Here is a 72,089-nt window from a genome sequence, read left to right as displayed (position 1 = left end):
CAAAAAGGAGAAGCAGCGTTACAAATAGTACACGCATACATCCTACATCATACATTCATTCTACATCCTATACAATAGGGCTGTACTTAAGCACTATCGACAGTTATTGTTAAAATCACATTGAAGATTTGCTGATATACTAAAACACGTAAAAGGAAGTGAGCAATCGAAACAGAAATTTACATTTATCATTGTCACTGAACAATTTTAAAGGAAAACAAAATTGGCAGCAGTTTACGTTTAAACGTTTTTCTGGGTAGGCAGAAAGATGAGATTGGGTCACGTGAGGGGGAGGAGGTTGAACGAAATATGCGGTATGTTCACGATACACGCGTGGATTGCCCCACGCTCTCAAAGGCGTTCACACTGTGCGGTCACTCTCAGGAAACACTGAGATGCCTTCACAGCCTTCTTGGACGAGGACAAGGGGGGCGGTCTTTGAGCAGCACCTGCACAGACAACGGCCGATCTCCCAGTCGCCGCAACTCTATATAGAGTGTCTTTGAGACTGAAATGGACGACAGTGGCTGAAAAAGTGTTTGATATTCTCTTCCGTGCAAGAGACGTCGCGCGCAGCCTTGTTAGCCATTCCGATAAATGAATGTAGTATCAGCCTTCGTGAAGGTCACTCGCAAATGCGGCCGGTTTTGAAGAGACGACTCATGTCGATGAAGCCTGGGTGGAAGCCGGAGCTTGCAGGAAGCGTTCAGTTCGTATAACCTGGTGCGCCTTATATTTTGAGTGTTCCACTTTGTTAAGGAGAGCTTGCGTGCCACGTGACGAAGATGTTTTGCAGTGCCTGTCCTGGAAAGATCAATGGGAACGCTGTGTTCGCTTTAATGTGGTTCTCGGGTAGCTTTCTCTGCGTGATCATTTGATGTTATTTCTTAATGGCCGAGTAGCCGCTGTAAAATAAGTCCATCTACTTTTTTTGTTTTACATCGTGGAGAAATTGGACCATTTCGAACGTTAGCTATTCGTAAGATCCACGCCGGAGAACTGAGTGCACACTGCCTAGGCCAGTCTCGAGCCACAAAGATGGCCCATATCACACTTCTGTCTATGTCAATCAATAGAAGTGCAGTGCGCAAAGCCGTGAGTTCTGCAGCCGCAGACGTCAGGACACGTGACGTCTTGAATCTGCAGTGTTAGTCCTCTCACCGGTATACGCAAAGCGCCGCCACAACTGTTGGATGTATTCCATCCAACAGTATTCCATACAGTTGCATACGTGGCTACAGCAATACTGGTACAACAGGAGCTATCTTGTTTTTAGTGCGGGCCTTGGTAGATCTGACTTTGTAGCCCATCATCAACTTCTGACGTGTACATTAAAGCGGTACAAACACCATGGTGAAGAAAATGGGGTGACCAAAGGTGCTGACCCCGATATAAGTGAAGAATGATGTGCACTGACAATGGCACTATATCACATTTGAGGCATTTTTTACGTTGAGGCTGGTGAAGTGGTGTCAAGGCTGCGGACAATAAACCAGTTGGGCGTGCGCATTGTGTCGACAGAGATGTGCGCCATCATTCTATAATCCTGAGCAATGGAAATAGTTTCAGCCATTGACGCGCTGCGTGGTATTCCAAGGCATATCCCAAGAGATTTGGTCGGAATGCCCTACAATTGACGCTAGTTTTACAGGTGTCGGTTAAAGCCGGTGTAAGTTTCTTTCAAGGGTTCATGAACCACCCGTTCAGATTCCGCGGATAGCATACGCTTTACGTAGATCGCATACGCTGCTGTTTAGATCTCAGCCAAATATTGCAGTCGTGAGCGGACATGGTGCTCACCACCGAAGCGCGTTGTCCCCTTTTTCTCAAACGCTCTTTTGACTAAATTTCTTCTATTTATCATTTTTGGAGCTGCTATATTTCACTAATTTACATACACGACAGCTCTTCCCAAACCGGCGCCGAGCGGCCATCGTAAAGTGCCAGGGGCACATCAGTGACGTACTAGCGAAGAGCGCTGCGAACGGCAGAAGTCAGACCACTGGTATATGAAGCAGAAGACGGTACGCAGACACTCAAACCGTGCTTTTGGTGGTTTCACACTGTGGGTTTTAAGGCCCTATCTACCGAAAAAAGCATTTGAGTGTGTTTGCTTTTGAGAAAGATCGCCACGTGTACGAGGCAGGCAACATTCATGGCTCCAGGTAATATATAAATTAAAAAGCTGGTCCAAATTGCAATATATATGCACCTCGCCGAAAGAGCTCACCGCCGTAAGCCAAGATATGGAGCTCCAGCATTTACATTCCAAATGCTTTTTACTGTACCCATTAACATCGGAGTGTAATTAATCTAGTACATCAGTCAAGATCCCAAAAAGAAAATCAACGACGATGTATGAAAAATCTACAACATACGTACCTCTGAATATATATATATATATATATATATATATATATATATATATATATATATATATATATATATATATATATATATATATATATATGCCCCAGGGCCCAATGAACAGCGGCAGCTCTTCAATGAACCTATTTTGACGTGTACTTGGGTAACTGCAAGCGTCACAAGGACCTCACACCTACACGGTGACATTCACGCAATATGGTTTTATAGCGAAAGCTTTACTACTTCAGCCAGCGAGCCATTTCGGCTCGTCACGCCGTATGCCGTATGCAAGCAGCCACATGCCGTAGGCCATATGCCCTGGGCGACGAGCGACCTTGAGCCGCCGTTGCCTAGCAACGCCACAGCCACGCTCCAACAGATGGCGCCGCCGTCACCGCTCGCTCCACCAGATGTGCTCCGCTGAGGTAGAGGGAGAGGAGGTGCCACCTCGCGGGGGTATATATATATATATATATATATATATATATATATATATATATATATATATATATATATATATATATATATGCATGCTTCGCCTCGGTGTATTTAGTAGTTATGGGGAGTGCGAAAGAGACGCAACAACTAGAGAACGAAGTGAGGAAGAGACAACACTCTCAAGAGACGCAAGAAGAACGCGCCACACGACTCGAGAAGCATCGTAACGAAGATGCGGCTACAAGTCGTGCAACGTCCCCCAGTGACTCTTCAACTGCGGAAGAGACCGCTTTGAGTTCTCGAAAGCGTCGGAGTGAGACGCTGCGTAGACGTTACCTAGTCGTTACCTAGCCTAGTCATCACCTGGAGGGGTATTCTGTAAGAGTCCACCTAGCGGACTGCCCATTTCGGCCGCGGCTGATTGGATGCAGCTGTACTAGCGAGGAGGAGACGAGTGGCCCTAGCCAATCGGGAATGGCCGAAATGGACAGTACACTAGGTGGACTCTTACAGAATACCTCCCCTGAACAGTGTGTCTTGTCGTGTCTGTAGAGTAGACCTAAACCAAACGCTGAAACACCACAATCGTAGCCATGCAGCTCTTGCTTTCGCAATTCAACTAGGTTTAACCAGAGGTAAACCACAGGCAATTTTTTTTCCAAGTGAGGATCGGCGTCGACATTGTGTGTTTTTTTTTGCAACTCTCAAAACGCAGGTTATTGCAAAATATTACCTTCGACGTTGCATTTATGTTCTTTACGCGCTTTGCATCAAAGTTTTGAACTAAGAGACATTGGCTGCTGCTGAAGTTGTTCAGGAAGAATTTAAGATTTTCTCGTTAATCATACACGGACGAAGTATTCGTTAGAAAACTGCAGGTGTTGCCAGAGAGACTGCTGCGGTTATTAGCAAAAACATGCTGGCCTTTGCCTGTGGCCTTCGGCTCCCACAACTACGTAGCTGTCATCTGGAGTTGCTTCTCTCTAGCCGATGCCAACTTAATTGGAGCACCTCTACAACGAACGCATTTACCACTGAATGACTCGTATAACGAAGAAGTCATTCCGTCCATGTTCTCGTGTGAGCTGTTTAACGAAGGATTTTGTAAGCACCAAGCACTCTTTATAAAGACGTTCCACTCTATAACGCTTATATGACGCGAGAGGAACCTACACGTCACCTCTCACCTGTGTGCGCTCCGGCTTCAATTCGGCCACTAGAATTAATGGCTTTTTTTCTTGCGTCACGAGCGGGAGCGTGTCAGTTTGTCACATTCTCCCCTTGCAGCAGCTAACGCGTTTGGACGCTGTGGTAGCCCGCCTTCAGACTCGGCTCTCATTCCGCAATCCCTTTCTCGTAGAAGAACGCTACAAGACGCTGGGAGACATTTTACCGCCTTCGTATTCGACCCAGGTTTTACCCTTTTTTTTGGAGTAAACCATCCGCCTACGATTATGACACTCCCTATTGCGAAATCTATTCATGTTTTCGCGATATAGAGGCTGGCGCGGACGATCTGTCACGCGCGGCACATTGGAAACGGAGAAAAGTATGGCGCGACTGCTTCGCCAATCGGGAGATCGCGGCAGGCAGCGCGTGAGTGATGCTTCGGTGCGATTCACAAAATCTGCCGAAGACGGACGTACAGCGTCCGTCTTCGGCAGATTTTCGGCAACGAAGCGCTGCAGGATGCAGCGCTTCGTTTCCGTATATAGGTTCTGTGGGCGTTGTTTCCGCATGTCATCGGTAAACAGACGACGGCGAGCTATTCTGGTGCCTTATCCTAGCGTTCGTCGCCCCAGAGCCATTCTTGCGCGGCCCTACGTTTTTCTTCTCGCACTTTCGCCATACCCTCCTCCTCCGCTTTCCGTGTCATTGTTTCGCTAAACCCGGCTCCTTCTCTTTTTTGCTCGCGCTGTCTTCGTTATCGAAGTCTTTCAACGCCCCGCTGCGCTCCGCGTTCGCTCTTTCATCATTCGCTGTGCTTCTTTGCTGGGTTACACCGACACTCAACGCAGGAACGGGCGCCTAACAGCTGCGATCTAAAATTATGGACAAAAAGAGGACCTACAGTCTTGGTAAAAAAACTTGAACCCGCTGTGAACGGCCGGGGAGCAACTGCGCTCCACCATCGCGGCGCTGCCACCGTCGGCGCGCGCCGCTGATCGCTTGCGCCGAGGATAGAGGGTGAGGGAAGCATGTCTCTTACTCGCAAGGGTCATTTGATAACAGCGCTCCTGAAAAAGTAGTGCGCCGAGCGCGGCGCGAACGCGAAGGTGGCCAAGCGGAAGCCACCCGACCGGCTAGCAAGCCATTTGCAGCGTATGCTGGATGAGCGGGCGGCGGTATCTGGCGACCGCTGTCAAACGCGATACGGTCAAATTTCCCAATTCCGAACATCTTAATCATCAGGTAATATTTTTTGGGACAACATTAAAGGAACAACGCTATGAATAGTCCTGCGCATGCTAGAACAGGGGCAGTTTGCGAGGATCGCCACTAAGATCTGACTTCAACAGCTGAATGATATATTAAATAACATGCCACAATATCATCTCGTATTTGTAATCATGAATGTCACAAGTGGCAAATTAATCAAGAAGAAATTAAGCTTCAGGGTGGCACCTGCATCCCACGACGAAATCACAGGGGGAAGCATACCTTCAAGGCATTGAGTGCGGCTTGGTCTGTGGTTGCCAACAATTACAGCTTGCCGATGTGTTTGACTGTAAACTAGCCAAAGTCTCTTGTTGAAAGGACGCTACGTAGAACCCATTTTTTTTAGCTGCCTCTGAGGCCCTTCCTCGTAGAGATGAACGATGGCGCAGTAAACTATATCCACAATACTTCTTCCAGTGAACACGCGACAGCGACAGCACCACCGATGTGACGCGTTCATAATGCGAGAATCCTATAGTCTCCTGACCTGGTTACATTACGCGATTCAAACGCGTGATGCCCAGTACAAACGAAACGAACTTACACAGGCCGCATGTGTGCATGAAAGTGGGCGCTAACGACAATGAGGCAATATAAAAAAGGCGAGGTAATCCGCACTTTCCAAAAGCCCGAGGGAATGGGTCTTACTCAATCGGCTACTCATGCAGGGTGACAGCTGTCAGCGGGTGGGCAAACCAGGGGACAAATCGAGGGCGCCGTTGAAGTTGGTACCTATCATTACGGAGCCTTTTAGACGGCTCAATATTGATACAGTGGGACCTCTGCCGCTAACAACCACGGGGTACAGACACATTTTGACTGTGATCTGCACAGCGACAAAGTTCCCTGAAGCAGTGCCGCTTAAACAACTCAGCTCAGTTGAGATAGTCAATGCACTACTGTCCATATTTGCGCGAGTTGGTTTTCCTGCGGAAATCCACTCAGATCAGGGCACAGTGTTTACTAGCGCTTTGACGACAGCCTTTCTCGAAAGGTGCGGGGTAAAGCCGTTACACAGCTCAGTGTACCACCCACAGTGGAATTCCGTTGAGAAGCTCCACTCCGTCATGAAACGCGTGTTGAGAGCATTGTGGTTTGAACAACAAACTGACTGGGAGCTGTGTCTGCCTGGGGCGATGTTTGCATTAAGGACCACGCCGCATGCCGCTACGGGATTTTTGCCAGCTGAACTGGTGTACGGTCGCTCGCTGCGGTCTCCGCTTCGCATGCTTCGAGTCGGATTACTGCCCTCTCCAATGGCTGCAGAACATCTCTTCCACAAATGGCCGCCTCCTGCGCTGGAGCCTCGCTTTGCAACAATATTCCTTTGAGGTTCGTTACAAAAAGGGGAGCCTCAACGGTAATGCCGATGGCTTAAGTCGAGGCCCCTAACGTAGGTATCAGCCTCAAAGTTATTTGTTAGTGATGTTTTTCTTCCGGAGGCAGGATTTTTAACATATTGCTTTTGTTTAGTGTTTCAAAGTCATGACGTGCTTTCTAGTGCAATTTTCCAATTTGTGGACGCGTTCTGAGTGCTGCTAGACTACTGTAAGGAACTAGGCAGTAGTATAAAAGGGGAAAGAGCCTGGCATGGCTTAGTGAGGGTTGTGTCGTGCTTACTGACTGAGCGGTTGAGTTTCGGCGTAGATCTAACGCTTGCTGGGAACGAGAGAAAAAATGGCAACTCTCCCGAATTCACTTTGCAGTGTCCTGTGTGAACCTGAATGTGAGAACGAGGCCTTCTCTGTGCGCTGCGCTCAAGAAACGCCGAAGGACGACCGACTTCGGTTATGAGCATCATCGAGCGACATCCCTCCGGACAGCGGATGCAGTCCCCTGTCCATCGGGATTTCCTTCTCCCGGCGGGGCGGTCTGTTACGTTTCGCCTACGACGCGCGGATAGCCGGCGCGGATGCAACGGACGCCGGGGCTTCATTCAAAGCGGCGGACATTTTAGCCCGTTCAGCGCTGCCGTAACGCTTCCTGCCAAGCGCGTCCAGGCATGTTTCAATGCCACGTGTCTTCGTGTGTGTGTGAGTGTGTGTGCATGTTGGTGCCCACGCTTGTCAAAGCGCGGCAGCCGGGGAGAGGAGCTCCCCAACTGTGAAGCGAGGAGGTCTGACCGGCGCCGGCCCGGCGGATGCGTCACTTCTTGTCTCAACGTGTCTCTCAGCGTGAGCGTGCCCCGCCTTCACTGGCGCCTCTCGCAAGCCGTTCCTTCTTGCTCTCGACTCCGAGAGTGTAAAAGCAGCTGCCCCGGACGCCGAGGGAGGCTCCGAATTCTTCCGTCGAGTAACGTGCTCTCCCGTCTCTCCACTTCGGTCGACTTGACCGGCCGCTCTTTTGCGATGTTAGAATAAACTAGTTGTTCTGTTAGCAGTCGACTCATGCTTTGCCAGGACCTTCGGATGCTTCAAGTTGTGCCCCAGGCCGGCAGGCCAACGCTACCCTTGGGGCTTGCGACCCATTTGCAACAGCACCTACATTCTACTCTCGAACCGGGCGTTCTCGGAATGGCTGCTGCGTTTGCCCTGACTGCGTCATTTTTTTTCTTGTTTTGGTCAACGCGAACGCACACCTTGCGCATGCGGAATGAGTGATTCACGTCTTTCCCAAGACTTTGTAGCAATATGTAACGTGTTTCCTTCATGACTACGTCTTTATCTCGAGGGAGATGCGCGCCGTGTCACACGGCAGTCCTTTAGCAAAGGAAGTTTAAGGAAGTTCCTTCCAGTAACCTGAACGGCTACCGCGCTTTATAAGGGTAATGTACAAAATTACCCTTATAACATATAGTAATATTATAAGGGGGCTTTTTCAAAACACGTCACCTACAACTTGTGAGCTCACGTACATAATTTTTTTTTCCATTTCCAATACGATGGCTTTTATCATTCATTGGAATTGCAGAGGCCTAATCCACAATCTAGGTGACATCAAAGATATTATAAATAAGTTATCACCAGTGGCATTCTGCCTCCAAGAAACGAACCTAGAACCCAAACATATACATTTTTGAAAAGTTTTACTGTCGTAAGAAAAGACTGTCAGCACTCCAGTCGTTTATCAGGAGGTGTCGCCATTGTCGTCCAAAGCGGCATTCCCACACGGAAAGTTTTATAAAACACTCCGTACGAGGCAGTAGATGTCACCGTTTTGTCATCTATGACTGTCACCATCTGTTCATTGTACTTTCCTCCCCATAGCCATTTCACAAGTCGAGATTTGGAAGATTTAATTGAACAGCTGCCGGAGCCTTTTTTTCTAGTTGGATATTTTAATGCTCACTGCACTCTTTGGGGTAGCGATAAGAATGACCAAAGAGGTCAACTTATCGAAGATTTTATTTTGACTAATAACATCTGTCTATTAAATTCATGTGCGCCAACTCATTTTTCACCGAGTTCACGTACTTTAGCTGCATTGATTTAACATTTTGCTCTCCCGACATTTTTACCGAGTTTAAATGGCATGTACTGGAGACATCATGTGGCAGTGATCATCTACCTGCTATAATCAACATCATCTCAATGCTACCCATCAATCTCACAAACCGCGCCATTGGAAACTACAAATGGCAGACTGGTCTGTTTTCACAGAAAGTGCCAGGCTGTAGGAGGCTTACCTTAACAGACTTAAGCATTGACGAAATTAATGAAAATTTACGAACTGTATTGTTTCTGCAGCCGAAAAGGCCATTCTGCAATCGTCTGGCGTTGTTCGGAAAAAGCTGAATTCTTGGTGGACACATCAATGCACCGTAGCAAAAAAGCAGCAAAATAAGGCCTGTGGAATCTTACGCAGGTACCCAACATATAACAACCTTCTAAATTTTGAACAAGCCAAAGCGAAAGCTCAATATATCCGGAGACAGGCGGAAAAATTTTCATGGTAAAAATATGTATCTACAATTAATAGCACCGTCACATCCAAAAGGATGTGGGAACAGGTCAGGAAGTTTAAGGGGGACTACTCATCATACACGATACCCATACTTACAACTTCAGGCACTCAAACAACACTACAAGAACAAGCGAATATACTTGGGGAGCATTTCTACAACGTCTCCAGCTCGGCTAACTATTCAAACACGTTCCTAAAATACAAACTGTCGGCAGAAAAGGAGGAACTACCAACTGCTAGCATGTCAAGCGACGAATACAACGCTCCATTCACGGTACGAGAACTTAACAGGGTTCTCCGTGCTGGCAAGAAAACTCCAGTAGGTCCTGACCGGATCCATTATACCATGCTTGCACACCTGTCCCAAGCATCCGTAGACGCTCTCCTTAAATGTTTTAACAAAGTATTTGAATGTGGAAGCATGCCAAAAATTTGGAAAAACGCAATAGTTGTGCCTTTTCTAAAAACAGGTAAATCCCCCACATACCCAAGCAGCTTTCAACCCATTGCCCTGACAAGCTGTTTGGCGAAATCGCATGAAAGTGTAGTAAATGCGAGATTAACTTTAACGCTTCATATACGAAACTCCATTGGTTTTCATCAGTGCGGCTATAAAAAAGGCTGTTCAACGACAGACCACCTCGTGGGACTTGAACACGAAATACATGAAGCATTCTTCAACAAACATCACTGCCTGGCAGTGTTCTACGATGTAGAACAAGCGTATGACACCACGCGGAGATTTGGAATCTTACGTGACTTCGCCGCGTTAGGAATCCGTGGCTAAATGCTAAACTGTCTCGCTGATTTTATGTCCAACAGAACATTCCAAATGCGTCTAGGCAATGTGCTCTCGCGCACATTTATGCAGGAAAACGGCGTACCACAAGGTTGCGTACTTAGCACAACACTCTATATAGTAAAAATGAACTCTATCAACAAAGTCATTCGCACCTGTGTTATGCGCTCCACATATGTCGATGATCTGCAAATAGCGTGCCGCGCCTCAAACTTACCAACATGTGAAAGGCAGCTCCAGATAACGATAAATAAGCTAATGGAGTGGGCTGAGAAAAATGGCTTCCGCTTCTCTATTCAGAAAACTGTTACAGTGTTATTTTCGCAAAAAAGAGGGTTGTACTTAGAACCGCATTTAAATTGAGTGATGTCGCGCTGCCTGTAAATCAAGAATATAAATTCTTGCGAGTAATCTTTCACAAAAAACTAAACTTCCTAGCCCACATGAAAACACTAAAGAATAAGGCAAACAAAGCATTCGATATCCTCAAAGTTTTATCTCATAAGCACTAGGGTTCCGACCGAACGTGTCTTTTACGCATTTACCGGTCTCTTGTTCGTAGCGTTTTAGACTACGGCTCCATTGTTTACGGCTCAGCCAGACAGTCCTACATCCAACTATTTGATCCAGTACATAACTTTGGACTTCGACTGGCCAGTGGCGCCTACAGAACGTCACCTATTCAACGTTATTGCGTTGAGTGTAATGAACCCTCATTACAGCAGCGCAGAGCATTGCTCACTTTCTCTTACGTACTCACAGTTCAGTAATCACCGCAACACATTTGCTACAACATCGTCACACGATGCAACTCACGCCTACACTATACAAATAAACCGAACATGATTAAACGGCTTGTCCTGCGATATGTGGAATATGTTCGGGATTATGACATGCCTCGCAAAGTGCTTCAGGTTGCCAGAAAGCCACAGCTATAAACAAGAATTATACAAGAATTTCGTGCTCTTCAGGACAAATGTCAAAATCACATGGAATTCTACACTGATGGCTCTAAAACTAAAGAACACGTGGGTATGGTGGTCGTAACGGAAAATTGGGAAGAAAGTATTAGATTGCCACAACGCGCCTCTCTTTTCACGGCCGAAGTTTTCGCTATATGGGTTGTTCTTAAAAAGGTTATCGCTGATAAACAGAAAACTTCAGTCATATAAACAGATTCTTTAGGCACAATGAAGTCTCTCCATCTGAAATCTGAGCGTTAACCCCTGATAGGAGACATATTAAACATGGTGGCACTTAATAAATACGGGAGGTCAATTTGTTTCTGCTAGGTCCCAAGCCATGTTGAGATACCGGGTAACGAAGCAGCTGATAGATATGTATCGATGGCAGCGTACAATGACATTAAAAACACAACACTCCCATATAAAGATAGCATCCGTGCGATTAGAAAAGCCTAATGGTAAATGGGCAACACGAATGGGACCGTTGTGCCTAGAACAAGCTACATCTCACTAAACTCATAGTTGGTGAGTGGAAGACATGTTATCATCAGGAACGGTTCTTCGAGGTAGTTTTGTGCCGACTACGCATTGTGCACACACACCTCACACACAATTACTTACTTACGAAAGAAGACACACCAACAAGAGAGAAATGTCGACAGCCACTAACGGTTATGCACATATTACTCACATGTAAGCAGATTGAAACACACAGACGAACATTTTTGCACAAATTATATCAACTACACATACATTTACACCCAGCTCTAATTTTAGGTGATGATCCACTTGTTCCATTATGTGACATCCGTAAATTTCTAGACGACACTGGATTTTTAGATAAAATATAGATTAACACAGCTTTTTCATTGGTAAACTGGATTTTAAAATACCTCGTGCTTGGCGCAGCATAGCCTTAGCCGCTTTTGCGTCATTAAACCCTACCTAACCAACTAATAAGCTACTTATTGAAAGAATTATACATAATTGGGTTGCGGTTTTCTCGCACATTTGCTTTTTATTAATTATGTGTTTATTGTGTCGTATCGCAGTGACATTTCAAGACGAACATCGCTCGTCCTATTAGTGAGTCCTAAAAGTGCCGTTTAACATGTGTAAACTCTAAGGGGCTTTGCATAAGACTTCATGTTGGTTAACTTGAAATATTTGGCGAACCTGGGGTCTCTATCTTGTACTCAGAGCTCTGTAGGACTACTGTCACCGCCACTGTCATCGGACTACTGTCACCGCAGCCAGGATTCGAATCTGCGAACTTGTGTTCCGCAGCCAATTACACTATAGGCACTTAGCCAGCGAGGTGGGTCTCCGTGATTCGCTTGTTTCAGTAACCGAAACATTAGAAAACTTCCAAAAAACTAGAAAACACCCTGCCTTTGTGCGAAACCGTTAAAGAGATCACATCTACGTAATTAAACGCAAGTGTAGAAATAAACATTGAACAATACAGCAAATGAGCAAAGCCTACGGGAAACTTGTAGATGGCTTTCTGAAAACGTCGTCCTCTTAATTCAGCACCATCCTGGTGTGTATGCGCCCCCCCCTCGTAACGTCATCGGCGTCTCCAAACTGTCGACGAGTTAAGAAGACGACCTCCGACAAAAGCACACAACGCAGTTCACTTGCCACTATCATAGGTGTACTATCTTCAGTTGCAATGCAAATCTATCGTAAGGAAAACATGAAGGGGATATTTTCTGAAGTAGCCCCTTGGCACCTCGCCATTGCTACTATATCATTTTCACTATGGTGGGGTAACACAACATTTTGCCCATGACAAAATTAGAAACGAACGCGTGCTACCAGGGCGACCTGCACTTGGCCGTCGAACTTTATCAGCACTACTGCGACATTGGTGAAAGTTTGCCAGGATGACAGCTGGACGCACGGAGTGCGACGTAGGCTTGACACTGGTGTATTCATTTCTCCTTCAATACCAAGTGCCTAGTTTTGTTTTTCACCGGTAACATGCGTAATATTAATTAGGAGTAGTCATCTCGCGGAAACGTAAACCATTTGAATGATAATTATATCACATGCGTAAGTATTTTCCTTCCTGGTCGGAGCTTCTATGTGTGCTGATGTTTTTTTGCTTGTGTTTGTTGGTGTTCTTTTCACTTTTCATTGCGGAGCGAATACAAATCTTTTCTTTTTTTTTGCTGGGTTTTGTGTCAATGGCATCTGCATCTAAGTTTTTCTCTGGAAAGCTATTAAGTCCTTACTCAGAATTTGTAAGAAGATATAGGCAGGAACGAATATACAGAAAAACTTTCACCCTTTTCGTTCGTATATGCAATCCCGCCTCTTCTACGTGGTGTTGGCGTCGTATTCGCGCTGAATGCTACCGCACTAACGAAACAAGAATGCTGTGTTGTAGTTCCCAAAATTAACGTTTCACATGCTCAGGTGCTTGAAACCTAAAGCTACTGCATCAATTAAAAATTCCTGTGACCCCGTGTTCAAGGATTTTTCAATACACTCCAGTATCCAAAGGCAGCTTGAGCACAAAATAATAAAGAAGTCAATTAGACGCACTGTCTCCTTCCACGCGGAGCCGGCTTGACAGCAGAGTACCCTTACAAAAATGAGTTTAAACTGTCTATAGAAAGTCTATAATATCTTTATACACGATATTGCCTTTCCTTAGATTTGGTCCTTCGTTGATACAAAGCCTATATGCGTTCCATAGATGGAAAGTCGATAAGGTTTCTATTTCTTTTTGTCTACTCGCAATCTATAGACGGCCTATAGAAAAAGGTCGATATGGTGTTTGTTTCTTTTGTGTCGACTTACCTTTTATAGACTACCGATAGACGAAAGTCGATATTCTATCTATTTTTGTCTATATTTAGTCTATAGACTTTATATAGATGAAAGTCGCTAAGGTTTCTATTATTTTTTGTCTACTCGCAGTCTATAGACGGTCTATAGAAAAAGGTCGATAAGGTGCTTTTCTTTTTTGTCTACTTCCTCTCTATAGACCACCTATAGACGAAAGTCGATACAGCCTCTATTTACTGTTGTTTATTCTTGGCCTTTAGACTGTCGACACACTAGAGTCGATAAGGCGTTGATTATTTCTGTCTGCCATTAGTTTATAGATTGATTGTAGAGAAAAGTTGATAAGGTGAATATTTCTTTTGTTTCTTCCCGCTCTACGCTTTTCTTCACAAACATACACATGCACACATTCACGTACACACCCACGCACGCACGCACGCACGCACACACACACACACACACACACACACACACACACACACACACACACACACACACACACACACACACACACACACACACACACTCACACACGCACGCACGCACACACACGCACACACACGCACACGCACACACACGCACGCAAGCCACACTGTGTGTGCAAAACGCTAATGCCAGTAGCGGAAGGCAGAATTCCTGCCCTCTTTCAGATGCAGAGCTCACTCTCGTCTCTGAGGACCTCTCCGAAAACTAAGAATGCGAGCGGCACATGTGCCGGCGATACCCTGAGAGCACGCCGAGTGAACTAGTGAAAATATGTCTTGGGAGTTGCTAAATTGTTATTTAATAAAAAGCACAAAAGTTGCCCGAACGAAACGGCTAAGGCCGTTTGTTTCATCCTCGTCTTTCGTAGCCCATTATGTTGGTTATGGCGCGAACAGTATTACCTGCAACATCTGGGTGTCTGTTCGCGCGCATGTCAGTGCAGGTGTTCTAACCTCTGGAACAACAGTTCCGAGCAATCCTACTCGATATAAAAAAAGGAGCTGCTATGTTCAGTCTCCACATAAACTATTGTCTTTTAAGAACAAACGGAGAATAAGACACATGTATGTCCTGGAGCTTTACACATAGGCTTTACTTTCAATGTGCATTGTAAGAGGCGTGCCAGTACCGTCGTTTGCATGAAATAGTGCTTTTGCAAGTATTCTGTCCGTGCCGAAGAAGCAGTAGGAATTACTGAGAGCGAATGGCTTGGCAAGTGTTCTTGTCGCCAGCCTCTAAAGCAGCAATGAATCAAAAGTACCGATACTTTTACCGGCTTCATTTTCTATTGCTACTGGTTGTACTTCTAATCGCAAATGTTCTGTGTCAAACCGCAGGTCGTTTTCCCAAAAAGAAGGCAAGTATGCAAGGTCACCCTTTTTCTGAGTAACGAACACTAAGAGCGTCGTTTCGCAGGCAACCTGATTTATATCTAGTAAATAGATAGTGAGCAATAGCTAATATGTTAATTGTTATGTTAACATAGAGCGTGGTCATTATTAAATAATAATTGCTTCAAATTTTGCTCATGGACGGCTCCTTCCACTGTTTCAATCGTACATTCTTTCTAGGATATATTTGCGCTCTTCTTTAAATATTGTGATCCTGATAGATTGAGGCAGTAAAATCATTTACAAAATATTAATATTAAATATTTGCCATACTTATGACAGCTATTAGAAAGTCCGATATGTACTTTGTTGTATATATAGTGTGCGAGAACCACGTCTTAATATTACTGTCTCCGTGCATAGGATAAATTTTAAGCTCTACTTAAAAAAAGATGTCAGCGTGTTATGTCAAAAGACTACAGGAAAAGTCTCACCACACCGCCGATATGTTTTTATAAGAAAAGTGGGCTTACACTAAGCTGGAAATGTATCTGGCTTATGTTAAACGCCCTGAGGTGCTTTTCGTTTACAATGTTTGACAATAATAGGTACATTATTGTAATAGGTGCCCAAAACGTGTACATTTTCATTGTTAAGCAAACTTCACTTCAACTAATATAAATACAGGTAGCAGCGTTTACTTGCCTTTTTTAAAGTGTGCCCCCGTACTTTAAACGTGCAATAAAACAGTTCCTAAATGTGGCAAAATTCGGACATCTTGCGTTAGGTGCAGTATTGCAAGGCTTCTTTATGCCGTTGCACTCGTATCTTTCTAAACTGTTGCAGTGCAATTACAATGCAGCAAATTCGGCATGTTCTCGCAAAAATAAACGTAACTGTGCTGGTTTATTGACCGGCCTTCTGACAATCACCAGTTGTGATACCCACCGACGGAACGACGACTTCATTGGCACTATGATTAACAGCCACAGACACGGCGAAATTTCCTGTTCAAATACGTTTTTTGTATAAAAATTGTCAGTCTGCTAGAACGTTCATTTAGTGTAGAGGTCAGCATGAATGGTATTTCCCTCAATATGAAATAAGCAATAGTACCGGCCATTAGCGGAATAACATATTGTCACGATTCACAAGCAGCAGGAACTGACAAAACAAGTCCGGGCACTTTAATTGTAGGCAGACTGTACACGATTAGGCAGGCACATCGTCTTCTCATCTCCAATGCCCGATATCTTCGTCTTTCTCCATGTGTCGCATATTGAATGTGGCATTTGCCACCCTCCAGAGTTAGCATCGACCCTATGCTCACCTATCGGCAGGAAGATGTGCCAGACGAGGTGTGAACACTTCATTCTGAACAATATGGCTGCATGCGCACAATGTGTACGACTTCTGGTGGGCAGTGCCTCACCCTGAACGAAGTAGGACTGTCAGGGATAACCTCATAGTTCAGGTCACTGAGGCGTCGTACAACGTTGTACGGACCAAAGTACCTCCTGAGTATCTTTTCTGAAAGCCCTCGCTGATGGATTGGACTCTAAACTCACACTTTGTCGCCTGGCTAATATGTGGTGTATCGGTGCCGTAGATTGTAACGTCGATCGTCGTAGTCCTTTGTCAGGTGATTCTGACGCGGGCGAGTGGTCTAGCTTCTTCAGCCCGTTGAGCGAAAGCTTCAGCGTCCATGCCTGTGTTACCACAGTTACGTGGTAAAATCGCATCCAGCATCGCCGTCACTTCACTTCCATGAAGAAGGCTAAATGCTGATGTCTTTCGCGTGTATTATAAGCGAATGCGATGTGCGGTAAAACGTCATCCCAAGCTTAATTTCCCACGCCTTGGTTTCTACACAGCACGTCCGCCATGGTCTTGTTCAAGCGTTTTGTTAGGCCGTTCATTTGCGGGTGATTGGCTGCGGTCTTTCGGTGGCAAACCGAAAGGGAGGACCTTGAATGCGTAAAGCCCTTTAGACATCATGAAAGCATTCTTTTCTCAGTCTCTCTCGTCAACTTCTATTTGCCAATAGCCACATTTTAGGTCCATCGACCAGAAGTAGCGGGCATGCTTCAGCCTGTCGAGAGAATCGTCAGTACGTGGTAGTAGGTATACGTCTTTCTTTGTCACCTTGTTCAACTTACGGTAATCGACAAAAAAAACGTAAACTTCCGTCTTTCTTTGTTTACCATCCCTACTGGCGATGTCCACTGGCTTTTTGATGGTTGGGTAACGTCGTCATCGCGCATTTTCTGCATTTGCTCTTGGATCGCTTCACGTTTTTTTTGGGGGCTACACGGTACAGGTTTTGTCGGATTGGTCTCACTGTCTCCTCCGTGATATTGCGGTGCTTCGTCAGTGGCGTCTTACCGACTCTGGATGCCAACAAGAAGCAATCGCTAAACTGGTGCAGCTTGTCCACAAGGCGCCGCCTTTCCTCTGGTCATAAGCTTGCACTCACGTTGAGAGCAGGTAACGGGACCGAAGCGTATTGCTCTCCCTGTTGTAATGCAAAGTACTCCTCGAATACGGCAATCTCGTCAAGGTAAGCAACTTCTGCGCCTTTTGCAATGTGTCATCGTTACTTGCTGAAGTTTGTCAGCAGAAGTTCAGTTTGGCCAGGCTTCTTGTTATGGCAACACCTTGAGTGAGCAAACGCGTAATTAGCTGCGCCGCAAGACCTTCCCAATCGCAGTGTGTCGCAATTGACGGAAACAAGACTGCAAGGTAACGGTGGTACGGTGACGTCGTCTATGATGTGCAAGGACTCGTGTTGTAGTTCTGCGCTTTCGTCCCCAGAAAAAGTAAGTATACCTTCTGGTATGTTGACCGCGCCGTACCCGCATAAGAAGCCCATGCCTAAGATTACACCTTTGCTAAAGTCACGAAGAATAACAAAATTTTCTACGAATGACGAATCCCCTATGTTGACCCTTGCAGTAAACTTGCCAGTTGGTGTCAGTAGCTGGCCTCCAGCCCCTCTAATGTGCTGCCCTGACCCCTCCATCCGCACCTTGCGTGGTCTGTCCGCCAGTTTGCACTCACAATTGAAAAGTCTGCGCCAGTGTCTACTGGCACCGTGACGTCGGCGCAGTCAATTGAGACACTAACATTGGCGCTAACAATCTCATCAGACGTCATATCATCCGGCTGTATCGGCTTTTCATCGATGGCAGTGGGGTATTTTTGGTACTTCGACGTGAGGCAACCATCCTCCCTGAGCCCCTGCTCCACAGTTTCCCCGGCGTCGACTGGGAGATCGCCCTCAGGCCGCGACGGCGGAACTGCGCCTTGAAGGCGGAAAACAATGTCCCGGAGAAGGGGATCGCGACTTTAACGAGGAGAATCGGCTCGCCAGAACGTACGATTTGCGTCAATGTTCGGCCATCATAATCACGACGAGAAGCAGTGGAAGGAAACTCTTGGTCCCCTTCGACGCGATTAGGGCAATGGCGGCAGATCTGGCCCGCTTCCCCACAGTAGAAGCACAAGGGCCTGTAGTCAGCTGTGCGCTAAATGTGGCTTCTCTGAAGCGGTTATCGTGTCAATTGTTCCCTATTGCACCAAGGTGATACCTGTTCTGACTGCTGCTGATACTGCGGCGTCGGCATCGGGGGTGGCGGTTGACGGACAACGTCTGCGTAGCTGGGCTGCCACGTCTGGGGACGTGGCTCGGGAGCCGAGAACGCTTGACTCATTTCTTGGCACACAACTTCAGCCACCGACACCGCTTTACGTTCCCTTGGCATGCCAGTGAGTTTCTTAACCTTTTCCAGAATAATTTCGCGTATCAGCCAGCGCAAAGAACCCTCCTCTGTGGCTGTCACTGCTCCGGCGCGTGCCGGTCCAACGCTGGTCAGGTGACCATTCTGGCGGCTGCAGAGGTGTAACGCGCGCTCTTTGGCTCTCGATTCTTTAATAAGTTCATTGACACTTGTCGGCGGGTTCCGCACAAGGCTGACAAACAGCTGCTCACTTAAGCTGCGCATGAGGTGGCTGAGGTTTTTTTTTTCGACGGCTAAGACGAGTTATGTTCTCAGCGAACATGGCCACATTTTCATTCAGATTTTGAATCCATGATATCAAAGACGCTGCTCGTGGTCTCGCCTTTCGGTGCTCCCGAACATATGGAGCAACTCGCGGCGGAACTGATCCCAGCTTGGTCAGATTCCCTCGAGATTTACGAAGCACGTGCCGGCTGTGCCTTCAAGAGACAAATACACTTGGGATCGCTCCTCTGCAGCATGCTACTCATTATACTTGGCTTCGCGCTCGTACTCCTCAAGCCAGTCTTCTGCATCCTCGCAGGCATTGCCGTGAACCTCACGGGAGATCGAGGAGTCACAAGAGTCACATGTGCAAGGCCTGAGTCTTCAATGTCTTGGGCACTCGTGCTAACAGGCACACTTCCTGGCAGGAGACGAAATGCAGGGCTTAGGCCTAGTAGGCGACGGCTGGCGCGGTGAACGGGTGTGTTGACACGGGGAAAACGTCCTGGGCTTGATGTGGGGCTGTCAATAGACATCCAGACTATTCACTCAGCACCTCCACCATAGTTACGATTCACAACCAGCTGGAACTGATCAAACAGGACAGGACACTCTAATTATAGACAAACTGAAAACGATTAGGCTATGGCTTCGTCTTCTCTTCTCAAATGCCCGAGATCTTCGTATGTCTCTACGTGCAGCATAATGGATGCGGAAATATTCGGGAATGCAAACTCTGTGGGAATCACTTTTGGCGAATATTTCAATTTTGATGGAGGAACGCTTGTCTTTTTTTCCACCCGTGCAGGACAACGTAGCCCTACGACAAGTTCGACTTATTTTGATCGAGAAAGGATCGAGAAAAATAAATTTCCAGTGCCCGAACATTTGCATCCCACGTAAGGCAACGGCGGAATGGAGAGGCTGAAATGACCACGGCGGCGTTACTTTGACATTCTTTCCACGCCTCTATGGCAATGAACGAACAATAACGATACCATTACAATGGGAAGACAATGATGTCTCGACAGCAACCGCAACACAACCATCGGGTGACGACGCTTGAAAAGTGATGCTGCAGCGACCAACACGGCCGATTATAGCTTTATGACGATGACGTAAAGGCAATTAACTCTCGGCAATTATATCAATAGGGCGGCTTTAGAACAAAAGCTCCGCAATGACGAAATGATGGCGAGGTTATGCTCAGAAGGATCCCTGAACCGTCGTTATGAACTTGTCTAAGCGACAATATATTCCTGTTGGCACGACTACGGAATGATCACTACACCACGACGACAGCGTGACGACGACGAAATGACGAAGATGTTATACTGAATATGATGCATGAAGACGGAAGAGTAATAATTGCGTGGCAGCGGTAAATTTTCTTGCTACTTAATTCAGGAAGGTTCTGTCGAGGATAGAAAAGCATTAAAGCAGAGTTCCCAAGGAAGGCAGAGCAGAAAATATCCTCTTGGAGGACTATGTCTAGTATATGTTTCAATACTTACTGTGTTTCGCATAGCAAATAAACAGCAAAAGAAATAACAAAGGACACACTACATAGCTACAACTGTTCGCTCATTTGTTCTTTTCTTTCTTCTGGGGGGGGGGAGGCAGCGATGTACGTTAACTGCTAGAATAGGTTGAAAATTTCGAGAGCAAGAAAAATATCACATATATTAGGAACTGTGTTTGCATACCGTACACAGCGAAAAATTCAAAATTATGTAGGAAGAAAGCACCTCAAAGAACCGATCGTAAGAGCACCATTTGAAATGATTGCAGATCCGCCTATATGAACAGCGCTGCAGTGCCGCAAAGATATGTAAGTATGGAACATGCTGTCGAAGAAAGGGTGCACTAGCAACGTGTCATCCACATGCACGGTACGGCAAAAACTGCACAGAACGTCCAGTAAAGGGAATCTATAACGGTCACTGCAATTGTGCCTACGGCCAAGGTAGGAAATAACTATTTTGTAATCCGGGAAACATGCTGTTTTGTCCTTTGCAATAGGTTGAATGGCGCCGCCCGTGCTTGTATTGCTGACATCGGAGAATCGACATCATGTTTACGACGCATATATAAAGCAAAATATGTCATTTTTGCTGAAATCAAAGAACAGAATATTGAGGTACCTGCTTCTAGTACATATGGAGCAACCCATATTATTCAAAGCTTGTTATTGTTCCGAGCTAGGAAATAAGTATTCAGTTATATATGCGAGGAATGATTATGCCTTTAGCTTGCACAATGCTGCACATATCACACAAGTGAAAGTATTTTGAAGCGAATTTGCTTTCCTCTTCGCTCGACTTTCGCGTTGCTGCTGCTGCCGCAGCAGCAATAGTCGTACTGACACTGTTGAAGTAATTATGATATTTGAGAACTAAGTCAATTGTTTCGGCGAAATGCAGAAAAATATTGTGTGTGTCGCCAAGCGACAACAACCATCATTAGCTTGGTTGTGCCCAGCTACGCGGCATTTCCACATTTTGAAATCTTGGTGCATGATGTTTGGGACACCTAATTTAATGGCGTCGCTCCAAAGCTAGCGGCGCTCATTTTGACATCACAGCTTTCGTCACGCTTCACTTCACTTCACTTTTATTTTCCTTAAAGACCCCTGAAATGGGGGTATTACATAAGGGGTGGGGTTTACAAATGTGCATTTTAATTGGTGGCCACATGAGTTCAGTGAAGAATATTAGTAATAAGCTTATCAGCAAACGTCGTTGAACAGGTGATTTCAGTTATGTGACCGGGCAGGCCGTTCCAGTCGCTTGATGATCGGCAAAAGAAGGACGCAGAGAAAGTTGTAGTTCGGCTGCGTGGACGGGTTACTTGCAAGGAATGCCCTGTACGCAGGGAATGGCGAGGGGGTGGGGCCAGCACATATGGTGCATGGTGGAGCGAACTGTAATAGAACTTGTGAAAGAGGATTAACGAATCAATGCGACGCCGGGATGATAGCGTGGTTAAGGCGGACTGTGCTTTAAGTAGTGATACGCTAGTGTTATAAGAATACGAAGAATGAATGAATCTGGCCGCACGATTCTGAATTCTTTCAAGTGCATTGATAAGGTAAGTTTGATGTGGTGACCAGATGGGGGATGCGTATTCAATTTTCGGACGTACGAGCGTCTTGAATGCTAGTAGTTTGACGTGTTGCGGTGCATGACGCAGATGGCGTTTTAGGAATCCAAGTGTTTGGTTAGCAGATGCAGTAATGCGCGTAACATGAGCAGACCAGTCTAAGTCGTATGAAAGGGTGACGCCGAGGTATTTAAATGTGTCCACTTTTTCTAAGGTAGTATTAGTAATATTATACGGTGAGTATAAGGGCTGATGGCGGCGAGTGAGACACATTACTTAACATTTATTGGCGTTAAGGGTCATTAACCAGTGGTTGCACCAGCTATGCACTTTGTTAAGGTCATTTTGTAAGATACTGTGGTCAGAGTCATTAGTAATTGTGCGGTAGATGACACAATCATCAGCGAACATACGTATTTGAGAGGTAACATTAAGGGGAAGGTCGTTAATATAAATAAGAAAAAGTAGGGGGCCTAGAACACTACCTTCTGGGACGCCAGAAGTTACAGGGAGGGGTGCGGAGGTGCGATTGTTGACATGCACTGACTGTGATCGGTTAGTGAAAAATTCAATAACCCAATTTAAGACGTCAGGGTGCAGGTTCAGCTGGGAGAGCTTGAGTATTAGGCGTTGGTGAGGTAACTTGTCAAATGCTTTAGCATAATCCAGAAAAATGGCATCTATTTGGGTGTTAGCATCAAGATTAACGTGTAAGTCATGGACGAACATAGCAAGTTGCGTTTCGCACGAGAGACCTTTACGAAAACCGTGTTGGGATGGGTGAAAATAGTTGTTAGCGTCAAGGAAGTGCATAATTTGGGTGAAAATGACGTGCTCCATTATCTTGCAGGGTACGCTGGTTAGGGAAATCGGTCTGTAGTTAAGAGGCGAGTTTTTATTACCTGATTTGTAGATTGGAACGACCTGCCCTTCCTTCCATGTGACGGGGATGCTACAGGAGGATAAAGACTGTGAGAAGATTAATCTAAAGTACGATGCGCAGATGAGTTTAGTATTTTTTAACAGTTTAGAGTTGATGCCATCCGCCCCAGATGACGATGAGAGTTTTAGCTTTTCAATTATTGATGTTATGCCATGTTCAGTGAATTCGATCGGTGACATAACAGATTGCACAGCTGACGGTGGTATAGGTAACAGAGCATCAGGTTCAGTGGTGAATACTGATGAAAACGCGCGGTTAAATGCTGGCTTGTCAATGAAACATTTCGGCCCAAGTAGGAAGGTGTCATAAAGCAGAGTGCACCAGCCTGCCATCCAGCAGGCTCTGGCACTGCACGTTTTGATTTGGTTTTGCCGAAGCGCAGCCAAAACGCAGGCGAGAGCTTGCGTGAACAATGAACGCGCGGATCGTACAGGGCCGGTATTTTGTAGCGATGCCTTTTCCGATTCTATGCATTTTCATGCTTTTCGCGCTTGGCCAGTGGTCAGAACGACTGTCTGCGCACATTATCAACGGGATCGGACGGCTGTGTGTGGTGGATGACAAGAATACCATAGAATAACGCATAAGGCATCGCTACAAGATAGCGGCCCAGGCTTCCGAGAACGGGCGCGAGGGTGACGTAGTCTCTCGGTGATACCCCCTCCCCTCACGCAAGATCTGGCACCAACAGGATTTCCCTTTCACTCTGCTTTGTTCGGTCGAGGGACGTTTGTGACGTAACATCACAGCCAATGGAAATTTATGTGCGGTTTTTTTTTTGCTTATACAGATGACAGGCGCCAGCTTTTTCGCTCAATGGCCCATTTGATGCCTTTGAATAAAATGGGTAGTAGAGTGGCATCGCTAAGGCAAATTTGACATCGAGATTGTGAAATAAGCAAGACATAGTTCAAAAACTTGTGATTGTAAACAATTGGAAGAACTTCTTATGGGTATTAGCGTAAATTCAGTTTCCCTAAGAAACACTGAACAATGCAAACAAAATTTAAAAATGAGCTTCTAATATTCTCAAATAAGTAATTCGTGAGCAATATAAGCGGTACGTCGTTCTTGTTATTGTGCATATGGTGCTGAAAAAAAACCGTCAAATGGACCTATTAAACTATTGCACCTTTTATTTTAATTTTCACAACACCTAAATGAATTAATTCGGTAATGCGGATTTATTATGTTTCTTTAGAACATTTCGATAAAAAAGCCAGCAGGCCTATTGCATAAGTTTCTTAGGCTGGAAAGTGCACGTTACATATACTATAGGCGCGCTAGCATATAGGAATTTTTTTATTTCGCGGAAGTTTCAGTACATAAATGGATTCATAATGCTAGAAGGAAACAAACATACCAAATTTCTCAACGTTTTGCATGACTGTTGTGATTAGTTTGATTATCCGACGAATGCTTCCGTTTTACCATAACATTTTCTTTTGGTTTCGTAAATCAGCAAAATTTCTGTTTGAAAAGAGGAACATTGTTGTGAGAAAAAAAGAACTTCAGTGATGTCGCATAGGATGCTTTCCATCAAATTGAAATCTTGTTGAATTCTTCATTTTCATTAACGCATTCGATATTACTGACCAGAATGTAATGATATAAATATATACGAATTTGAATTTGATGTCCTCTTTTGAGAGGTAATATTGACTACTTTAAGTACCTTTATAATAGCAACGGAATCGAGAACTCAGACAGCGCTTTCGTATCAAAAAAGCATGCAGTACAGTATATGTTTGTTTCAGGGTGCGTACTTTTTACCTGCGAAGAAAAACATTACCAATATTTATTTACATTTGAATTTATATAAATTCGTATAGAATGCTGTTACACTGGTCGCGTACTAAATATGTTTAGGTCGTTGTTGCTAATTTAGCAAAATGAACGCAATGTATTTATCTTATTGTATGGAAACCATGTTTTATTGAAAGGAAAACAGAGCTTTTTTTCCTAGCCTGTGCCCAGATGCTGAAACACATTAATGGCGTTGCACGCTCGACGCATGTATCCGACTAAAAAGATATTGAACAACGTGAAATACCTTCAAATACGAATAATAAAGTATAGAACATTGAGCCCACGTCTTCGGTCAGTATATGTAAGACCGTTTTAAGGGCCACTACAATATAACGGGGGGCTCCGACTCGGGAAGAAGACGAAGAGCACGACATTGCTGTTTAAAAAATCAGCAAGGACCCAGGAATCCACAATGTTACATGTAGCTGATGCACAAGGCTTTTTACAACGATTCTATGTGTAGGCCAACGATCACCAAGATGGCGACCAGTTAGCAATCGAGAACACGTCGTCTCCCTCTTCTTCAGCGCAGCCACACTTTTGTGGCTATTTTGCATCACCACTGCGAGCAGAGAGAGAGAAAACATTTATTCGGACCATCGAGGTGGTTGCTCTTGAGGTCGAGTGGGTGGTGTCCTCATTCCAGGACTCCACTGGCCATGGCTGCTCGACGTACTTGCTGGACGAGAGCTTCTTGTCCCGCCAGGGTATCGCCGGTCAGCTGTACCTCCCACCGCTCAAATGACGTGCTAGGAGTCTTTAAGTGTTGAGGCAGTAAAAGCACCGTCCCAGTCCTTAACCCACACAACCATGGTGAAATGTGTGTCATAGGGTTTTAGTCCCGCTACGTCAACAATGTCCCTTGCCGCTGACGATGACGCCGAGGCGTTGGCGGGGAGGATATCATGTTTGACATCGCTAACTTGTCGCAACACACGGTATTAACCACTGTAACGCGACAGCAGCTTCTTCGCAACGCCCTCATAGCTGGTGGGTGGCTATAGATAATCACCAGAGAGCCCGGAGAAAAGTGCACGTCACGATGGTGGCAATCATAGGGGCTGGCTGATACAACAGCGAGGCTGCTAGACGGGTGAGCATGAGCTGCCTAGCGTGCTCGGCGTGTGCGATCGCGTCGCGGGCGCATTAAGGGGCAGATAGTGCGGGCGAGGTCGGCAAGGTGTCCAAGGGAAACACGGGTTCACGGTTGTTTAGGGGATAGAATGGTGAATAGCCGGCGGTGTCGTAACGCAATGAATCGCGCCCAAACGTCACATATGGTAAATGAAGATCACAGTCATTGTTATCGTCCGCAACGTACTACGAACGCATGTCGGTGACGGTCCGGTGAAAGCGCTGCGTGAGGACGTTGGTCTGTGGGTGGCATGAAGTGATGAATTTGTGCTTTGTCGAGCAGGAGCGGATGATGCCTTCGACAACTGCCGAAAGAAAACTACGCCCATGGTCAGTTACTGTTTGGCGTGGAGCACTGTGCACTACAATCATGTAGAGTAGAAAGTCAGCGACGTCAGTAGCGCAACGTGCCAGGAGGGCTCTTGTGATGGCGTACCGCGCTGCGTAATTAGTAGCGATGGTGCCGCAGTCAATTATTGGATTGTCTTGTTGTAGAGGGCTTCGTTAAAAATACTAAAGGACGGCATTTAATAGGAATTTATAACAGTTGCTCGACTTCCTACGTTTCCAAGGCTCTTCTTACTGCGGAGCACGTATATATATATATATATATATATATATATATATATATATATATATATACAAACACTAAACTTGACAAAGAGCAAGTTGATGTGCTTCATCCGAAAATGTGTAAATGCTAAATTTACGTGTCATGCTTAATGCTTTCCCACACTTCATCCTACAAGTACCTGTGTGTTCTTCTCACAGAGAATCTATCATGGGTTCCACACATCCCTTCTACATGCGCCAAAGCATCACGTTCTCTTGGCTATCTACAACGGAACTTGCGAAATGCCCCGCTAAACATTCGAAAACTCGCTTTCCAAACATTCACCTTGCCACAGTTAGATTTCGTCCCCTCAATTTGGTCCCCTCATCAAAATTACCTAACAAGTATGACGGAAATTGTACAAAATATAGCAGCCCGGTTCATATCACGTAACTACGCTATAAACTCAAGCGTTACACAAATTAAACTAGACCTTTTGTTGCCGCCGTTAGATATCGGCCGCAACATCGCTCTTCTGTACTTATTCCACATATATATACACTAATAAACGAACCCGGTTACAACTACAAATACCCCACTCTTTTTCACGCAGATTACATAATCAGTTCAGTTTCATGCGCATATACGGTAAAACAGGTGCATTTAATTCATCTGCACTTCCTAGTGCCATTCGTCTCTGGTATGGCCTCCCTGATAACATAGCCTCCATATCGAATCCCGACACGTTCCGCTATCAGTTACTCACGCTTTTCCCATTAAATACCGTTCACGAGTGCCCAATCGAGTGTATTTGATCGCGTATTTTTCCAATGTTGTATATTTTTTTCATAAACAGTATTCATTTTGCTCTGTAACAAGTATTCGTGTGCCTTCAGATATTGCTTTGTAGTCCCTGTGCCTTCAATATTGTGTAACACGGCAATCTTTCTATAGCACCGTTCCTGTTGGAAATTTGTGTTTTTTATACCTTCACTGTTTAATATGCCCCCCTTACTTCTTGCCCTGTCATAGGGCCTGTGGGTTCTTTAAATACATATATATATATATATATATATATATCACGTACTGTGTCAATGACCTATTTAATAGAACCTTTGTACCTAATTGCGTTGTGTTGTTCTCGCACATTTGCTTTTTATTTATTATGCGTTTCATGTTTCGTATCGCAGTGACATTTCACGACGACCATCGTTCGTCCTCTTAGTGACTCTTAAAGTGCCGTTTAACGTGTCAAAACTTTCAGGGCTCTACATAACACATCATATTGGTTAAGTTGAAATATTTGGCGAATCTGGCGTCTTTATCGTGTACTCAGAGCTCTGCCGGACTTCTTAGGCTGGGGGTGCATAACACTGCCGAGGAGATTGCCGAAGCCCAAGAACGCGCGCAACTCACTCTAAATTCTTCTAAATGCTTCTACATTCTTCTACATGTCATCATCGCTTTTGCGTCGGGTGCGCGACGAGTTCGCGTCCTCGCCGGACCTACAATAAAGTTTATTCACTTACTCACTCACTCATTCACTGCCGGCCTACTGACTACTGTCCCCGCCACTGTCATCGGACTACTTTCACCGCAGCCAGGATTCGAATCTGCGAACTTGTGTTCCGCAGCCAATTACACTATAGGCAATTAGCCAGCGAGGTGGGTCTCCGTGATTCGCTTGTTTCAGTAAACGAAACATTAGAAAACTTCAAAACAACTACCGAACACCCTGCCTTTGTGCGAAACCGTTGTAGAGATAACATTTACGTAATTAAGCGCAAGTGTAGAAATAAACATTGAACAATACAGCAAATGAGCAAAGCCTACGGGAAACTTGTAGATGGCTTTCTGAAAACGTCGTCCTCTTAATTCAGCACCATCCTGGTATGTATGCGCCCCCACCTCGTAACGTCATCGGTGTCTCCAAACTGTCGACCAGTTAAGAAGACGACCTGCGACAAAAGCACGCAATGCAGTTCACTTGCCAGTATCGTAGGTGTACTATCTTTAGTAGCAATGCAGATCTATGGTACTGAAAACATGAAGCGGATATTTTCTGAAGCCGCCCCTTTGTACCTTGCCATGGCTAATTTGTCATTTTCGCCATGGCGGTGAAAAACAACATTTTGCCCATGAATATGAATAGGAACGAGCGCATTCCACCATGGCAACCTGCACTTGGCTGCCGAACGTTATCAGCGCTACTGCGTCATGGGTGAAAGTTGGTCAGCATGACAACTGAACGCAAGGACTACGACGTAGGCTTGACAGTGGCGTATTCATTTCTCCTTCAACACCAAGCGCCAAGTTTTGTTTTTGACTGGTAGCATTCGTTATAATAATTAGGGGTAGTCATCTAGCGGAAAAGCAAACGATTTGAATGATAATTATCTCCCATGCGTAAGTGTTTTCCTTCCTGATCGGGGCTCCTATGTGTGCTGATTTCATTTGCTTGTTTGTGTGGATGTTCATTTCACTTTTCATTGCGAGGTTAACTCAAAACTTGTCTTTTTTCTTTTTGCAGGGCTTTGTGTCAACGGCGTATGCATCTAAGAAATGGCGGGACACTATAATTTTCCTATAAGTTTTTCTCAGGAAAGCTAGTAAATCGTTACTCACAATCTGTAAGAAGATATATGCAAGAACAAATGTACATAAAAATATTTACCGTTTTTGTTCGTATATGCAATCCCGCCTATTTCACGTGCTCAGCTGCTTGAAACCTCAAGCTACTGCATCAATTAAAATTTTCTATGAGCCCGTCTTCAAGCGTTTTTCAGCCCACTCCCGTATCCCCAGACAGTGTTGGCACAAAATAATTGAGAAGTCAATTAGACGCACTTTCTGCTTCCACGGAGCCGGCTTGACACCGGAGAATATATCCCTTACAAAAATGACTTTGGACTGTCTATAGAAAGTTTATCGACCTTTTATAGACGATCTTGCCTTTCTTTAGAATTAGTCTTTTGTTGATACAAAATCTATAGACGGTCTATAGATGGAACGTCGATAAGGTTTCTATTTCTTTTTGTCTACTCGCAATCTATAGACGGTCTATAGAAGAAAGTCAATATGAGGTTTGTTTCTTTTTGTCTGCTTTCCCTTTATAGACTAGCTATAGACAAAAGTCGACACAGTCTGTATTTATTTGCGTCTATTTTCTGTCTACAGACTTTCTACATATGAAAGTCGGCAAGCTTTGTATTTCGTTTTGTCTACTCGCAATCTATAGACGGCCTATAGAAAAAGTCGATATGATGTTTGTTTCTTTTGGTTTACTTCCCCTCTATAGGCTACGTGTAGACAAATGTCGATACAGTCTCTATTTATTTTGCATATTTTTTTGTTTATACGCTCTATACAGACAAAATTGATAAGGTTTCCATTTCTTTTTGTCTACTCTCAGTCTTTAGATGGTGTATAGAAAAAAGTTGATGAGGTATTTTTGTCTACTTCGCTTCTATAGGCTACCGATACGCGAAAGTCGATACAGTCGCTACTGTTTATTCTTGGTCTTTGGACTGTATACAGACGAGAGTCGATAAGGAGTTGAATATTTTTGTCTGCTCCCAGTTTATAGATTGTCCACAGAGAAAAGTTGATAAGGTGAATATTTCTTTTTGTAGCTTCCCAGTCTACGTAGCTCTTCACAAACACACACATGCACACAGTCACGTACACACACACCCACGCGTACACCTGCCCACACACACACACACATATATTTATGGAGCACATTTTGAGCAACAAAAAACTCTAACGGGTGTTTCTCATACAGCTCTACAATATTCTCATTGATACTTTTCATCTAATTGCATAATTGAGAAGTTGATTTATTAGGACTGATTACCTAATCAAGAGGAATGAAAAAAATTATCTGAGCATCTCCAAGTGACGGCAAACAACATTACCTTGGTTCACTCCAGGTGCGTAGCATTTGCATACTTGAAGGTCTGGCTCAATTTAAGTGAAACACCGTGCATATCTCTTTGCAGTTCGAACTATTCTCCACAGTCTCCTGTATCACCGCCGATGAAGGACATAGAGTGGGACGTCACCAAAGGTCATGTTAACTTGAGCGAACAGCCCGTATACCGACTGTGGTAAGGCGTGAGATGAAGTAGAAAGCAGCCGATACGGTAGAAGTCTTATTGCTTCAGGCTTACGTGCCGTCTATAGATTGACTCTTGACAAAAGTCGTTAATATCAGCCCAACTCGTGTACGCTGTAACCAAGCGTAGGTAGCGGTGAATAACATGGAGCTACGTTTGATATAAGCCACCGTATTCGAAACAGGCATCAAGCGAACAGCAGGCACTCATAATGTTTGCAGCTGACAACGCAGAATTTGCGAGTGTTCGATGAAGCGATGGCGCACGTGTGGTGTGTGTGTGTTGTGTCTCCTCCGATTCTCCGATACTTTTCACGTTGTGCTCATATCTCGGCTACATCACTAACATCGGATGGTTTTTCGTTGGCTAATAGCCTGCACTATAATGACATCAAAGTTTCTCTAATCATAATCATCATCATCATCAGCCTAGTTACGCCCACTGCAGGGCAAAGGCCTCTCCCATACTTCTCCAACTACCCCGGTCATGTACTAATTGTGGCCATGTTTTCCCTGCAAACGTCTTAATGTCATCCGCCCACCTAACTTTCTGGCGCCCCCTGCTACGCATCCCTTCCCTCGGAATCCAGTCCGTAACCCTTAGTGACCATCGGTTATCTTCCCTCCTCTTTACATGTCCGGCACATGCCCATTTCTTTTTCTTGATTTCAACTAAGATGTCGTTTACCCGCGTTTGTTGCCTCACCCAATCTGCTCTTTTCTTATCCCTTAACGTTACACCCATCATTCCTCTATCCATAGCTCGTTGCGTCGTCCTCAATTTCAGCAGAACCCTTTTCGTAAGCCTCCAGGTTTCTGCCCCATATGTGAGTACTGGTAACACACAGCTGTCATACACTTTCCTTTTGAGGGATAGTGGCATCCTGCTTTCATGATTTGAGCATGCCTGCCAAACGCACCCCAGCCCATTCTTATTCTTCTGGTTATTTCAGTCTCATGATCCGGATCCGTGGTCACTACCTGCCCTAAGTAGATGTATTCCCTTACCACTTCCAGTGCTTCGCTACCTATTGTAAACTGCTGTTCTCTTCCGAGACTGTTAAAAAATACTTTAGTTTTCTGCAGATTAATTCTCAGACCCACCCCTCTGCTTTGCCTCTCCAGGTCAGTGAGCATGCATTGCAATTGGTCTCCTGAGTTACTAAGCAAGGCAATATCATCAGCGAATCGCAAGTTGCTAAGGTATTCTCCATCAACTTTTATCCCCAATTCTTCCCACTCCAAGCCTCTGAATACCTCCTGTAAACATGCTGTGAATAGCATTAGAGATATCGTATCTCCCTGTCTGACGCCTTTCTTTATAGGGATTTTGTTGCTTTCTTTGTGGAGGACTACGGTGGCTGTGGAGCCGCTATAGATATCTTCCAGTAGTTTTACATATGGCTCATCTACACCCTGATTCCGTGATGCCTCCATCACTGCTGAGGTTTCGACTGAATCAAACGCTTTCTCGTAATCAATGAAAGCTATATATAAGGGTTAGTTATATTCTGCACATTTCTCTATCACTTGATTGATAGTGTGAATATGGTCTATTGTTGAGTAGCCTTTACGGAATCCTGCCTGGTCCTTTGGTTGACAGAAGTCTAAGGCGTTCCTGATCCTATTTGCGATTACCTTAGTAAATACTTTGTAGGCAACGGACAGTAAGCTGATCGGTCTATAGCTTTTCAAGTCTTTGGCGTCCCCTTTCTTATGCATTAGGATTATGTTAGCGTTCTTCCAAGACTCCGGTACGCTCGAGGTTATGAGGCATTGCTTATACAGGTGGCCAGTTTCTCTAGAACAATCTGACCACCATCCTTCAACAGATCTGCTGTTACCTGATCCTCCCCAGCTGCCTTCCCCCTTCGCATAGCTCCCAAGGCTTTCTTTACTTCTTCCGGCGTCACCTGTGGGATTTCGAATTCCTCTAGGCTATTCTCTCTTCCACTATCGTCGTGGGTGCCACTGGTACTGTATAAATCTCTATAGAACTCCTCAGCCACCTGAACTATCTCATCCATATTAGTAACGATATTGCCGGCTTTGTCTCTTAACGCACACATCTGATTCTTGCCTATTCCTAGTTTCTTATTCACTGTTTTTAGGCTTCCTCCGTTCCTAAGAGCCTGTTCAATTCTATCCATATTATAGTTCCTGATGTCCGCTGTCTTACGCTTGTTGATTGACTTCGAAAGTTCTGCCCGTTCTATTCTAGCTGTAGGGTTAGAGGCTTTCACACATTGGCGTTTCTTGATCAGATCTTTCGTCTCCCGCGATAGCTTACTGGTTTCCTGTCTAACGGCGTTACCAACGACTTCTATTGCGCACTCCTTAATGATGCCCATGAGATTGTCGTTCATTGCTTCAACACTAAGGTCCTCTTCCTGAGTTAAAGCCGAATACCTGTTCTGTAGCTTGATCCGGAATTCCTCTAGTTTCCCTCTTACCGTTAACTCATTGATTGGCTTCTTGTGTACCAGTTTCTTCCGTTCCCTCCTCAAGTCTAGGCTAATTCGAGTTCTTACCATCCTATGGTCACTGCAGCGTACCTTGCCGAGCACGTCTACATCTTGTATGATGCCAGGGTTCGCGCAGAGTATGAAGTCGATTTCATTTCTAGTCTCACCATTCGGGCTCCTCCACGTCCACTTTCGACTAACCCGCTTGCGGAAAAAGGTGTTCATTATCCGCATATTATTCTGTTCTGCAAACTCTACTAATAATTCTCCTCTGCTATTCCTAGAGCCTATGTCATATTCCCCCACTGACTTGTCTCCAGCCTGCTTCTTGCCTACCCTGGCATTGAAGTCGCCCATCAGTATAGTGTATTTTGTTTTGACTTTGCCCATCGCCGATTCCACGTCTTCATAAAAGCTTTCGACTTCCTGGTCATCATGACTGCATGTAGGGGCATAGACTTGTACCACCTTCAATTTGTACCTCTTATTAAGTTTCACAACAAGACCTGCCACCCTCTCGTTAATGCTATAGAATTCCTGTATGTTACCAGCTATTTCCTTATTAATCAGGAATCCGACTCCTAGTTCTCGTCTCTCCGCTAAGCTCCGGTAACACAGTACATGCCCGCTTTTTAGCACTGTATATGCTTCTTTTGTCCTCCTAACCTCGCTGAGCCCTATTATATCCCATTTACTACCCTCTAATTCCTCCAATAACACTGGTAGACTCGCCTCACTAGATAGCGTTCTAACGTTAAACGTTGCCAGGTTCAGATTCCAATGGCGGCCAATGGCGGCCAATGTGTGCCAAATCTTCTGAGCTTACCCAGTACTTCGCAGGCGGTATCCCTGCGCGGCCATACATATGAGTACGTTATTGCTGTACTGGTTGCTATGACCTATCATCGGAAGAAAAAATCTGCACTAACATATGCGCGGGTATCACATTTGGCGGTACGCTGTAAGATATGCTAGGAATGCACTGTGTTACTCATCGTCGCTGGTGATAATGCAAACGCCTGACGGGCCCTGTAACGGCTTTTACGAACAGCACATTCATCCAAGTGTGCGTTTCAGTTCCATACGATAAACCACATCATTTGTAACAACGTGCCAGCGCGATTCCTTTATTCATAAAAAAAATAAAAGAATGTAAAAGGAAATTTCAGGACTCTTAAGCTTCGCCTTCAAGACTGGAACGCGATAGCGTTATCGCACCCCGTTCGCACCGCCCACTCATTCGCTCGGCATGCTCTTGAGTCACACAAAGACGAAACGTGCGTCTGAGCAAGCGGAACGAACCAAAGAACTCGGTGTCTCGGAGGGAGAAACGATCTACGCGAGCCAACCGTCGTGATTGGCACGGACAGCCAGGCCGCGACGCGCCATGAAGGCGGACGCGATCATGGGGCTGATGCCTCGATGGGATGGTCCTCTATCTCGCTTGGGAGCACCACGCAGACGCATGACTCCTCGCCAGCAGCATGGCACACACCGCAGGGGACGCTTTCCCACCAGACGCGCTACGGCGCAGCGATCACATCAGAGGCGTCCCGCATCGGACGCTGCACCTAGGAATTGCGCTGTGAGCAGAAAGAGGAGCCAGCTCGCGCGGGCGAGTGGCGCGCCACCTATCGGGACAGCGCCGTAGATTGCGAGGAGGGGTCTTCTGTGTTTGCCGCAAGAGGGCTCCGCGTGCGCACCAAGCCGAGAAGAAATGTAGGGGAAACGTACTTTGCTAGGTGTTTAACTGCGACTTCTGTAATTTACATGCTCATAATTACCTATATACACCGCAGTATAACTTTCTACAGCCCGTTTATAAGGCAACACCGCATTCACTAGAGGCGCTTTTGTCCTGCTTTGAAGCATCGAATTCGTGGCTGAGTGGTACCGTCTCCGTCCCACACTCCGGAGACCCTGGTGCGATTCCCACCCAGCACATCTTGCAACTTGTTCTTGTTTATGAATTGCCTTCCGCCTTTTTTCGCTCACTGCCGCCGTAGCCGACGACAGCGGCTTTACTGCGACACGAGCTCCTTAACGCTATCGCGTTAGAAAGCAATCTTTTCCGCGCGCACGGTGCGCAGAGAGAGATAGAGAGAAAAAATGAAAGAGGAAAATATGCTCGCACTTCTCGGAGCGCGCACAGCCTCGTCGCCCGCAACCTCCCGCGCAGCGCAATGGCAGCAGCGGTGGTGCGCCATCCCTCAGCGTCAATTTGGAGTATCAACCAGTGCGCCAGGCACGCAAACGCTTAGTGCAGCGTTCTCCTGTGTCTGCCTGAAGCTTGGTGTCGTTGTCTTCTTTGTGGCATCACACATCAACTACACTGAACGGTAAGTTTTAGCAAACATGTTTTCCGTGGAGAGCTCATGCTTGGGTGTGCGCATTTCGCAGCACGAACCGCTGCATGTAGCGTAGGGGACTCGGGTATGGTGTTGGTTTGTCGCTTACACATTCGATAACGCGTTCTTCTTTTCGCTTCAGCTGTAGGGACTGTTTAACGGCAAGCGATCGCTCTCGCTTGTTGATTTCAGGGTCATATTTGATGTGTGTAAAAAAGAAAATACACAATGTTTCACCTTGATACTGAGCAGCCACTAAGCAGATTGTGTGGGTCGAGCAGCCAGTGTCGGTAGATATCATTTCGTGGCGCTCGATCGGGCCGCCATGAACGCTGCGCAGCATGCGCGGTCAAATTATCGTGACACGCTTTACATACATATCGAAATTGCGTTGGCGTGATGAATGTTGCAACAGAGTTGATTAAAAGCTAGCGTACTCGGATGAAAGGCTGTGATTGCGGGGCATGCATCATCAGTGCGTGCGCTGCAGTTGTCGTATAGGGTAAAAGTAGCAGTATTTCTAAGACTCTTGGCAACCAGTCTCAATAATTGGGAAGTTACCGCAAGCGAAACACGAGACTTGAAGAAACAGACATCACCAAGTGGTTAGATTCATGGATATGTTCATGCACGAATTTAGATTCCCCCAATCTAAATATATACATCTGCGAAAGCGTTTGCAGCGTGAAACGTGCGATAAGCTCAGTCACTAGCAGCTTCGCAGCTGAGCCGAAAATTTGACAATAAATTGGTCGCTCGGGGACGCACCTTTACACATTTCAAACTGAAGGCGTTGGGTTTGAAGATAGTTGGAAGAATTCTTTCTTTTAGTCTCCTTTATGAACAGCTTAGCAGCAGAAGTTATTTTTCGGGCTCTTTGTAAAGCGTTAGGCACCTTTCTTTGCTTCGGCGTTATGCAGTTTACGTTCTGTTAGCGGCTGGCGCAGATTCGCATTTTGCCAATCGTGCATGGTATAAAGCCCTTGTCGTGCATAATAAGTGTTCCTGTTTTCATTACTGTTGTATATAGTGCCGTCGTCTTGGACAGGCTGTATACTACATGCGCTATACAAAAGAAAGAGCCAGATTATCAATTTGGTGGTCTTTCCTTAGTAAATAGTCGCACATATTATTCAAATAATTTAGTGTACATTGCGCCGGTTCTACACTTATCAACACACCTAAGAGGTTGTACCATGTTTTAGCTGATAAGTAACGTTGTCAATACACCCTATTCATGTCCTTCTACTGATAGTGTGGCAAATCTTCACATCTCGGAGTGGGAGAAAAGAGACATTGCAGACTATTCTAAGCGGAAATAATTTGCAATTCTTAACGTGATTCTTCAAAACTGCAGTCACTATTATGAGTAGGCTTGTTAGGCACAGGTATATTGCATTAACACCCGAAGTACCCTGGATGACGCGTGATATGCTTCACGTTTCACGCCGCGTTGGACGCCTCAGGCGCGTGAAGCGTTTATCAGGCCCTGATAGTGCTATCAAGTTTTGTAGGGCAAAGAAGAACTGCTAGTAATTACGAAATCGGCAAAAGTTCGTTTTTCATGCCCACTTAGGAAATATTCTAAAAGCTAATCCTCGCAAATTTTTTGGCGCTCTGTCTTGCCAACAGAGTCTATATCGCAATCTATTATCGTCAATGATGAAACAACTAATGATCCGTTAATAATAGCTGATGCTTTTAATGCCTACTTTAAATCTGTGTTTTCATCAGATACCCACGAAGTTCCATCCTCTGACCCTCCTAAAGTGGCAACCCCGATTACTGATATCATGATTAATGTGCATGGTGTACTGAACCTAATACTACATTTAGACACTAAAATATCCACCGGTCCGGATGGTATACAAAATTCTTTTCTCGTTCGTTATTCATAGTGGTCTGCTCGCTACCTAACTATAATTTTTCAAAAGTCCCTCAATACCGGCATTGTTCCATCCTCATGGAAGCTGGCCAAAGTACATCCATTATTCAAATCTGGTAATAAATGGCTCTTATCTAACTATAGACCTATTTCATTGACATCATATTCATGTAAGATGCTGGAACACATAATTCACATAACATATAATGGAATTTCTGGAATCTAATCACATGCTTTCTAACTTTCAGCACGATTTTAGGGAAGGTTTCAGCACCTTAATACAACTAGTTGAATTCTCACACGACACTCTCTGCGCTCTTGATACCGGCACCCAGGTCGACACTATATATATAGATTTTTGCAAGTTTTTCGATATTGTACTGCATTCTAATCTCTTAATAAAGCTTAACATGATCTTGAAAAATTCTCACTTGGTTAGCTGGATTGCCAGTTTCCTTTCTCATCGGTCACAATTCGTACGTTGTAATTCAACTAATTGTTCTGCTGTTGACGTGTAATCTGGTGTACCCCAAGGGTCGGTTCTTGGTCCGTTACTATTTCTACTATACATTAATGACTTACCTCGAACCGTCACTTCACACATACGCGTTTATGCGGACGACTGTGTTTTGTATCGCGTGATAAACACACCAGAAGATCATCTTGAACTAAATTCCTCATTTGTCAGCTTCTGCACCTGATGCAACACTTGGCAAATGAAAATAAATTTTACTAAAACTGTGATATTGTCATTTTTAATAGTGTCTCTCCTTCATTGATCAATTACACTTTCAACGACTTATCCTTGCAGAGAGTATCAGAATACAAGTATCTTGGCGTCATATTTACCACTAACATGTCCTGGTCAAAACTCATTAATTTCATTGGCACTAAAGCAATCCGGAAGCTCGGGTATTTGAGGCGGAATTTCAACAATTCTCCAAAGGAAACTAAGCTATTAATATATAAAACTTTATTTCGCCCAATCCTAGATTATGGTGCACTCTTCGTCTTTGAGTTTCTTCAAGAAAACATTATTCACTTTTCTACTAGATAGCCAAAATTATCCACATATCTAAGCTATTCACCTCACTCCTGCTCATTCCCTTGCCGTTTTTTTTCTTTTTCTTTTTTCTTTAGTTTTCTTTTTTTCTCATTTATAGCCTTTATAAGTATTTCGGTTTGTTATGTTGCGAATGCCCTAAACTACTGTTTTAATTGTTCGACTAGCTATTGACTTTATATTACTTTACAGTTTGTACTTATACTTTGAATAATCTTCCTCATAGTGACTACTGTATTGCTGTTTTATGCCTTGTATTTCCTTTAATGTATATATTTTCTGACATGAGGTCCCCTTTCAGCCACATGCACTAGGACCTCCTTCTGTATACTTATGTAAACATGTATGTCTCCTCCTTATTAAAGAAATAAACTGAAACTGAAACTGAAAACTGCTTCTCCTGTCTGAAACCCTCATAAGCAGTGCGACATTAACTCCATTCAACGCATACAACGAAAATCTATTAGGTTCATATATCGTCGCTATGATCACTATTTTTCCCCCCTCGTGCCTTATCTTCTTTGAACCTAACCCCTTTATCCATACGCCGTCACACTGAGTCATTGAAGTTTCTGCATGGCAACGTCAATTTTTCTTATCGTGTCTCGCATCCCATATATATTCCTTCAGACATTCTTCCGTAAAGTAGGAGTCACCATAGCCTTAATATTAAGCCTTACTTTGTTCGAAATCATAAATTTAAATACACCTTTTTCCCACGTACTATTGAATTCGGGAACTTAATTGCCGAAACAATTAGGTCACTGCCACTAAACGATTTCATGTTAAAAGTTTACTACACCTTCTTTTATGTATTTTATTGTTGTTACAGTGTACCGACTCATTCTCGTTTTGTACTGACTCTCAGTGTTGCTGTTATTTTGAGTTTCATTTGTGTCATCTGCCTTATTTCTTGCAAATTTTTAATATGTTATTGTTTACTTATTTTTTGTATTACTTCTTTTTGTCTAACCCACTCCTGCAATAGCCCCATAAAGGGGCTGCATTATGTATAAATAAATAAAATTAAATAAAATATGCATAGTCCAGCTGGGTATCTCTGTTTCAGCAATTATTATTATGGGAATCAAGGGAATAGCACACTGTGGTATAAACTTTGTAAACAGGGATAAGGTGCCTCACAAAGGCTGGCCAACGTTTCGGTAGGACGACCTATGACGAAGATAGATAGATAGATAGATAGATAGATAGATAGATAGATAGATAGATAGATAGATAGATAGATAGATAGATAGATAGATAGATAGATAGATAGATAGATAGATAGATAGATAGATAGATAGATAGATAATGTTTAAGTAGGAAAAGAATGGTGATCGCAGTAAAACGTTTATTTGTTACAAATGCGGCGTTTCTGTATACGGTACCGTGCTGATCACCATACCAAATGTCAGCACTCTGGTGCGAGCAGGACGACAATTGGCATGGCGAGCTGGATGCAGGTTTTGGGGTATTGACGCGATCCTTATGCACGACCGGATTTTTTTATGTAGCGCATTGGTATCGGAAAAGTATGTATGTGAAGCCGTCCACTTAAACGGCAGAGAATGGTGTAGCCAGCAGGGATGAGGACTAAACGTTGCCGAGGGTTAGTGAAATTTGCCTAGCTGACTTTTCTGGTAGTATCATATACAGCTAGACATTGCAAGCAGAAAGCGGAAGCGCCGAACAAAGGCCTAAAAGCGGTTTGTAAGCATTCCCAATTAGCTTGCCAACATTGTTCGGTTTAGTCGATGTGACTGAGACCTAGTAGAAAGAGAAGACTACTCTGATGAAAAGAACTTTCGCAAATCTTGCAGCGTCGTCTTTTTGCTAAGTCTGACAACGGGTAGCCCTCCATCTAGTATTCCTCATTACATGGGATATACCTTGGATACTGCGTGGGTAAGGCGTCCTATCATAGGGGAATCACCTTCATTGCGCTAATTGTGCCGACGAAGTGTTAACATTGCTGCACCAAGGCGACTAAATGATTATCAAGAATGCGATTGATCAATCACTATCTTGCAGGCTGTGATCGGTCTGTTTTGCTGTGTAGTACTAGCAGTTATAATTTTTCCAAAGCACACTGTCGTCCACGGTTCCAGAAGTATCAGCGTGTGGTATCAATGGTTTGTTGCGGTGCGCTTTTCTTTTTGCCGATGGAACCCCGGTTAGCCCAAAGTGCGTATATGGAGGTATGTGGGAGGTGATGTTCATTATAAGTGTTTCTGTGGCATCGCCGGTTTCAACAAAGGGAAGTTGTGAGTAGTCGATATTTTTCAGTGCGTCTTGGACCTCCAGGAATTTGGATGCACTCTCGCACTAACGAATTTTATGACAGTGAATAGAAGGTAAGCATCGGCGAAATAAGTTTGCGGCCACTTTGATTTTTATTTGCTTTATTATTTTCTGTATTTCGAATTCAACCAGAGTTAATTCCACCGGTGCTTTTCTCGGCTTCATTGTCTGTGGCCTTTATATGGCCATCATTATTAAAAATTGAGTCCATCGGTTTTCCTTCCCTCGTTCATATATAGCGAGGGTATTGAATCTGGCAACCTTTATGTCATTACGTAGCATACGGCGGTTTTCCAGCCACGTGCTTGCTGCCCTGAGATCGCGTGTTACCTGAGGCCATCGGGCAAAAAAGAATCTTCGACATGCGCTCACGATGGCTCTGACTTACGCTGTCTGACACTTCCAGGCCTAGATCTAATAAACAGAAATACGCAATTAGTTGACGGATTGACAGCGATCGTCCTAGCACAATTAGTAGTGCAACGCACGCGTAATGTGGAGGTTGTGCGTTCAGCTTGCAGCAGCGACTGCTTATCCCCTTCCATTTCCCTTTCCTTTACTATTTGCTACACTTCAATTTACAGGATACAAAGATGTGACCAATTGTGCTTCGCAAAATTCCTGTTCTGTAAACCTGCAGTTTTCTTACCTTTTCTCTATCATTACTGAAATAGCCGAAATTATTAAGCGAACCATGGTTTACTAGTCCATCTACGGAATCTCGGCTGTTTATCGCGCTTTGCATGAGAAAAGTTTTATTGAGTAGTTGCTAGAACACTACAAATTCTTTGCCTTCTTCCTAAATAAATATTGTTCGGCAAAATACGAACACATGTTGCATTGGCATGCAATACCAATAAGCCCCCATTGCCACATTAGGTGACAGCAGCACTCTTGAATGGCTTTTCAATCAATAAAGTTTACAGACTGCATAAAAGTGATAGGGAATTGATGTGGCTGTTGACTGCTGCTGACAAGAGCCGCATGAGGCCGGAGGCCAGAGCAGTGCTCGCTTCTTTAGAACGCGAACTAGGAAATGTGGCAAAACAAGCACAGCGCGGATGACACAAACCAAGCCAGGAAAATAGACAAGGCAGTGAGCTTCATACGCACACGTACGCGATTCAGTGTGTGTGCGTGCGAATGCTCATTGGCGCATGGCGACAAATAGAGTCAGGTACGTCTTCCTTTCTTTGTCAGTGCATTCCGCATTGTGCTGGTTTTGCCGTGAAATATCAAATCACCCACAATCGTGACCTCGTCAGATGAAAATCTGCCATTGTCTCAGCAGCAACGAACAGTTACGCCAAAGCATTGGCGAATAAAAACTGTTGCCGATTGAGCCATTTAGTAGAGTAAGCTGAATTTACTTAGCTGACTTTTGTCACGTCCTTGTTCCTGTGGGTGCGTAATTTCCAGCTGGGACAATATCGCAATTCGATATGCCGCTCGTATTGGTACTTGCGACTAGTTTAGCCACTTCGTAGTTTCTAATGTTGCTAAGGACGTCATACTATCCTAAGGGCCAACAACGATCATTCCTGCCTTGTGGTTTCTTCATGTCGCGTTACACCTTTTCCAAATTTATTACACGAAACAGCAGTAATGAACTCCTTTGCAATAAACCCTCAAGAATAATGAGGAATAGATATGTTATTCGTAGTAGTACATACATAATTTGTTTTATATATGCCTACCCTCAGCTCGTTTCTAGAAAAATATATGCGCTCCACAAGGATTTTGTAGGGGAGCGAGCTCTATAGCGCAGGTGTTATGTCAACGCAAGAGCGACGAGGCTACCTAGAAGCTGGATTGCTTTAAACAATAGGCTTCGCGCCATTCCATAAACCAGCAACGATGTCGAAGTATCGCTACTGTGGCGTCATTTGCGCTGTGCTGCTTGTAGGAAGCATTATTTGCCATAATACAGGTCAATTTTCGAAAAAGCAGGCAAGTAAGCACACTTACCCGCATTATAGATAAGCAATATTAGCAGCACTGTTACCATTGCAACCCTAACTAAAATGGTTTTATCCTTTATTGTTACTCTGTTTCACAGAGATTACACGAGGAAACGTCTGTTTGTTTCCTACATGTTGAACTTTGGTCACCGCTTTTATGTTTCCTTTAAGTGTCTCGCCTATATGCATCCTTTATGGAGCACTATTGATAAAATCCTGTATTTTATCTAGACATGCATAGATGAGTTGTCTGTTCATTTTGTATTTGTGCACATGTTGCCTGTCTAAAGTAGTGCACGGCTTTTTATTACAAGGCAAACTTTTAATAATTTTTGAAACCACCATGAAGTGATGACAAAGCCTTTTTCTGCCTCATTGTTCGTGGTTCTCTTAGCGCTTTCGTGTTTGTTTGCAGCATCGGGACGATGCTGCTTTAGAGGGGGAATTGATGAGTGTGGCTTTTTATCTTTCTCCTGCAAGTGCTTTTTCACCTGCTAAAATGTTAAACGTCATCGCTCAGCTAGCGCGAGACGGGCATGCAGGGGTTTAGAACTTACCCGAATGCTATCGTTCATTCTGCCTGTTATGTATGTCCTCGCCGAGCCTTGTATGATCGATTGCATGTGCATCGCGAATTGTGCAGCTATTCGTAGAAACCACGTGTATACGCGCGATTGCACTTAAACCTTTTGATGTATAAAAGGCGACGGGCTAGACCAGCTGATCAGATTTCGACGATCGCCCACCGTCTACGACGCTATCAGTGTACTTTGAGTGTAACATCCTTTTGCGGGCACAAGTTGCCCCAATGAAAAGTTAGTTTCGTCATTCGTAGTATTGCGGCTGTGTTTTTCACAGTCACTACTATACTCCGTTCCATACATAGCAGTCAACCCTGTGGAAGCTACGCAAGAAGTTCGGGCGAGAAAAATTATCACTCCGCGCGTTGCGCCTGTGCTTCGCTGCGTGCGAACAGCGTTCACTAGCGCGAACACGCACGTGAGGCTCCTCGCCACGGGTTGCAAATAAAAAAGCCGAAAAGAAAAAAAAGTAAATAAAAATGATCTGAAACATTGCAGTAGCAGCCGTATACCACAGTATGTTCATTTCCAAGGATTAAAACTTGCTTCATTCAATACTGAGCTTATATAGAAACTACTTGGGCACAGTTGTGGTAAAAAAACATCGAACTATATCCAAGTGCTAACGGAGTCACCGCAAGAAGTCTCTCTAGTCTCCAGAGCGTTTGCTACTATGTATGGAATGGAGTATACGTGGTAATATGCCAAACATATTTTCCGTCTTGTGAAGATCATTCATTAGGGTTGGAATATCAGAACATGCGCGGTAGATCGGTTTATGTTTAGTTATTTATTAGGTAAGTGTACGTGCGACAACGTTATTTTGCAACACTATACCTGCTCATTGTATTTGGTCAGCTTTCTTCTAAAAAAAAAAAAAAACGTGGGGTTTTGCGTGAGAAAAGCGCGATCTGATTATGAAGCGGAGTTCTGTAGATGGGTATCTAAAATAATTTTGACCATATTTGATTTTTCTATTTGGACATAAAAGGGAATACACGAGCATTTTTTTTGCATTTTACCACCATTGAAATGCGTTCGCCGTGGCCGCGACCGCAGGTGCGACTTTGACCTCAGCAGTGCAACGCTGTAGTTACTAATCTATGCAACGCAGGGTCCGTTTCCTTCCCCTTCAACAGCCAATGAATAGCTCCAAATTTTGTCGCCTACAAAGCGTTGACCCATAAAATTGGGCGTGTATTCAGCAAATGTTTGCATTAGAGAGCTTCCTAAATGGTAATCCTTACAGTGCCTGGCAGAAGGGATAGCACTCAGCGGAATAAGAAGACGATTGCTGGGCATATCCAATATATGCTTGCGCGAGAGATTTCCATGAATACATAGCGTGGTTACACATTGACAATAACGAATACGCCTCCCGACGTTGCTTAATGTAAAAAAAAATTCAGAATACTCGCACATTGGTTTTCTCTACGGCTGAGCACAGATAGCATGCATTGACAATGCGTAAGGGAAACCCTATAGGGACGGTCGGTCCCGCATTAAACTCAAGCTCGAGAAAGGGAGCTAGAAAGTATCGTACGAGACAGATTTCTGTGTATTGTTGTTCATTATTTTATGGTCGTTCAGTGAGTGCTTCAGAGGCTTTAGATTGGAGTGCAGTACTCAAACTAGTTGTGGCAGCTAGTGAGCGCTTAGCTAACCTCGGCTTCTCCAACGCTGGAATAAGAGAAACAAATAGCAGAGCTTCGGGAAAAACAAAGGGATGCATTGAGAACGTACTACAGCAGATAAGTATCGTTTTTTTTTTCAAGTTAGGCTGCGCTCGGTGAATGACCAGAAATGTTCACCAGTAATATAACTGGGCTTCATCGGCTGCAATTTCAGTCATATTTGAAAGGAAACAAGAAGAAACGGGTACCTAAAGATAGCACTATTCAAGAAAATGTTGTTGCCCATTTTCTCTCGACTGCAGGGCGGAGATCTCGGTCGTCGCTGCAGTCAGAGAGCGCCATGCATGCAATGGGCATGCTGCAGAAAATCTGGCTCTGCAGCGACATGTCTTCCTAGAGCGCGACGTGGCGGACACTGCTCAACCACTCAAGTGAATGGGATATATCGGACGCATTGCCCTTGTGGGTCCGGCCAAGGTAAAAACGTACCTTACATTTTTTTCCTTGGCTAAAGGTATGTCGGACGTCTTACTCCAACATTCTATACAGGTAAATTAAAGGGAACCGGCAGTGTTTTTATAGAAGTACGTGCGACGTTTCTCGTTGATTTTTCCACCTGTGACAAAATCCCTATTACCTGCTCTATACAAGTTTTCCTCGCATCGGCGCGTATTCTATTTGCGTCGTGATGAGGCGTGCCTGTTTCGGTGCTGGCCACGCGAACCGGCGTGCTCATTACTGCTGTAACAACGGCCGCATGTGCTTCCATAGCGTCGATTCGTGCGTCCATGGCAAAAAAAAAAACTTATCCAATTCGATTTCCTTCGGCGGGATACCATGGTAACACGTGCCTGTCGCAAAGACAGACACGATGCATTTACTTTGCTACCTATCCACTAAGTCATTAATTTTTTTTTTAATATTTGGGGTTTTACGTGCCAAAACCACTTTCTGATTATGAGGCACGCCGTAGTGGAGGACTCCGGAAATTTTGACCACCTGGGGTTCTTTAACGTGCACCTAAATCTAAGCACACGGATGTTTTCGCATTTCGCCCCCATCGAAATGCGGCCGCCGTGGCCGGGATTCGATCCCGCGACCTCGTGCTCAGCAGCCCAACACCATAGCCACTGAGCAACCACGGCGGGTCACTAAGTCATTAAGGAATTCTGTTCGTTTTGCAGCATTTTACTATTACGAATATATCGAAGTCGAAACTACAATTCACAACTTAAGATAATCGTCAAATGCCTAAAGAAAAAAACTTTGGGATAGTTACAAACTTACTAGAGAAAAGCATGAAAAGGTCAGACTCGTTTACGATAAGATCAAAGTAAATGATGAACTCTTTGCATGGGAGGAAGAAGTAGGCGAGAAAAAGCCAGTAAAGAAAGTGTCTCCTCGAATTGCCCAACGGTAACCTGCTAAGTTAAGAAGAAACTAACTGTTCCTAATATCAACGCCAGGAATATAGTTAATAAGACGGTAGAACTTGAGGCCTTGCCTCTTGAACATGAACCTGATATTATAACCATTAGGGAAACTTGGCTGTCATGATATATCTTGACCAACAATATATTCCCCCCAGGTTATATAGTTCTTCGTCAGGATAGATGTACACGTGGTGGTGGCGTTGTGATTTAAGTGAAAGACGCCATTCAGACCACACCCCTACCTAACATTAATGGTGCAGAAGCACTGTTTTGTAGTATCACTACCGGCGTATATTCCCTTTACGTTGGTACACTGTACAGAGCACCGAATTCTGGCCCGGAGCCATTACATATATTGTCTGACTACATGCAGCGTCACCTTCAAGGGGACAAAAAGGTTGTCCTTACGGGAGATTACAATCTACCAGGTATGAAATGGGATTCGTACAATGCTGGTGTTGTCGATAAGGACAGCGCTGAGGCGATACTTGATATGGCCTTCAATAGTGGTTTAAAGTAAATCATTCAGCTACCTACAGATGTCACTTTGTCGAGCAGCTCAATTCTAGATCTAACTGTTGTGAGTGAAAACATTCCGGTGGAGAACATATCATGGGAAATAATTGACGGAATTTCGGACCACAAGGCAACCAAATGGTGTCTATCACTGCCGTCGTCAGCATGCTCATAAAAATTGATCACACGAATATATGATAGCAAAAACGCAGATGATGTCAGCATTCATGACCTTTCTGATTATCACTACCCAAATTTTTCTTGTCTTTTTCATGATAATTCTTTGACAGTAGATGAATTATGAGCGAAATTTAAGACCTATCTACAACGATGTTTGTCAAACTTTGTACCCATGAAAAAAAAAGAAAGCGCACAAAAGAAACCCTTTGATCACAAGGAATATAATATATATGAAACGTAAAATGTCAAGGCTGAGGAAACTTAAGAATAAGACATCAAATCCCTGCTACTCTGAGAAAATTAGCAAATTGGCACATGGTTTGAGAGCAGTGATAAAACAAGCAAAACATACGTACATGAACGTTACACTTAGCAACTTCATCAAGACGGCTCCTCAAGAATTTTGGAGATATTTTAACGCGAACATGCATAAGCAAAGCAATTTGCCGCCTAAGGATGCTTCCCAAAGAGCAAATAAGTTCAATAACTTTTTAAAATCCATTTTTACACAAGACAGCGGAGCTTCACCAGATTTAAACCATCAGCCGAGGGGAACCGGCGTCATACTTGGTGATATAGAGATAACGGAATCAGGCATACTTTCACTACTGCTTAACATCGACATTAAAGAATCTTGCGGCCAAGAGGGGATTCCAAATACTTTTCTCAAGAGATACGCAGAATGGGTCTCTAAATACCTCTTACTTATCTTTAAAAAATCTCTAGAATCGTCTGACGTCCCCAAAGAGTGGAAAATAGCAAAGATTGTCCCGATTCTCAAATCAGGTGACGCAACAAGCCCATCAAGTTATAGACCGAACTCGCTAACTTGCAGATCTTGCAAAATTCTCGAACACATCATACTAAAACACATCGTAACCTTTGCGGAAGATAATAACTTGCTAAGCAACAACCAACTTGGTTTTAGAAAAGGACTGTCTACTGTTACGCAACTGACACAAACTGTGCATGATCTGACTCTTACAATTGATAACCGCGGGTAGACTGACATATTATTTTTAGATCTATCGAAGGCCTTCGACCGGGTATCCCATCCTAAACTCCTGGGCAAACTACAACCCATTCTCAGATCTGGCGGCATAATAAACCGGATAAAAGCTTATCTTACAGGTCGACAACAGTACGTAGAAATCGAAATTCAGCAATCTGATTGGGTGTAGGTGTCATCCGGAGCACCACGAGGAACAGTCTTAGCACCAATTCTTTTTTTGGTATGCATCAATGACATGGCAGATAACATGAAATCAATGAGAGCAGCATTCCGGGCAAGTTGGTAATCCATTGCTTAAATGATATTGCGCGACATAAAAACGACACGGACGTGAAAGAAGACGACACACCAAGCGCAATTTTTCAACTAAGTTTAATGTGCCACTGCGTCATTTTATACATGGCAGGCAACGTAGATCGCGCATGCGCTTACAAGGAGATGAAGTGCGAAGTCATGTAACATGGTTACGTGTCATGTGACGCCGCGTCCAAGTAACGTAATTCTTTTTCTGTCTCTGGCTTCCCGTCTTCCCGTCTCTGGCTCTCACAGAAAAAGAATTACGTTACTTGGACGCGGCGTCACATGACACGTAGCCATGTTACATGACTTCGCACTTCATTTCCTTGTGAGCGCATGCGCGATCTACGTTGCCTGCCATGTATAAAATGACGCAGTGGCACAATAAACTTAGTTGAAAGTTTGCGCTTGGTGTGTCGTCTTCTTTCACGTCCGTGTCATTTTTATGTCGCGCAATATCATTTAAACATGAAATCAACGATGCGCATGTTTGCCGACGATTGCATAGTATATAGGGAGATTCGGAACCGTAATTATCAAGTAACACTAAATCACGAGCTTGCGCAAGTAGTAAATTGGTGTCAGGCATGGTAAATGAAGATTAATTTAGACCCACTAGAATTCACCCACACGATCGAACAGCAAAAACCAAAACTAGTCGATGATTATAAATATTTGGGCATTGTCCTATCATCTGATATGAAATGGGACAAACATGTGTCACACATATCTTCTAAGACATTTACAACACTTTGTTCACTTGAACTTCCTTTAAAATCTGCCTCACCAGACACTAAGATGCTAGCTTACACCTCATTCGTTCGTCCTATACTAGAATATGGTATTACCCGCTGGTTCCCCCATACCAAACAGTGCATAAAACGCCTAGAAGCTATACAGAGAAGAGCTATCAGATTCATTTATAATAAGTACAACCGCAATGATTCTCCGACAGAACCCCTTGATAAAGCTTGCCTCCCGACTATTTACAAGCGTGGGAAATTCATACGCCTCAAGTTTCTGTTCCACCTCCTTAACGGGAACTACAAACTAAACAGTGGTGCATATGTATCTTTCACTAAACAGCGAAACACTATAACTAAACATCTTAAACATTTTACTGAATACAGGTTCCACACAGACACATTCAGGTATTCTTTCTTTCCCCAGACAATCAGAGACTGGAATTCATTGCCTAGTCATATTACAATTTCCTCACGTGACGATTTCCTTCCTATGCTGAAAAAATATGTCTATGAGTACGCATCTTCATTTACCTGTATCGCCTGCAGACACCGCATTTTGTCTCTAATTGGTATGGATGTACTTTTTGTTATTTATATTATGCTTCTGTACTTCTGCTCATTAACCTTTACGGGCCTTTAACCTTTAAGGTCACACCCTTTTATTGTATCACTCAAATACGTCTTGTAAGCTACAATACTAACAAGTGTATAAGTTTGTCATTCTTATTTTGATGCAATGTATTTTCCCATGTCCTGCAACAGCCTCGAAATGGAGGCTAGCAGTATGTATGAAATAAATAAATAAATAATAAGGGCTACTCGTCTCCGTACAGTTAGCTCCGCTGACCACTAGTGATGTCTCTTTCAGCTTTAGTTCGCGAAGAGGCCCAACTGACCTTAGCCCTTCGGTTTTGTTTGTCGCTCGAAGCAGTTTTTTGCACTACTTCTGGAGACTGCTTTAGTCTTATCGTTAGGCTGAACACTATCAGAAACTTAAATCTTGGTAGTGCGTGGTACGGTATTGTTTTAGATGTCATTCTTCTTCTTGCGTTTAAAAGCATTCTCGGCCGTGCCAATAGAGTATACTCACACCTACCTTGACGCTGCTTCGTCCACCTAAAGTAACAAGTATTGCATAGATAGGGTTCTCCGCAAACATGTTCGAGAATACACGTGCTGTAGCTGACGTCGACGGTAATGAGCTCTATAGTAATATTTTTAGGCTCTTGTCGTTAAACTGAGACAGAAATGTCGCAAGATTTTTGTTTATAGTTGCCTCATAGTCGCGTCATTTCTCATTGCTCTGACTGTCGAGTAAATTTTAGATACCGTAGGCAATACGGAACACTATAGTATAGGCGTAAATCACCTAACGAAAGGTTTTCCGTTTGAGTATAGTGTCCCTGCAGGCGAGAAATGGTTCATGCTGCACGGGGCTTTGTAACCTGCCAATATATATAATTGTAACATCAAATGAGTCAAGATGAAATATTGTGTTTACGTTCAGCTGGTAAAGATACAAAAGCCTCGTTGACAAATACCACGGATAGCGTGGCATTTTGCAGTTCTCCGTGTTCGTGAAAGCAGAACAAAACTTTTTGTCAAGTTCATGGTCGTATCTGGATAATTTTATGATAGGAACTGTGTGATGTGTATAGCTTCACGGCTGCTGTGGAGAACGTGTCTGGTATAAATGAAGCCAAGCGCACGCTCTACACTTACCTCGGTTATAAAAATACTACGCCTCAGTCCCGTGATCCAAGCGAAAGGTTCAAATAGTATTCATTTGTCCCAAAGCTGTTAGGAACGGAATCGTTATGTTCATATTTGCGTAACCGAGCCATACCGCTCCGATATCTACGTTTTTCTATAACCGATTTATCAGATTATGCATCGCCTGCATTCTAATTGTCATCGTACACCTTACAGCAATTAGTTTTGCTAAAACAATTTACTGCTACAGTAGCAAACGATCGAATATCTTACAGTTAAATTAGTATTGCCGAACCTGGCGCTATGAAATTTATTCAAGCCATTTTTGTAAGAAAATTAAAGCAAAAACAGATTTTGTGAGAACAATGCGAAATCTTTAAGATCACCATGCTATGTGGCACAAGTACTATGTGAACACCGCCGACATGATCACAACCGTTGCTTCACCATGGTCACAGAGCCCACACACTGCAATGCAATTTTGAGTGCTTACTTGTAGTTTTGGAATTATAAGTATTCGTCCTAGAAAACCCTCTTCAAACAAGGTTTCCTGACTTCGAAGGAACTAAAATGTCACCAACTGAACTTTTCTTTTCATATCAATAATATCTATCCTGTTGCGAAACAGAAAATTTTGTCGCTAAACCAACAAGGAAGTGAATAAATCTGCCGACAAAATTGCTAAAACGGTAACACTGGCAACCAGTGCCAACGCGGCCGACGGCATCGCTTTTGAAACATGCCATGTCTATTGGCGTTCAATATGTCATAAAATAAAGGTAGGTAAAGCGCACAGGGTTAGTTGTTTAGAAATACCTTACTTCCCAGAATCATTCCCCAGAAAGCTTCATATTTGGTATTCAGAAGTTCATATTGCAAGTCCAGAAACTATCGCAATTCGGCCGTTTTGTTAGCATTGCAGTAAAATCATGGACGGCTGGGCCTGATACCTGCATTGGGCGCCAATAAGCCTTCTACATATGAGTGCAATGCGCATTCGCGCCTGTACTTGTCATTGACGACTTTATCTGCTGTCCACAGGTGGAAAACAGGCCGCCACTTTCACCTTGGCCTTTAGCGCGACCAGGAACATTATGCATGCCTCATCACTGCATTGTATATGGCTGCTCGTCCTACTTCTCGTATGTGTCAGTGAAACTAAACAGGCTCTTTGGTTATCCCTCCAAAATCCGGAATGCTGCGGAACGCCCGTCGTGGATACAGGAGGATTTAGGAACCTGTGATACGGCCACTCCGGCATGCAAAACGCTCTTGTTTGACAGCCTGGCTCCCTGTTTGCTCGAACACTCTAAATCTTTCATGAAGTGACAGTGGTGGCATTGAACCCATCCGTTTATTAATTTCCTACAGCGCACAGAGCTCGGGAAGGTCTTCCAAACGAACACGGAGTACATCCTCCTCATCCACTGCCTCTGATGGGTTCTGCTCAGCATATCGGAGCAACATCATTGTTGGCTCAGAATTACACAGCTGCCTGAACAGCTTCTCGTAATCAGAGGGCCGACCTTTAGGCCCACTTTTGAGGGATCAAACAGGTGTTTCTTCGTTTTTGCCCAATTAGTTTGTAATTTAAGTGCTCCCTAAAGCCAATGTCCTACAAAGACATGAATCTTGGTGTCTTCCTGCCCTTAAAGAAAAACAAAACACTATTCATGAGATATATTCGTAGCAGTGTACCTGTCGAAAGGGTTCTGCGGGAAAAACGGAAATTATGACATTACGGAATTTCTATTAGAGGACTATAGTTACTGAGCTGATCGCGCGAAAAAAATTTTCGGTTTTGGATTTTAACTGTGAATTAGGAAGTAAACCAGAAACTTTTTCTTTGAGGAGGCACTATCCACTTGCAAGGAATTCTTTACAAGCAAGCTTGAAAAGGTCAGCATTTCGACTTTTACCTCAGATTCCCAGATGATAAAAACAACTACTTTGCACTGGTAGGAGGAGGAGGAAAAAATTGGTTGTTTAATTCAACTGGTAAGTTACCTGTAGGCGGTCCAATTCAGGCGCAAAGAATCTAGCGTACGCATGTGTCAAGAAGCCTTTATATTGCTGAGCACTACCTATATGCTTGCAAGGAAAGTGGCACAATCTAGTATGCGCAATCTAGGTCCATCTCTAAAGGAATCTAGACGATATTCAATGGCTGCCACATGGAACAACAGTGCGGCTATGTGGTGAAATGTTTCCTCACCCTGCAGCACGACTGACCACGTAGTATACTTTCGATTGCGGACGTTAGAGTGACTATCTTCCCTTTTTTATCGCTTTCTTGTGCTCTGCAGTTGTTGGAAAGTCACTTAAAGCTGTGGTAACGGTCATTCCTAGCACTGATCGGATGTTGATATAATATAGATGCAGGTAATGCCGGTGGAGGAGCACTGTGAGATGTTTTAACGAAGACCAATATTCTGAGAGTCGAACGCGGCTTTACAAAATATTTTGTCAGCTCTTTGTCGCGTGTCTTGTCAACAACTCTCGTCGAAAATACGACAAACGCACCCTCATATCATCGCGAAAGGCCACGACGTAGTGTTTCAGTAGCTGCCGGGCCGTTGCGGTATCTCCGGCAACAACCTCGGTTACGAAGCTGCTAGGGGAGCACACCAAGGAGCAACCCTTGTTTTTGTACCTTTATGGTGGACTGACGCAGCCCAACACTTAGGCAAGCTAGCGCGCCGTATGACATCGCAGAGGTGGCACACTTGAATTCCCCCAACATCGACTACATTACCACTACCCATCTATACAACTGCGGCTGTTACCTGGGCTTCCGCGAAATAAGGAAACATTGATGTGCCACTTGCGCTTGGGCGTCGCATTTACCAATGCATATACGTGTTTAATTGAAATGGCTGATAGCTCCGAGTGTAATTCCTGCAGTTTCGATGAGACTGTAGAACAACTACTGAGCTACTACTGCCCATCGTTTGAAAATGAATGACATGACCTCTGCACAGCTCTAAATCCATTAGATCGAAAACCGGTCACCTTGATCAACATCTTGGCATCATGGCTACGCATATTGCAGCTACAAAAGGCCACAAACGTGCTGGTGCGATATTTGAAAGCTACCGGATTGAGTCACCGCCTGTGATCTGGACTGAGTGAACTATCGATATCTCCAGTGGACTTTATCTTCTTCTTTTAATCTTTCACTCCCTTTTTCCCTTTTCCCAGTGCGGGGTAGCCAACCAGGCTCAGTCCTGGTTAACCTCCCGGAATATATCATTTGCTTGCCCCCTTTAATAAAGACAAAACCACACATGAGCGTGCAGGTTGAAACGTCAAGCACATTAGACAGAAAGTATACGGTTATCATTACTGAGGTAAAAATTGTAACAAGATTTTTTCTGTTGCCAGTGCTTTGTGTGTGAAACAATTATGAAGAAAAGGCATCGTTCTGGCCAACAAGGCCAAGAACAATCAGGCCAACGCAGTGCAAAGCACTCGCGGTTTGGACAAGAGGCACGATAGCACTTGAAAAGGCACTGGCAAACAAACGACAAATACATTTCGAGAGGTAACCTCTCTCTTTTGTCTGTGTATGTGATAGTTACCCAGCAGTGCACTGGCATTTTGCTCCAGCGATTGCGCTGAGGTTGCATCACGATACTATCACTGTATATGTGCTCTTGCGTATAGAAGGCAAGCAAACTCCACGCACGAGAGGATGGTGTGGCATGTTTAAAATTTATGGTGTTTTATTTGCCAAAACCACTTCCTGATTATGAGGCTTGCCGCAATGGGGGACCCCGGAAATTTTGACCACCTGGGGTTCTTCAATGAGCACCAAAATCTAAGTACATGGGTGTTTTCGCATTTCGCCCCCATATAAGTGGCATGCTTTGTGGGTATTCAGTGTACAATACGTTTAGAATAGCCTTCATCTCTAAAATAGCATAAAATATCTCTTAATAGCATCAGAAGTCAGATATGAACTTACCAGGCTCAACCCAAAATCAGCACCAGGACGTATGGGATAAGCAACAAAACACTCAGGAACCTTCACGATGCATCCATTCCAGCTCTCGTGGACTACATAAATAAGTGTTGGGAGCAAGGTGGCATTCTAAATCAATCAAAATCAGCCCAAATCATTTTGATACCAAAGCCTGGAAAGAAAACACAACAAGCAAATTTAATGCCCTCGCGAACATCCAGAGTCGGTAAACTGATGGAACATGCGATTCTCACACGCCTAACGAGATACATGCATGATGGAGGGCTTTACCCACATGCCATGGTTGGATTTCGACCCAAGTTATTGACGCAGGATATAATGCTCAAACTAAAGCATCAGGTGACAGATGCGGGTGAGAAAACTCTAGACACCAAGACAATACTAGGTCTCGATTTAAGGCATTTGACACTGTCATGCACAAGGCCCGAAATCACGCACAATTTCTCCAAGAGCTGGATGTAGGATGTAAAACATACGCGTACATAAAATACTTCTTGACGGATTGTGCGGCAAAGATATCAGTTAGAGAAACCAAATCGGAGGCGCACAAACTAAATAATAGGAGTATCCCGCATGGTTCAGTCCTATCTCCGTTTCTATTCAACATGGCAATGATCGGTCTTCCTGCGAGACTCGAAAAGATAGTACTCGGACACAGTCTATACGCGGACGACATCACCCTCTGGGTGGCAGCTGGAAGCGATGGGCATGCGGAAGAGATCCTCGAAACAGCAGTAAACACGGTCGAAGACTACATCAGAGACAAGAGATTCAAATGTTCCTCGCAAAAACCAGAACTTCTGCTCTATGGACCCACATGCAGGTGTCGAAAAAACAACAAGGAAAGGCTGGGAATTGTGGTCGCAGTAGAAGGCACCAGAATACCGATACTGGAGAGCCTGAGAATACGTGGACTTCGCATATCCGAAAACGGCCATAATATAGAAACCATTAGACTACGGGACAATAGTGTTCAACAAACAGACTATTGAAGCAGATATCCAACAAGAGCTATGGCATGAAAGAACACAGTTACATCCCAATAATAGAAATATTCTTTATCAGTCGTATAATATAGGTAGTCCTTCCGCTCAAGCTCTATCTACGCTATGGAGAAAGCCAAGTTAGAATGCATTGTTAGAGAGCCGTGTAAACAAGCCTTGGGACCTCTGGCAAACACGTAAAACGAGAACTCCCTACTCCCTGGCGCTCGGCCTGCACAACACACTTGACGAACTTATTGAGGCCCAGAGAGTAGCGCAGTATGGAAGACACACAGAGAGTTTGACGAGGAGACCCATCTTCGATGACATCGAAATAACCTACGAAGCACAGCATGGACTACGGAGAGACATCGTAAGGAAAATAAGGGATAATAATAATATTTGGGGTTTTACGTGCCAAAACCACTTTCTGATTATGAGGCACGCCGTAGTGGAGGACTCCGGAAATTTTGACCACCTGGGGTTCTTTAACGTGCACCTAAATCTAAGCACACGGGTGTTTTCGCATTTAGCCCCCATCGAAATGCGGCCGCCGTGGCCGGGATTCGATCCCGCGACCTCGTGCTCAGCAGCCCAACACCATAGCCACTGAGCAACCACGGCGGGTAAGGAAAATAAGGGAACATCTCTCAATACCCCCATTCCCCAGAAACATGCACTCTGAGTTTCACCAAGATAGAAGAATCGCAAGAGCGAGAGCACGCAAACACGCAAACAGACAGCGTAGGTCGACAGTTGCAACGAGTCTAGAGAGTGACTCCAGAGTTAGTGGCACTATAAATACAGGACAGGCGGAAGTGGTGGAGGAGGCTGCCTTAACACTGGCAATGGCCTCCACGGAGGCTAACATCGTGGTCAGCACCTCCAAAACAGCCGTAAAGAACAGGGCCAAAGGAAGAATCTCGACAGAAGCGCTGAGAATGTTAACCAACTTTCGTGAAAATCTAGAGGTTCGCATTATATGGGCACTCGCACAATCCTCCCTTCCCGCGAACCAAATAGCGCGCAACCTGGCGAGAGAACTGACCGGCCGAGCAGGTTGCAGGCAAATATTGCGAACGGAGAGAGACCGGATGATCAGCTTTAACAATATTACCAAACACAATAAATTGAGAACGGCCCATTTCCCCCCGGCACAGTCCTCGGTATGTAGATGGCAAGCTACGGCATGGCGCCTCTTACAAACAAATACATATCCGAACCCGGTGGCCTACCACCGCGGCTACCCGGACCATTACACCGATACATGTAGATTCTGGCAACAAAGGTCGGACCTACAATATACAGTTTGGGCGTGTGTTTGGATACCCACACAGGATAAAATACACAAGACCAGAGAGCAGTGGGAGACGGCGTTGCTCAGCCGTGCACCAGAAGACCAACTTAAGGCAATCCAGCAGGCCGAAGGTGCCGTCAGGGCCCAAGCACTCAAGGCCATCTTCTAGGTAGAGGGGCCTAGGTCTCAAATCTGCTGTACTAAGATAAAATTTGTTCCTCCTCCTCCTGTTACCGCGCTACCTTTGTTGAGCTCAATGCTACGAAGTATGATTCCTGTGCACTTAACGTACACTAGTATTTACAATCTTGGAGTAAAAGTTATGAAACGCCAAGTGCCCCTTCTAAGCGCCTCTTTCATTAGAATGACGAGCCCTACGCGGCGCTTGTAGTGATTGCCATCGAAATGCTCTACGGCGCGCACTTTTTTCACCTGTATGTGCAGGTTCCTAGCTTGCTCATCATATTATGTGAAGTTACGTGTGTACAATAAGCACTTCTGTAAGTATTTTCAGCGCTGTATCCAAAAGCAGTGCGAAGGTTCGCGAAATGCGAAAGCGGAAGAGCATTCTGCTTATGGGCTCGCCATTGAGACGTATTTTTAAGGCGACAAAGAATTGTTTGTGCATACGTCCAACTTCGTTTTAGACATTTAGTTAAGTTTCAATAACACAGGCCGAGCCGAGCGCCGCTGTACCAAGTAGGCTTAGAAAGGTGGATTCCAGGGCGCTAAATAATCTCAAGTGCAAACTAACAGTGCCACAAGGGAGTCCTTTTGTCTCATTTAGATTTTTATGAACTAAGCCTTCAATTCTAGACGCCAAATAATGTCCTAGAATATGTCCAGGCTCATTTGCTGTGGTATGTTTCCAATTGAATGAGCGTGCAACTCAGCAATGCACAGAAATTGCGAAAACTAACACAAATGTATTGCAATTTGCAAACGGTACAAATTGCAGTAATATGAACTTAAGTAATCGGAACCTAAAGTCCACTACCCGCCGTGGCTTTGGTGCTGTGCTGCAAAGCACGAGTTCGCCGGAGTGAGTCCCAGCGACAGCGGTGGCATCTCAATGGGTGCTAAATGTAAAAACAACCGTGAACTTAGACTTAGGTACATGTTGAAGAACCCCAGATGGTGAAAATAAATCCCGATTCACCCACTACGGCGTGTCTCAAAATCATTTGACTATATATACAGACAACCAACCTTGCATGGACAGCCAGACAGACAGACAGACAGACAACGAACCTTATTTAATCCTGAGGAGCTACCATCAGGTCCTCTTAACAGGAGGACTTTGTAGCCACTGGCCGCGCCCTCGTAGAGGACAGAACACCGTGACGCTCAGCCCTTTCCTGGGCCCTCTGGATAGCCTGGGCTTGCTTTTGGAGTACCGTGCTTCTGATGGCCTCCTCCCATTCGGCTTCGCTCGAGAGAAAGTTGTTAGGCAACGCGGGACATCGCCAGAGCATGTGAGCCATAAAGCAAAAGGTTTCACTGCAGTCTGGGCAACTAGGGTTGACATTCCAGTACATCCTATTGAGGAATTCCCGCGACGGGAAAGATCCAGTCTGCAACATTCTTAATGTAGCGAACTGATCTCTACTGAGCTTCGGTTGAGGCAGATGATAAGCTCTCCCACCAAGTCGGTAATGTTTAGAAATTTCATTAAATGTGAGGTCTGGATCGTCGGTCTGTAGGCCCCTCCGGAGCCTCCAGACCGTCGCGCCACGTGAGTTCTCGCGCACGGTCGTAGGCCAGCTGGTTGAGGTTTGGGAAGCCCTCGAGAACATTTGTCCCCGTGTGTGTGGGGAGCCACGTGATATAATGAGAACCAGGACAAGCCCTGTTCACTAGAATAGAGGCCGCTTCTCGAGCTAGGTTACCCGTTTCTAAAGCTCTGATTGCGTCTCTCGAGTCGGTGTAGATGTAGGACCACTCGGGGTCACACTAGGCCAGCGCAACCGCAATGTGTTCTGCTATACTGGCGGTGGCCGCTCTGATTGAGGCTGAGGAGCGAAGCACCCTCCGTCCGTCTACAATCGACAACGCGAACTCTCCTGTTCCCGTACTGCGCCGCATCGACAAAGACCGCGGAGTCTCTATCATCTCTAGCTTGCTTCAAGATGGCTCGTGCCTGGGCTTTACGCCTACCCTCGTTATGCTGTGGATGTACGTTTCGCGGGAAGGACCTCACCAGGTAGGTCGTCCTCGTTTCTCGCGTCAATGTTATGCGCCGGTCCTCCATTATCCTAGGGACCATGCCAACCTCGTCGAGATTTCACCTGCCAGCTTTGGTCGACAATAGCCTAACCACCTGGGCAGTGACCTGTGCCTCTATGATCTAGTCTATGCTATTGTATATCCCGAGTTAATCTAGCCTGTCGGAGTTCGTGGAAATAGGCAAGCCTAGCACTTTCTTGATGTTCTTGCGCACGAAGGTATTTAATTTGGTCTTTTCCGTTTTTGTCCATACTAGAGCTAACGCCACATAGTTAATATGGCTCATGAGAAAGGCGTTGTACATCCGAAGGAGGTTGTCTTCACCTAACCCCTTCTTTCGGTTGGACACCCCAGCGATTAAACGCAACATATTCTTGGTCTTGGCTGTAACATGGGTAATTTTTCTGGAATTACAGCCCCTCGCGTCTATGAGCAGGCCTAGGATCTTAACTGAGTCGACTCTAGGAATTTTCTGCCCATTATTCGCGTATAATACCACGGGTTGAGGGGTGTCAGGCCCCTAACCCCTTGCCCTGCGGGTCTGTAAAGTAAAAGCTCCGATTTACTCGTAGACAGCTTGAGACCCGTGTCCACGAGGTAAGCCTTCGCCTCTTCCAAGGCCATTTGTGGAGCTTGCTCCATTTCCGCTAGGGAGCCCCCTAGGCACCCAGATCGTGATGTCATCTGCGTAAAGTGCGTGACCTATGCCCTCGAGGCCACCCAGCCGGTCTGATAGAGCCTTCATGACTATATTGAAGAGCAGTGGCGAGGTGACGGATCCTGAGGTGTACCCCGAGCCCCCAATCCGTACACGCTCGACCGAATCGGCCCCACCTGAATAGTAGCAGTTCTATTCATGAGAAACGACGCGACAAAGGCCTGAAATTTTACTCCCAGGCCTGTGCCGGCCGTGGCTTGCAGAATCTATCGTTGTAACACTTTCTCGAACGCCTTAGTGAGATCCAGGCCGAGAATCCCTATCACGTCCCGGGTGCCGCTATCACATATTTGCTTCCTTAGCATAAGCATAACCAACTGCGTCGATAGGCAGGGCCGAAAACCAATCATATTATGTGGGAAGTGGTTTCTGCGCTCTATGTACCCGGAAGGCTTGTTCAAGATCGCATGCTCCGCTACCTTGTCTATGCACGAGGTTAGTGATATTGTCCTCATGTTATGCAAATGACGTGGTTTTTCTGGTTTAGGGATGAGTGTCACTATAGCCGACCTCCATTCGTCAATCACCTGTCATGTCTCTTATACCCTGTTGACTTCCTTAGTAGTCCACTGCCTTATCGTACAGGTTTAGTAATGGCCTGTTAGAAAATTTATCCGGAACCGTTGCTGGTTTGCTGTTTCAATTGTAGAGCACCACCCTGATCTACAATTCTGTTAAAGGCGCGTCCAGCTCTTCTACCGTCGCGCACTCTATCGGCGGATAATCCTCTTGCTGCGCCCGCCCTACGGGGAGGTATCTATCCGCGATCGCATTCAAAAGTGACTGTTCAGTACATCCCTCCTGTTTGTGCCAGTGTATGATTTTACTAAGTGTCTGCCTTTGATCCTGCTTAGTCTGCGCGCCGCCCAGCAGGTGCTTGAGGAGGTTCCACTTCCCTCCTGAGCGCATGGGCCCGTCTACTGCCGCGCAGACCTCGTCCCATTGTAGCCTATTGAGCTCCGCGCGATATCTCTCGATCTCTCATTTAAGCTCCACAACTTTTTCCTTAGCCTGCGATTTAACCTTTGTGTCTTCTACCTCACAATATTTGACGATTTGGTCTCCAACAGGTGCGCTTGGTGCGGATCCATTCTTAGAACCTCCGCTTCCGTTTGTACTGTCTTAGTAGCCCTCTCTACGTCCTCCCTTAGCAAATCGATAGCCTCGCCAAACAAGGGAAATGTTCTCGTTCGCCCCTTCCTAAGTTTCCTGAACTCCTGCCAGTCCGCGACTCGATATACCCAGGCCGGTTGAGCGTCCACCCTTAAAGTTACAGCCACCATGCAATGGTCACTGCCCGGGTTCTCCTGCTTATTGGCCCACGTTACGTTACCTATGTTCCTTACGCATGCCAAATCAGGCGTTGTGTCTCGCGCAACTGACGTGCCCAGCCTAGGGGGAAACCCTGGATCCGTGATTACCGCAAACACGAGATCGTCCAGGATTCTCGCCAGGTTCTCTCCTTTTACAGTCCGTTTGACGTAGCCCCATGCATTATGAAGGGCGTTGAAGTCACCGGCAACTATCAGGAGAGAGTGTTTGGCTGTCGACGTCGCCTTCCTAAGCATGGAGTTAAACGTCTGTCTGTGGTCCGCCGGCGGGCTATAGACATTAAGCAATGAAACGCTCTGCTTAAGACGCCCGTGCGGTATAACCTCCACGAAAAGGGCCTCCATCGTACCTCGTCCAGATTGAATTGCATGTTGAATAAAGGCTAGATTTTTTTGACAATCGTGGCTAGTCCTCTGCCTCCCTCGTTCCTGCCCGACACAGTGTTGAAGCCAGAGAGGGTAGGGTCGTCACATAGTGTCTGCTGTAATAAGAAAATCTGCGGTTTTTCTATCGCCAAATATTACCGTAGCGGAGCCTTGCACCTTTAAAAACAAGTGCAGTTCCACTGCCAAATTACCAGCTCTTTGTGATCGCCCGCCATGCTGCCACATTAACATGCCTTGATCCACACCCGGAACCTCGAGTGATCCACTGCCTTGCTTTGCGCTCTGACCTTGGCTTTTGCCTTAATCGCCACCTTTTGTTTTCTAGTACCGTCACCCTTGGGACCAAAAGCTTTACGCTGTCATGGTTTCCTCTACTTATCCTAAGTAGTTCCTCCAACATCTTTCTGTGCTGGACCTCTCCCTCAGACGTTTCTGAATCGCTCTCGTAGTGAGGAAGGGGGCCTTACGCTTTGCTTTAGTCAGTCCTACACGGGGTACATGTTAGACTACCTGTGGCGTCTTGTCGCTCGCCTCTGTTTCATTGGACTTTGGGTTTTCCTTGGCGGCTTTGAGTCGGCGTACCTCCTGTCTTAGCTCCTTAACTTCCTTAAGTAATGCGTCCACGTGCGACCTACTACCACGCTCTGGCGAAGCCGACCGCGTTCCCTCCGTGGGTCTCTGTAGCTCCTTCTTTGTCTTCCCTTTCACCCGATCCGCCCAGGTAGGCTCCTCCTAGATCCTCACGCTGGACACCGAGTGCCCTCTTCATTTAGAGCGCTGCCTGATCATGCCGCACTTCCGCGCAGCTGGCATGAAGCGAGAGCGGCTTCTCTCGGTGCTGCGCTCCTGCGAGCGTACGCGAGTGACTCCTGCCGCCCGCCGTGATGACGTCGGTTTCCAGCTGCAGCTGCTCGGCGCGTCGACGCCGCTGCCGCCGTCTTCTTCTGACGATATATGGAACTTGAAATTTGTCCCTACACTCTTTGGTCGCTTTGGGGTGCGGGCTACGGCACAACGTACATTTCGGATCGCACTGGTGATCTTCCGCCGGCGACCGTTTGCCGCAGGTGCGACACCACTTCCTTCCCGGGTGGGGACACACGTCAGCCCGGTGTCCCAGTCCTCCGCACCCGTAGCAGACTTCCGTGTGGCGTCGGTAGAGCGTGCAGTGAAATATGCTGGCGCCGCATACCACGTAGTTGGGCACCCTCATTCCCTAGAAAAGCACCAGCGTCGCTGTAGTGTTCTTGATCCGCCTGGCCTCCAAAGCGCCCGGATTCTGATGATTTACAATTCTCGCTCTTAGTTGAGCCTCACTAACTTCCACGTCGACTCCTTTTATGACTCCTCTACACGTATTCTCGGGTGGGGCCAGGTACGCCGCCACCCCAAACGTGCCTTCATGGAGCCTGATTTGCTGCAATCGGGCGTACGCGTCCGGATTTTTCTCGTGAGGAGTACACACCACAAAAATGTTCTGGACTCCATTGGGACACATCGTGTCCTCTTCCGTTGCGGCCGGAGCCAAGGATGCAGCCATGGCCAAGGCTTGCTCAAAGCGTATTTTACTAACCTTGTTTACATTCAGGCCGTCGCGCGGTCTGACAATGATGCGAAAAGTTTTCCTCGGCAGTCAAGGCAGCCTCAAAGCAGCGGGGACTCGTCGTATCACGTCGCGTGGTGCAGCGGTGCGGTCGCCGTCCCTCCGTCTGCCACTTGTATTTCCACCGTCTTGAGACGAAGAATATTTTTCCAGGCGCCTGCCAGGCCGGCGCCGCTACGCCACCTTCCATCCCGTGTCGCATGCCTCTTCTTGAGTAATTTCTTCCTCTTCCACCACATTCATTCTGGATTCAAAGTCGCACATGCGCGGTAGTAGGCGTAAGCCTAACCTGGCCGCGTTTCAAAGCCTCGCAGAACGGCCAAAAGTCCTCCAACCGACGAATATCCGGTATCGGCAGAGTCCTCTTGACGTGCCACGTCGATTAAGGCATAACTCGCCCGGTTTTGCAGGGATAACCACTCGACAACATTGATGAAAGCTGGAGCCGATGTGAAAGCGTCCGCACTAGTCGACTTCTTCAACCTTGCATGCAGATTTCCTTTCTTTTGCACCATCCCTCGGTATCCGATGAATACGTCAGTGCAGCCAGCGGGAAACTGCGGTCCATTCAACTTTGTCACTTGCCCTCAACCTATTCTTCACACTGGCATTTCTAAAGGCCAAATGAACCCGGGTTTGAAATAATGCGTTGGAACTACCTGGAGGTCCTGCGTATACGGTGGTAGGGCAACTACCTATAGCCCAGTAAAAGCAGCTTTGCCGCTTAGTGGCCGCTTTTCTTTTTATTTGTGGAGATGACTAATGACTCAGAATGAAAGGAATTCGGTGGCCTGCATTGAAGCGCTGCACACTCTCTTATTAGGGCACTGTGGCCTCAGGAAATACCACTCCGCGTGCGCCCCCCATCCAACACGCAGATAGCCTTTTTATTGTAGAATCTGCTTTCACCACTCGGCACAATGTGTGCGGTTCTCTGGCACGTTGAAGAGGTTTGAGCCCAGGGAATCAACTTGCTAGGAAGTGAAGTCATGATTATGTGAAAGCCTTCGAGCAGCAGCAGCCACAAACGACTTTATTGGGGTCCTGAGGAGCTAAGGGGCGGCCTGCAGGTCCCTACCCAGCCGTTGGCTAGTCCCATGTCGGAACAGAGAGACCATGCCTCTCCGCTCGTTCGTGGGCCCTCTGGACAGCCAGGAGCTGGATGTCTTGTTTCGGGTCTGTGATGGCCTTCGTCCTGTCTTCTTCTCGGTTAAAATACTGTAACACAGGGCACTGCCAGAGCATGCGATTTAATGAGCTAAATTCAGTGCCACAATCTGGGCAGAGCGGATCAATGTCCGGGTGGACCATGTGCAGAAAGCCCCAAGAGGGTTAGGATCCCGTCTGGAGCATGCGGAGCGTGCTAGCTTGTAGCGTGTTGAGCTTATGATCGGGGAAAGGAAAACTCTGCCTATTCCCTCTATAATGAGAGGTGATTTCATGAAAAGTAATTAGTGGATCGCTGTGGACGAGCTCTCTCGAACTCACCCGAGACACCATCCCGTCGCGGCATACGAAACCTCGCGCACGGTCGTGGGACCCGGTAATACGTCTAGTTCCATGTGAGCCGGGAACCAGACTATGTGGTGAACAATGTCAGAGGGGTGTTTGCCGTTTAGAATCCTGGCTGTTTCTTTGGCTATTAATCCCTATGCGAACGCTCTAACGGCTGCTCAGGAGTCCGTGTACACCGTAGTGTGTTTTGAGACCAGTAATGCGAGAGCTATAGCAGCCTGTTCCGCCACATCAACCGAGGAGGTTTTCAGCGAGGCTGCCGAGAGGAGTTGTTCCCTGTCATTGACTGTGGCTACGGAGAACTTGTTGGCACTGGCGTGTCGCGCCGCTTAAACAAAGGCCTCCGTTCCGGATATGTTCTTTAAGAAAGTTCTAGCCCTCGCTAACCTTCGACGTTTATTGTGTTGGGGGTGGACATTTCTTGCAAAAGGGTCTACAATAAAGGCGTAAGGAGTGACGCTAAGGTTATGGTCTTATGGAAAAATTTGTTAAAATACTAAAAATAGAACTATCAGCAGAGCCTTACCATCAACAGCCAAGGGGGTTTCGCATGCTGGTGCGTATTTTTGGTACATCTTTTCGTGCAGCTTTCTTCGTTTGCACAGCGATGTAGTTCTTATTTCCTATGCTGCATATTTATCGATTTACTTTTTATTTATTTATACATACTGCAATCATAAGAGGGTTATCGCAGGAGTTGGGCACAAAATAAAGGGTGCCACACGCACAACAACTGAGGGTACACAAATCAAAGGTACGAAGCACAGCATTAGTATAAGGAGTATGTTAAACAAAAATAGCCTCAGTGCATACATATATGTATATAACCATAGTGAATAACACATGGTTTTAGGAATCACGGGCATCAACCAGTGACTGCCTGAACAAAATGATCAAATGTCAATTTTCGTATGTTACGGGGAAGTTGGTTCCACAAATGAACGGGTCAGGGAAAAAAAATATATCTGAAAGTGCCAGAGTGAGCGTACACGGGTGTTCTATATAGACGGTGAAAATTCCGTGTGTTAGACGCTTTAGCAAACTTAATGTATTCCAACGATGAGCAACGTTCAGAGTTAACAGTAGTGTAAAACAGTTTAAGGCTTTATACATTACGCCGCTCTACCAGCGAAGAGAGTTTAAGGAGGGAAGGTTACAAGAGGAGGAGAATTCCTTGTCGTAACGCCGGCATAAAGAAATTGGATAGCTGTTTTTGGAGGGATTCAAGTTTTTTTATGTCTGATTTCAGGTGTGGATTCCAAATAGCACACCCGTTATCAAAGATGGGCCGCACTAGGACTTTATCGTTGTGCAATTTTGTTTCTTTAGGGGCTGAGCGTAAAGAACGCTTTAGGTAACCTAGACCTGCTAGAGCATTATCCCGTGGCAATTCCAAAGATGACCGTTTTTTGTAGGGCGTCAATATTTGATTTTTTTCTAATTTTACGCCAATATTTCTGTTCTGTTATTCCTTATTTAACCATGGTTGCTAGAGAGCAATTTCTTTTTATCCAGATGGTCGGCCTTTAGGTAGTATGACATGACTTTATAACGAAACCAAGTTTATTGGTCTTCGTAGTACGTAAATATTAGTGACATAAACCGCACAATTATCAGCACAATTTTCTGATTCATCTGATACGATCGCGCTTAACTTGCACAGGACGAGACACCTGAAAAGCTCAGATGAAGGTAAAAGAAGGGGTACCAGCGGAAGTATGGCGCGTGTTCTCTTTCCTGATTTGCACTTAATAGCCGTCCTTCCAGACATGCGACGGAAAATCCGTGAAGCTGGCTCTTTTAGAGACGTGGTTCTTCTGGCTGGCTCCCCATCTCCATAATTGCGAAAAACTATTTTATCAACCACCATTACTGGGGAACAAACTCATGTCAAAGAGTCAGTAAAGCGCTGGCCGTCATAGGCATTATACATTGAGTAACTTCTTACATTCACTACTACTTTGTCGATGAGGTTATGCTTCCTGGAGTGATGTATAAATTCCATAGGCAGCTTGGCCATTCCGTTACGAAGCTTGGCATGTGGTGTCTAAAGCTTTCATAATTAGTGTCTTAATTGAGAGAATTGAGAGAGTGGAAGTTACTACATCAAATACACTAATGTGCCGCTTATATGTACAGAAAGTCCCATCTGGATCCGTCGATATTTGTTGCTCCTAAGTCGATGGTAGACAAGAACAAGCAGTTTATCAGGAAAAAAAATAAACGATTACGATAATATTCGTGCGTTTCAATCAATTTTTTTTCATGTGCCTAAATGTTGTATAAATACGTTGTGCACAAACAATAACAGTATGTTCTTTTATTTTCAGGCACGTGTACCGGGGGCATATGCACATAACAACACAATAGCAGCCATCAGTGTCCAGAGTCTCCTAAAGTGCGTGGCACGAAAATACTGCTTCAAAATTTAAACAATCATTACAAAGACTCGTCAGCGTAGCCTATGTATCTGTTAATTTTAATAGCAGTCTGCTTCTGTCCTTGTTGGTAGAACATCGGATTATTGTGAACAGTAGGGCATCTTGCAATATCATCATACTTTGGATAGATTTTCTTATACGCCTCACGGGAGCGTCATCAGAGCATTAAACCGCCATCAAACCTATATTATTCAACGGAATGGGCGCAAGACATGAAAAAAATTAAGGGCCACAAAAGAAAGAATATTTTAGAGAGAAAATCCACGCCATCGCACTGTAACTGACTTGAAGGATGGCGGGCACTAATTACTTGATCTCAGTATTCTTAGAGACTATTTTCTATTATTCCACTTTATAAGGATATTAGCAATAGAAGGCGAAAAAGAGATACTTGATGTCAATTTGCATAAACTCAAACTAGACGTAGGTGTGTCTAAACGCGACATTTGTTTATGTGCCTAAGTTAGGAAGTAGGAAGTAGGAAGGAAGCAGATTATAATGGGATGTAAAGTGTTTTTGTGTACTTACGATGGAACTCTGTTTGTTTGTGTGCGCGGTGCAAACGGTTCCGCGGCGATTGAGCTCGCTATCATCGGATCGACTTGTTTTTCGCTTCAAACACTGTCAGACACGATGAACTTTACTCGCATGGTGTAGTCTGTTGCGTCACAGACTCAGGATAGTTTTCGCAACCTGATTGTTATCTGACAATCGGCAGTCCTATGCTTCCGCCATGCACACGCAGACGGTTGTCTGTTTTATTTTTCAATAAAAGTTCAATTCATTCTGCTGCAGTTTGTGAATTTGTGTGCTAAATTTGAGCCCGATCTGAAGCACATGACTAAGCACCCATCTATCATCGAAGGTGAGTATGAGAGATCCTTCTTTATGTGCCACAAAATCCCAACTGGAATATCATGGATTATCACGGAGAAGTGAAGGGCAGCTTAAGAGTTAGATATCTATGAGAACATTAAGCATGCTAGGACGTGCACATCCATCTCCCGGCCACTCAGTGTTGACAAGGATTTAAGTAAAGTAATGAATTGATAATTCTGTAAATATTTTAACCATCTGTTATAACGTATCTTTGGTATTGGTTAAAATATGCATACAAAGTTATCCTTGATTGTGAATCAAGACAAAGATGTCTTGATCCTGAATAATTGGGCAGATTTCTTCAGCTTGGATGACGGATAGTTTCCGCACATTCAATGGATAGTGAAACATTCTATAAGTTGCAACAACAGAGCACATCTCTCATACTACGGGGCATATACCTGTGATATCAGGTCTAACGCTGGTGCATTGCCAGACAAACACAGAAGGACGATGTTCTCGCTAAAGCCTGGAAGGCTTTTACGTGAATTCAAGCTTCGGGCTGCAGGTAGATATTAGAATTTTCTTTGTGCCGTCCAGCCTAGTCAGCTTTCTCCGCCTGACTGTTTTTAGAATGCAATATTAACAGAATGTTAATCTCTCTTGTAGCATACGGTATAGAAAGCTTACATAAATATTAATCAGTGCAATATATTGCAATATAATGTTCAACAATAATCAGCAGAAATGTAATAACTTCTTTACAATTAAATCAATATTGGTCCATTAGAGAAAACGAGAGATTCAGCAATATTACAAGTGGCTGCATCTGGCAAAGTATAAAGGTGATCATAGTAGCCACGAGGGGGCAACAAAGATTAATCACCTAACCCATTAGTACCTAGGCTAATTTAAGCCTAGCAGGTTTATTGATTCCGTAGTTCCGTAGGTTGAAATATTCTTGTGTCGCTAAGTACCTAACAAAGCATTACAAGAAGTTCGTCAACGATAAGAGGGGGGACGTACATATCTCGATGAGACTGTTGCTTCTTGTGATGATATAGGTTTCTGTATGTAATAAATAAATTGCTTATCGAATTAAGCTCAAATTGTAAAATCCCTAGGAAAAGAAACAAGCCCAAATACGGCCTGCTCTAAGCAGGTGGTGAAATAACCAAGCAAGCAATAAGCGCAGGAAGAGGGAAAACGTTCTAGAAACGGCTATATTGCCATTGACTTACACATCAAGAGGCTAACAATTCAGTAGCAGAACGAAGAGCGAATGCAGGAGAAGATAGTATAAAAATTGAGCCTCAGAAAACTACCACTAGATTGTTTTCAGGTAATTTTTGTATTGTATGGTGGAATTATTGTTTCCTGAAACAAAAAAGGTAATCAAACAGGTATATCCATTAATTCTTCCTTTGTTGAACGTTCAAAGCGAAACGGACAAAGCTCGAGCTCATAACTACATGCGCCTAATTTTTTAACGAAAGCACAGGAGAAAATGTTTTTGGACGAGAACATTTTATGGAACTTATTGACAACGTTATCAGAGCGGATATCAAGCCAAGCTTTCGCCACTTTCCCGTTGGTTGCGTGGTGGTGCTGTTACGAATTCTAGCAGTGACAACAGACCACGTTAAGAGTCCTGATATAACATTAGGTGTCATCCGTACAGTAAAAAAGTTTTGGTATTGTGAAGCCACTAATTCAAGGCCTAAATGAGGACCCAGATTTGAAAAATTCTTACCAATTACTTTACATTGTCCCTCAGACTCTCAGCATATTAATTAGGTAAAATATGCCTAAAATATTCTGCAATATGCTTGCATGAGGAAAATGTACCATTAGTGGACTTGTCCTGTAACGAAAGGTCTTCGAAGAATGCTCTCATCATCTGCGAGATAACATCAGAATATTGGCATTAAAGTAAACGAGAGTATTACGGTTGAATTACATCATCACCCTATTTTGAGACTACTATAGGACGAAGGCCTCTCACTGCACTCTCCAAATAAACCTATCCTGGGCCAACCAATTCCTACCTGCACTTGCGAATTTCCGAAATTCATCACCCAACCTCGTTTTCTGTCGTCATCGACTCCGCTTCTCTTCTCTTGGCACCCATTCGGCAACGCTAACGGTCTACCCGTCATCTAACCCAAGCACTATATCAGCTGCCTAACTCCACTTTTTTATCAGAATGTCAATTAAAATATTACCAATTCCAGTTTGCTCTGTGGTTCACATCGCTTTCTGACGTTACGCCTAACATTGTTCGTTCGATCGTTCTTTGTTCGGTTCTTCTCGAATACTTTGGTCAACCTCCATGTTTCTGTTTCATAAGTTAAAACCGGTAGAATGCATTTATTGTACACCTTTCTTTTCAATAATAGTGGTAAACTTCCCATCAGGATATTCCAGCCAACCCATTTTTATTTTTCCGTAACTTTCCTTTTGATGATCATTACTGACAGGTGCCCTGCGAGCAATTGACCTAGGTAAAGGTATTCCTTCACAGACTCTAGAGGCTGACTGGCGTTGCTGAACTCTTGTGCCTTTGCCCGGCTATTCATTATTGTCTTTGTCTCGTGCATAGTAATCTTCAACTCCACTCTTATACTCCCTCAGTTAAGATGCTCAATTATTTGTTGTAACTAATCTCCAGCGTTGCTGAACAATACAACGTCATCTGCAAAGTGAAGGTTGCTCAGATATTCGACATCAATCCTTACTTCTAAGCCTTCCAAGTTTATTTCGTTGACTACTTCTTTCAAGCATGATGTGAATAACATTGGGGAGATTGTGTCTCCTTGCCTGACCCCTTTCTTTGTTGATATCTTTCTACTTTCGTGCGGAGTAACAAGGAAGTTGTGGAATCCTTATAGATACGTTCAAAGATATTACCGTATGCCTCCAGTACTCCTTGATTACGTAATGCCTCTATGAAAGCTGGTATCTCTGCTGAATCAAATGCCTTTTTTGTAATCTATGAAAGCCATGTAGAGAGGTTAACTGTACTCTGCAGATTTTTCGTTTACCTGATCGATGATATAAATTTGATATATTGTCAAGTTTAGCTTACTGAAGGCCGCATGTTTTCTTGGTTGACTGAAGTCATGTGTTGCCCTTATTCTATCCGAAATTACCTTGGATAATATTTCATACAATACTAGAAGTAAGCTAATGGGCGTATATTTTTCACTTCTTTACCGTTACCTTCTTTCTGCATTATTACAGTGTTGCCATTCTTCCAGTTGTTTTTAATACTCGAGACCATGCGACACTCCGTATAAAGGGCCGCAAGCTTTTCAAGCGCGGCATCTCCCCCATATGTTATTAAATCGACCGTTATTCCATATTCTCTTAGCGATTTTCCCCGTTTCATATCTTGTAAGGTTCTTCTAACTTTTCAAGCATGGTGCCTCCCCAAAATTTTAATAAATCCACTGTTATTCCATCTTCTCCTACCAATTTCCCCGCTTTCTATCTTGCAAGGCCCTTCTAACTTCATCGCTAGTTATAGAAGGAGCCTCCGTAACCTGTTCATTACTGCTCGTGTGTTTTCTGCGTACTGTGCATGCCAGTATAGAATCCGTCTCTTACTTTTGTTATATCCTTGAAATTGCGGATAACATTACCCTCCTTATGTTTCAGTGCATTTATCATAGCTTGCCATATGCAAAGCTTTCTTCTCACTGATTTGCTGATGCGCCCACTTTTTATGGCTTCCTTAGTCTCTCTCACGTAATAATTTTGAACATCTCTTATTTGCTTTTTGCTGATCAGTTTTTATCCAATATAATCCATCATAATCGATCTAATCTAATCATTACTTTCTAATGCAAGAATATGGTTTGATAAGGTTACCGTAGGACTATTTATGTTTAACGCACTCTCACGCAGCCAGAGACCCCTCATGGCATTACCCTGCTTATCTATCACTGCATACATCTTG

General features: G+C 44.8%; 2 long non-coding RNA genes across 3 annotated transcripts; both read left to right on the top strand.

The window, feature by feature from the left end:
• The first annotated feature begins 14,288 nt into the window (after nt 1–14,288).
• Nucleotides 14,289–29,333, top strand: LOC142586926 (uncharacterized). The gene is made up of 3 exons (XR_012829297.1): nt 14,289–15,052; nt 20,822–20,996; nt 29,102–29,333. It is a non-coding gene; the product is annotated as an uncharacterized LOC142586926 (long non-coding RNA).
• A 13,202-nt stretch (nt 29,334–42,535) lies between these two features.
• LOC142587632 (uncharacterized) lies at nt 42,536–68,103 on the top strand. 2 transcript variants are annotated; one of them, XR_012829595.1, is made up of 3 exons: nt 42,536–42,700; nt 45,229–45,403; nt 67,199–68,103. It is a non-coding gene; the product is annotated as an uncharacterized LOC142587632 (long non-coding RNA). The 2 variants fall into 2 exon arrangements; XR_012829594.1 differs by having other exon boundaries at nt 42,536–42,704.
• Nucleotides 68,104–72,089: the final 3,986 nt, after the last annotated feature.

The sequence above is a fragment of the Dermacentor variabilis genome, chromosome 7 (assembly GCF_050947875.1).
Source record: "Dermacentor variabilis isolate Ectoservices chromosome 7, ASM5094787v1, whole genome shotgun sequence".
Classification (NCBI taxonomy): domain Eukaryota; kingdom Metazoa; phylum Arthropoda; class Arachnida; order Ixodida; family Ixodidae; genus Dermacentor; species Dermacentor variabilis.
This window is presented reverse-complemented; position numbering and strand designations above follow the sequence as displayed.